Source organism: Myodes glareolus, chromosome X, assembly GCF_982192425.1.
Source record: "Myodes glareolus chromosome X, mMyoGla1.1, whole genome shotgun sequence".
Lineage (NCBI taxonomy): Eukaryota > Metazoa > Chordata > Mammalia > Rodentia > Cricetidae > Myodes > Myodes glareolus.
In genome coordinates, this window is record NC_142053.1 from 56,330,568 (window position 1) to 56,402,656 (window position 72,089).

Consider the following 72,089-nt stretch of genomic DNA (forward strand, 5'->3'; position numbering starts at 1 on the left):
GAGGTGGGGTATGAGACTTCATTGGATAACATCGGGAAAAGAAGTAAATAATTACTGACACTTAATTTTTTATTCAGTATGTGTTGTCAAGTGGGATCATTGTTGTTCTATTATTGAGTAATTCCATTTCAATTCTTTTCATGTACATGTATACGGTAAATCAAAATGTTAACCATGTGTACAGACTTTCCAATCAGCACTTCTGTGTTTTACTCAAATATGCATAAATAGTAGTAGTTGATATAAGCTGAACAAAACCAGCTAGTATATTAAAAGTATACAGAAGACAATAGAGTTTATAAAAATCATTTCTATCATCTTTCTTTATTCAATAAATTTCCATTAAAGGATACTAAATGAATATGGACCCAAGTAATCAATTTGATGTTATATATAACCCTAGATCAGTTGACAATGTTGTGCTAACCAGAGAATAATATTGTCCTTGTGTAGAATCAGAGTGAACAGTTGGCATGGATTGCCTTTGAACAAATGATATAAATGATGCGGGACGCCCCTCTGTATGCTGTGATTATTTTTGCCAAAATGGGTGGAACAGTCCTTCAAATTTTCTGCTTCACTTAGAAAACTGCCAGATACTATATAGGTCTATAGGTTGAAGATGGATGTGTCAATGTTAGAAGAACTTTGGGTGACTGTCCAGGCTGCCAGATGCCTCTGTCATTTTTAGAATTTTCGATGTTGTTTACAATGTTCTTCTTGTTTGCTTAGTTAATATGGTATACTTTAGGGTTATTGGATGTAGTTGAAGACTAGATAATTATAATTATCCTTACTTATGATAAGCAATGATAAGATATGAAACTGTAGACTGACAAAGATAAAATAAATAATAGAGTACTTTCTTTAATTTTGTGAACTATAAATAGACTATATATTGAAACTGTAATTCCTCCTTGATAACCATTTTGTTATATGTAATTTTATTGCATTAAAATTAAAAATTTTCCTTTTTAATTAGACAGAAAAAAGTGGATGATATGGGATGGCCCTCTGTATTCTGTAAATATGCTTTATTACCATTGGTTTATTACCATTGGTTAATAAAGAAGCTGCCTTGGCCTATGGCAGAACAGAATATAGCTAGGTGGAAAATCCAAGCAGAGGGACAGAAAGAATGAAACTAGAGTCAGGGGATGCCAGCAACCACCAAGGAAGCAGGACATGTAGAAAATGAGGTAACATCACCACCACATGGCAGTATCTAGATGAATAGATAGAGGAATAGAAATGGGTTAATTTATATGCAGATAGTTTGTAATTAAGTCTCAGAGTACTTACTCAAGAACGGGCAGGCAGGGAGAAACCTCCAGTTACATCAGTTACATAAAATCTCTGTTGGTATGCTTGTGTGTGTGTGTGTGTGTGTGTGTGTATTCTGTATATTTGTGTGGTTGTAGGAGGTGTAGGAGGGGTTGGGGAAAGGAGGGACCATAAAAAAATTTACAATGTATGAAATTCTCAACATAACAAAACACTTGACCAAAAACATTCAGTGTTGACCTGTGGTCAGTGTATGCAAACTCACAAATAAAAATCTTTTCAATTAATTGCAGTGATTGTTGTCAAATAAATAGAAAATAAAGAACAAAATGCAGTGAAAATACAGATGATTCAAAATAATTCTTTAAATATACAATGTTTTATAACAGAAACAAATAATTTCATGGGAGATTTAGAAGTCAAATTGAAGCATCAATATAGAAAAATACTTGCCACAACATAATTGGTCAAAGTAATAAAAATGATAAATATTCAAAAATTATTTGAATAACTACTATTTTGCTCTATCAATTTATATTTAATGTGAACAAGCTGGGTACAAGTGTTAAAGTGCTCACAGTTTTCCTACCAAATATCATGCTATAATATTATGGAGGTTGTGATATTTACACAAATTAAAGCAATCTTAGTAAAGGGATATGGAGAAAATTAGAAAAGAAATTCCTAGGATGATGTTGAAAAGGACAGAAAGTAAATATCTTAATTATGCACTAGAGTTAGTGAGCTACCACTCTGAATTGGAGCATGAGTAATAAAGGGTTCTTAAAGAACTTCCTACAACAAAAGTAATTAAATTTATGGACTACTGAACTAACTTAAAGAATTGAGATGAAATTTACATCTCTGGTGAGGAGTTTGGGATAAGTGAAAAATATGTACAAATAATCACAAAAAATAAATGCAAGAATTCACTCCAGGGATGTCAAGTGCTATTATACATGAAAGAAAATGTATTATTATTTTCTAATCTAGTTGTTTATCTTAGCATAAACAAATAACATTGATTTTGCTAAGAAATATAAAGGGATAATTGAGAAATATAACAATGCAGGTGAACATGTATGTGTGTAACAGCATACATATGCATCTGTGTGCATATGTCTGTGGAGATAAAATATGTAAATCTATGCTTTCCATAATAGAGGTTTAATGTCTAATTTTAAAAATAAAAAGTTTATGTATTCATATGAAATTAAGATTTGAAAGCAGAAAAATATTTACAAAAGAAAGAACAGACTTATTAGGCAATTGTTACCTCTGGAAGCAGAAATACAAGAAGCAGATGGAGATGGAGGTTATTTTTCTTTTCTTTATTTATGTATGTATATGTGTGTGTATGTATGTATGTATGTATGAATGTATGTGTGTATGTTTTCTTTTTAAGACAGGATTTCTCTGTGTAACAGCACTGACTATCCTGGAACTTGCTCTGTAGACCAGACTGGCCTCAAAAACACAGAGATCCACCTGGCTCTGCCTCCCAAATGTTGGGATTAATGGCCTGTACCACCACTCCATGGCTTGGAGGTGACTTTTATTGATAATAACTTTGTATACCGATTTGGTTTTTCATATTTGTGAGTTTACAGTTTTATGAATCTTTCCAATTAATGGGAAATAATATACATATTATTGTGTCACTTTCAACTTTTTGTACTGGGCCTACAAGAGCATACTGTTCTCTTCTCCATTAATTCAGTATTCAACAAAATCTAGTACATACCAGTATTTGGAGAGACTAAACACTAAAACTTCAATTTTTATAGAATTAAATCAACACCCAAGCTCTTACATTGTTCTTCCATGTAACTAGTCATGCTGCACATAGAATGATCTACAGAAATTAAATATAGAAAGTATAGTATAGTAGATACTTAAAGATATAAAGAACAAAACTTAGCCCCTAAAAGTCCTATAAGATTTTAAATGAAATAAGGGACTTAAAGTTAAAGTAGAATTTTGATACTACTTTGGTTTTTATGAAAGGACAAATTCATGGCAATTCATGGGGAATCTCAAAAGAACTTTGTAGGCAGTGTTCTTGTCCTGACTACCTGTTTCCAAATGATCAGCATCTGATTCTCAATTAATGGCCATGGAAACTTAATACAAATTATAAATATTGATCAATAGCTCAGGATTGTTAGCAACTACCTCTTACAACCTAAACCTTTTTTAAAATAGTCTGTGTGTTGCCCCGAGGCCAGTAGCAAGGCAGGAAGTGTAGATGGGGCAACCAGGCAAGAAGTAGAGGCAGGGTAATGAGAACAGGAGAATTCTGAGAAGAAGAAATCTCAGTTGGCAGTTGGAACACAAACAGAGGGGAAGCAAGATGAAAATGCCTCGCTGATGGAATGTAAGAAGCAATGTTGCTTACATAGACAAGAATAATAGGTTAATGTAAGATGTAAGAATTAGTTAATTAGAAACCTGAGCTAATAGGCCAACCAATTTCTAATTAATGTAGACCTCTATGTGTCTCTTTGAGACTGAATGGTTGTGGGACTGGGTGAGGCAGAAACCTCTGTCAACAGTATGGCAACCATGAGGACAATTGCATCCACATAAAGCCTGAAAGATCTTGGGAAGTAATTCTAGACAAAAAAGACTAGAGTTAAGCATAGCTTATTGATAAGAGCACTTCTCGGATGGGCTATCTTTGTTAGAGATGATTGCATCTCATTTAAGAGAGGCTTCCTGACTCACCTTTAGTTGTGAAACCTTGAAGCTCTTTTAAGAGGCACTGCCACCCAACACTTAAATGGCATTTATGAATAGCCAGCAGCATGCTTCTTGGTGGTGGCAGGGATCTTGAAACTCCATAGAGTTGTGGCAATAAACACGACTCTGAGGAATACCTCCACCATGAGGCTAAACTCTCAGAAAGGTAAGGAATGGGGTGGATCCAGCTGTCAAAGCCACAGCTTTAATCCTAGCCATATTGCTTAGAAAATTGAAGAATCATGTGGTCAGAAAAAAGAGAGATACAATAAATATAGTTTCAGACGAAAAATCCTCTAAACAATTTACAGTGTATTTAAAAATACATGTAGGCTGGGGAAAGAAAAGAAAAAGGATAACAACCTTAAAATAAAAAGGAAAGAGTGTAGTTGGGTGTGAGGCACACACCTTTAATCCTACCACTTGGGAGGCAGAGGCAGGCGGATATTTGTGAGTTCAAGTACAACCTAGTCTACAGAGTGAGGGCCAAAAATACACAGAGAAATCTAGTCTCAAAACACAAAAATTAAACATAAAATTAAAAGAAATACTGCTTAAAATAACACCATGTAAAGATGGAAAATACACAGAGAGTCTAGATACTGTATGTTATTATGTTCTCTTTGAATGGTTTGAATGCTAAGGAAGGAGTAATGACTGCTAAAAGACATTTGATTATAAGTGCTGTTGCATTAACTCTCTCTCTCTCTCTCTATATATATATATATATATATATATACATATATATACATATATATATATATATATATAATACCTTGACTTCAAAATTGAAGTCAAAAGATATATTACTTTGGAGAAGAGGTTTTGCTTTTGTTTCCATAGGAAATAAAGTCTGTGGATTCACTCTGGGCTACGAAAAACCAGGATTGATTAAGGAAGACCTCCTGAGAAATCTCTGATAGGAGTTGATGGCCCAGATGTCTGAGAACAGGAGAATTCATCCAGAACAGATTCAAGACTGCTGCCTGAGATGATCAAGCCTCACAGGATACTCTAGTCAGGACTTGATCATAATTCTAAATTTTCTTTAGGTCCCCATAAGATGATTCATGCCCAATCAGCAGGATGTATCCTAGAAAACTATGCCCACATTCCCAAAAATTGAATTATGGTTGTTTGTCTTTGTTTAGAATGTTAGTTTCAAGTTGTTATGTATAATAGTCAGAAAAAAAGTTAAACAAAGGAGATTTGATTCTTGTTTTGAAAAAAGGGTGGAATGCTGTGGGATAATGGTCTGTACCCTGTCACTTCTATTTTAAGAAAATGCTGATTGGCCAATAGCCAGGATGGAAGTGTAGGCAGGATGACCAGGCAAGTAGTAGAGGCGGGGTAATGAGAATAGGAGAATTCTGGGAAGAGGAATGCTCAGTCTACAGTCATCACTTAGACAGAGAGGAAACAAGATGAGAATGTGTCACTGATGAAATGTAACAAGTCATGTTACTAACATAGACAAAAAATAATGAGTAAATGTAAGATGTAAGAATTAGTTAATAAGAAGCCTAAGCTAATAAACCAACCAGTTTATACTTAACGTAAAACTCTGTGTATTTCTTTGAGACTGAATGGCTGCAGGACTTGGCAGGGCAGAAACCTTGGTCAACAAATATAAATTATAAATGTTTGGTCATTAGCTCAAGATTGTTACTAACTATCTTTTACAATATAACCCATTTCTATTAATCTGTGTGTTGCCCTGATGTTAGTGACTTTTACCCTTATCCCATTCTGTTTGTCCAACTGGTTCTCCATCTGGCTATTGACTCCTCTAACTCAGCCCTTCCTCATTCCATCATTCTCAGTTCAGCTTTCCTACATAACTTTATCCTGTTCATCTATTGGCTAGTCAACTTGCTTGTTAAATCAATCATAGTGACATATATTCACATAGTGTACAGAAGTTTATTGTGCAGCACAACCTGAACATCAAAAGTAATTTGAAAATTGCTAAACAAACAGGGTTTTTATATTTTAAGCCACATAACAATGCTATCATGGACATGAGGGCATGTATACAAGGGAGATAATATAGATAAAATGTAAATAAGTAGTTATAATGTCAGTCTTAAAAAGTAATGTTAAGACTACTCATTGGAGAAAAATATTGGCACTAGAAATATTGGAGTCCATAAGCAAATGACTGTTGTTCTCTTTTTCCTTTCTCATTGTGTGTGTATTTTTACATGTGTCACATGTAAATAAAAGGAACTCAAATATACTAAAGATTGAAATATAAATAAAACAGAATTTCTCAGAAGAAATCATAATGGAAAAATCATAGCGTTGGGCATCCTGATACTGTCATTTAAATGACACTAAATGCACAGAGAAAAAGAAAAACCTCAAGAATAACATTCCATCACCTTAAAAGATGCTGTTATGTCAAATGATACAATAATGTGAAGTGACAAACTCAAACCAGAAGGTATTCTTTTATGGAAAATTCAATTTGTTAGAAATATGTTTCAATTATTAACATCTACTTCCATATATTACTTACTTTGTAAGATATATAAAACTAATAATGAAAAATATTTCTGTTTAATTTTTTGAGATTATAATATAATTACATCATGTCTCCCATTCTTTTTATAGTGATGCAATTTTAGGAAATATTTATCATATTGCACTATACATTTTTACCTCTGATCAAGATACTTATATATTGTTTACATTTTGAGGTCATTGTCCTCATATTCTGCATTTATTTAAAAAATTATTTAATAATTATTTGATTTTTATACATGAAATCTTAGTTTTTAAGCTATATAGGTATTAAGAATTATAGGTCATTTGTTATCCATATTATTCATAATTGTATTTAGGCTAGTCAGGTTTTATAGATGCATAGAGATTGTATTCCACATAGACAGGCAATCTTCAAACACTTCAAAGAACTATAGAATATGACATTCAAAAACTTAGAATTTTGTTGACATCAGCCATGATTGCTATTGGCAGCACTGATCTATTCCCGAGAAAATGTTGGAGACCAAAGACACTCCACTTAGAGCTTGTTTTCTTCTTGGCAAAACTAGTCTTTGGGCAAAGAACTGTTCCTGCCTCAACCACTGACAAAATGCATGGTGTCCAGACTGGACAAGCAGGATATAAGCAAGCAGAATACAAAACCTTGCCAAGACAGGGTAAGATGGTTTTTCAAATTTTCCTGCCTCTGTAATAGTCTGTCAGATACTCTAAGCCTTAGCCAAGTCGGATGCCCCAATGTTGCAAATGAGACTTTGGTGATTGCCCAGGTAGCCAGTTGTCTCTGTCATTTCTTGCAGCTTTTGGAAGTTGCTTGATTTCACTTCCTGTTTGCTCAAGTAATATTATTTCCTTTCTCAGGTCTTTGATGGGGTTGAAGTCATAGTTGCATTCCTTTCACGATTTAGTCAAGCTATTTTTAAAATAATACTTGACTCTTTAGGATATGATAACTATTGAAACATTCAGCATATGTTTCTTGCTTGATGTAGTTCATGTTGGTTGTAATTCTAATTTTTATGTATGTTTTTGCCTCTTCTTTTCCCTGGACAATACTTGATATTTGTTCTTACTGTATATAGCTTTGTATTAAACTTAAAACTTTCTTATTAGACAAAAGGGGAAGGTTTTCTGGGAACTCCTTCAGGCAATAGTCTTTTAGGTACTGTTCTACTTTGGACATGGTCTCATGTACTATAAATGTAGACAAAAAGCATATGTGAACCTTTTGGTTGCTGGATTTGGTTCCAGTTTTCAGTGCGTGCTGAAGACTGCAGATTGCTACTCTTCCTGTGAGCTTATGTCTAAATAAATAAACCTTTGTTATACTCCATTTTGGGATATTGTGTGACTCTTTTATATGCCCAGAGTCACTCAAGTGTAATATGGAAATCTTATACATTAGATAATTCCTAAAATATATAAAAATAAAAGGTAATATGAAAGAAATCTCCAAATAATATGGAAGACAGTGTCTCCCAACTTGTCATCTCTTTCATCAAGTAAAGCTTCAGTACTAGGACTGAGTTACAGCTAATTGAGTTGTTTGTCAAATGGATCCCATGAGAATCCCTGAGCAATCTAGGCTGTTGCCAATACTATAGATTGCTTTCAACAAACTGACAGCAAGGCGTTTGCTGAAGACAACATCTTCATAACTCCTTAGACATGTACATACTGAGTTGGTGCCTTCATGGAGCCTTTACCCCTACGTTCTAGCCACTTCAGTATAGGAAGGTGCTCTGCACTCTACTAAAAGAGGAATGTAAACACAATGTCTTTGAGGTACAATGATTTCTTGCCTGCAAGACGTGCTAAGACAATGGTGGCAAAAGTCTTGTGAAAGTATCCAATATCTGGTTCAACTTACTCCATGAGATGGAACCCAAACCTGACACTTCTTGAGTTAATATCTTGAGTATATACTTCTGTAATTCAATAACAAGAAATCGAATAGCTAGTTTTAATTATGTTCAAAGGATTTGAAAAGGCATTACTCCTAATATTATATATAAAATGCCGAGAGAGTTCATATAAAAAAGTCAACTTTACTGTAGAATTAAAACTACAATGAGACGTTACCTCATTCCAATCTGGACATTTATGGAAAATAGGATACATAAATAGAGAAAGGAAGTAGTGCTGATATTGTGGAGAGACTGGTACTATTATGTACCATCACTGAAGATATACAGTGGTATACATAGGAGGGGAAATCATTAAAAGGTATAAGCACCTGAAATGTTTATTCATGTGTGAAGGGATCAATAAATACATATAATACAAAAATAAAAGAAATAATAACAAATTAAATGGTAAATTTCATTTGTGCTACTTATTGTGATAAAATTCAGTAAGGTATGAAACACTTCTCATCACCACAAAATGATCATATTTGAATTTTTTTCATGGGCTTTATAACATGGCAAAAGTTAGACTTTTATGGAGATGTTCTTGAGGCTCCATTCTGCAGAGTATGTTTACCTTTATTAAAAGAAAATACTGTCTTTTGTGATGCCATTGAGTTATGGAGTTTAACAACAAAATGTTCATGCTGTGAGTACTTAGTCAATGTTAATGAATTTTGTTATTCTGTTCTAGCAGTTGAATGGAGTAGATGAGCCAAAAGATAGGAACTTGAATATTGGCTTAGAAAAATGGGCAAAGTGTTTTCTGAGCTTGTGAGGACAGAGTCCTAAGAGGACACAAAGTAAATTTTCTGAGGATTTATCCTATTTAGTCTATAGTTAACAAAAGCTATTTCCTGAGAGAACTAATACTGAGTCATTATCATTTTTACTCCTTCAAAATTGTGTTTGTAGAGCAAAATATTCAAAAAAATCACATATTTAGATCTTTGTATTCCTTTCCTGTCTCATGCATGAAAGGTATGCAATAAATATTTATTTTATACATGAATGCATGAGTTATTAGTTTCTTTAAAAATGCTGAAGAAGTCTTATTCTAAAAGAACTCTGAATTTGAATTCAGTCGCAATATTAGTCCTGTATGTTTAATGAACCAGCTGGGGAGGTCATTTGAATTTTGGCAAGTCACAACACCCTGAATGAATCAGACATCATCTATAAAAAAGGAATATTGTTATTGAAAAAGAGCAGCAACAATTTCAAACCAGTGATCAAATTAGAAAAGACATTTCGATGCATTTGCAAGCCATATTTCAATATAAAATATAACAGGATAGTAGATTTGAGATTCCATTGCACGCCTTGTCTATGCTTTGTGCTATAGATGATGAAAAACAAAGCATGATTGTGTGTCATTCATTTAGAAAGCTGTACACTCAATCTAAATTTGAAGGGCTACTATTTATTGCCTTTAAAATTGGCATTACTGAGAGAAATTTAGATGAATAATTAGATATTAAATAGAGAGTTCTAGTGTTAGGTTTGACTGACAAGATAAAATAGGTTGATAAATGTCTTTTACAATCTTGGGAAATTTGTTTTTCTTAAACAAATTGAGTTACGAATTTTTATAGATTTTTATGAGATAGTTGCTCAGAATGTTGACTAATTGTTGTGATTGACTACAGCAACCTATAAAACCTAGAAAGAAAGTCCAAAACTAGAAGTTAATAGCTGGAGAATTTCAATATAGAACCAGGTCTCTGAATATTGTTGTAGAGCAGATGCTAGTAACATTTTATAATTTCCTTTTGACATGGTGAAGTGCATTATTTAGGCCACACCCTGTTTCATTCTAGTTCATCTGCAAGGCAGTATTTCATCAATTACAGGTTATACATTTTTAAAAATGGTAGAAGAACCATAAGCTTGGTTCTATATAGATGTATTATATTTTCTGGAGGTTATTGCAGTACCTGAGGAGGAGTTTCACTTTGAACAAAGAATTCTGAAGAACCACCATAGGCTGAAGAGAAGGAATAAAAATGTGAAGGGGTATGAAAATAACATGTCACTTAAATTATTATTGGTGATATTCTTTGATGATAGCAGTACTTAAGTTTTACAGTTCTTTAAGATAATTTGGAAAATGTCTTGGCTAGTACAAAAATACCTGTTAAACTCCCAAATATACAGGCAAAATATAACCCTAAATGAACTACTAGTAAAATAAAATGCATTTTTTATGTTATTAGGGCATAAATACATTTTCATATGGATTATTTGGGTTTTTCCTAACCTGTTTTTTGTTTTATAGTTACATGACCTAATTGAATCAATGGGTAAGATACAGGTATCTATAATTCAGGACATAATGAGTAACAGGATGATTATGAATTATCAAGTCAGCCAGTAAGAGAGATAAAAAGGACGTTAAAAGATAAAAGTGTTCAAGGATTTCATAAGTTAGTGCTAGAAGTACCATAGTCAATAAACTAATATAAACAATGAAATAACGAAGCCCTAATAGAACGTTACTGGAGAGAAGTGTTTTTATGTGGAGAGAATTCAGTACAACATGTTTTCTTAGAATTCAACAGAGCTGTCACCATGTGCTAAGTCAGGAAGAGCTTCCAACTTCCCTGTATGTTGATTATAGTCTTAAAACCGTGCACAGAGCTGCCTAAAATATGTAGTGTCATCAGGCTATTCTCATGATCGAAGAAAACAGCAACTCTCTCTCCCCACACATGCTCAGCCCACTAGAAAAAAAGTAAAGGTCCTCATGTATTTACTCTACTAAACCTGTAGAGGGAATTATCTACCACATCATACTTTGTCCTATAAATAAACACAATTAAGAATGACCCTGAGAGGCCATTACGTGATTACTTGTTCTAAATTAAGACGTCATTTTTGATTTTATATTCAAGCATACTTAAGGATAGATCAGAGACTCAATGAAGAAATAATAAGATATTTATGACATACATACTGATTTTTCTGTTGTTTACTCTGGCTAAGCACATCCCTGTTAAAATGTCCATTATCCTATGTCACACCCGCCTTAACCAGCAAGGAAGATACAACACTTAACTCTTCTTTCTGCAGTTTATTCAGGAACCTTGAACAATCTTCTGACCCTGGGGAAAGCCATCCCACAGCTTAAATAGCCTCTGGGTAGCCAACCCCAGCATGCCATGTGGGAAATGCAGATAGGTCCAGAAATGCGAAAGCACGCCAGATCCTTAGCCTTAGCCATATATGGAGTTGTTTACTTCCGAGAGAACTCACCATCTCTCTCGGTGGAAACCAACACCATATTTAAGGCACGGCACTATGCAGCTCTCTACAATCCTATTATTTATGCATACTTTATGTTTAGGAATATATTAGACATATTCATGTCATAAAAGTTTACATTTTGTTAATATGTATTACAGGCATAACTTCGTTCTTTTAAAAAGTGTAAAGTGATAAAATATGTTGTCAAGGGAGTAATTTCTTCATGGGAAAAGGATTAAAAACAACAGATTGGTATAGACAAGATATTCTACAAGTTAGTTTACGATCAACATGATAAAATAAACAATCTAATTTTGAAAGTCTTAACTATACATCAAATTATTGATTTAATTTTGTTGCTGAAGTTAGTTTTGTTTTTTTAAATCAGATTATTTATAGATGTAATAATATAGGAATTTAAGGAAATAAAGAAAAGAAATTGGGCTTATTCTGTTTTGAATTATTTCAGTGTCTTTCATTCTTTAATAAACTAGAGTTAGAATACCTTTCTTAGATGTTAGCTATCCAGAAAACGTTGATTTGATCATTATACTTTTATACATGTATTGAAGTGTTATACTATATCTTCTAAATATATATTATTTTCTGTCAATTGAAAATTAAAATACTGTTTTCATCGAAATACTACTAAGGGAAAAAACTATTGAAACTCACACACCTTTTGGAAAATTTGAATGTGATATTTGTTTATTTATCAATTAATATACTGGTTTAATCAAACAAACTTAGCTGAAAAGTATTAGAATAATCAGTGGATATTACAGTGAGAATTAGGTAATGTGTACTACATATCATATAATTAAAGAATTTCTGAACAGTATGAATATAAAGAAGCATTAAATAGCATTTTTAAATAAAGGAGAGACGGTTCGGAATCACATCTTACACTTAGTTTTCATGTTACTCATAGTCTGTGTTTTTGAAAACCTGTGTTTATTTATATAGAAATCATTGAGTAACTCATTTGTCTGTCAATAATTCCATTTGCTCCAAAGTATAAAAACAGAAATAAAATCTAGAACCCAATCATAAGAGAACAGCAGGTATCAAAATGAATGATATTACATATATGATTATAACAACTTACTATATGCCTCTTAACAAATACTAGATATTTTTGATTAATTTGAAAAAACTTTGAAATACCATTGTGTGCTTTAGGGGTGAAGGGGAACCATTTTGCTTAGTTTATGAAGCAAATAAATGGCACAACCAATACTTAAATCCATATGGTCTGTCACTTGAATTTTTGTTCTTAAACGCTATCGCTCTATTATATTTTATTTTCTATCAATATTCTGATGCCAATAAATTCAAATGTAAATGGTAACTGTATAGACTGAGTGTGATTTCAAATAATTGTCTCTTAATGAAGCAAACAAGATACGTATTTAAAGTAATGAAATGTTCATTTAATATTGTTTGATAGTACAGGAACTGAAATGGTTGATATTGCCTAGAAATACATAAACAATTAACACTAGATTTATTATTATGGACTATATAAAACTGGATGGTTGAAATTATACTGTATAAATTGTTAGGCTTCAGAGATTTATTTGTGAATTGAAGAGATTTTTTCATTTTATCTTTGGATGTATACAATTTAATCTTGTGGTGTAGACCCTTAAAATGATTTTACATATTTAATAAAGTCCAAAGACACAGTTTTTATAGGATAAGTACTGGGCCTAAAGGCGGTTATATAAAGAAAAATTAGTTGTGTATTCCCATAATAACACAGCAAGTAAGGCAACAGGATTGGAAATTTGAGGATAGCCTGGCTACTTAGCAAGAAGGCACCATAAATAAGAAAATGTAAAATAACTACTTATGTCACAGTCTAGTAAGATATTCTTGAAGAAAAATGAATAAGTGTTAATTGGAAAAAGAATGTGGAAATTTGAAGAAAAGACAACAGAGTATGCAGAAGTCTGGAGGATAGAAAAAAAGCATGGTATATTTCAAAAGATCACAAGAAGGTCATTGTGGCTGGAAAGGAAAGGAAGATGGAAAAAGACCTAAAATAATCTTCTAAATATAGGAATAATAATTGCCTGGGTCCTGAATTTCATATAATGGAGTTAGATTTTTATCCAGAAGACAATGCAAACAATAAAGCTGTAGGGAAAGAATTGGACGTTTTATCATTTGCCATTATCATTAGGAAAGTGGTTCAATGTTGCAAGTGTCACCAATATGGGGAAAAAACAGAGAAGTACTACTTCAAAGTTTTGCATACTATGTAAGTAAAAGAAATGTGTAATACTTGCTTTAATTTTGGAAAACACTGAGATGTGAAATATATCAGATAAAACTATTCAACTAGAGCTGTGATTCTGCACATGGTAGTTATATAAAGGTGCCAGTATCTTCTTATGTAAGCAATAAGCTAATGGGATCCATCCGAGAATTTAAGTAAATACACATCAGATTGTTATCTATAGGACAGACCTAACTCTGAAGTACTGCCAGCTAAATATCAGAGAAAGACATGCTCTGCTTTTATGCAATCTCTTACGCATGATACAGTGGAATTAAAAGAAAAATTAAAATATGGTTATAAAAATTGATATGATTAGAAAATATGTTTAAATTAGTTTTATTCTTTTGTAATTTTATTCTTTTATTCGCCAACCAGGATGTATTGTGCCCTAAAATCAGTATTATGCACTAGCCACCTCACTACATCTTGAGCACTGAAAACTTAAACCTTTAAAAGCTGCCTTCTACAGGTTCTCCAGGGACTTCATTACTAGACTGATGCAATCATTCACTCAATCCCTTAGGGTCTAGGAATGATGGGGAAAAATACTCAACTAACCCACTGTGTCCTTTAGCTGCCACAGGTAGACTAGCATCACGTAATACTCCAGGTGGAATAACTGCCCTACAACCAAGGAAATCCTACATTAACACTGCAGGCTCTACTGGTTAGAAGACCAAGGAAAATGGCTGTATTTAATATGTGGCAGTGGAACCTTTTCGTTTTCTTCTTGAAAGTCCTTGATAATAATAATAATTGAAATGAAACCAAGAACTATACATATAGTTTCTTTCTAAACAAGACTACAGATTTTTGTAAAATTACTCCTAGTCTTTTAACCATGTATGATATCAAAATGTTTGGCTATAACGATTTCTTATAGACATAATTATAACTTTGAACTAAGCAGTTGAGAATATATTTCCTCAATGCCTTCCCTCATACTATAGACTGAAACATACATTAAAACAGAAAATTTTAGCTTTCCAGTATCAGTGTAAGGGAACTGATTGTTTATATTAAAATTTTGGCATTTTGAAGAATTTGGACAATAATGAGTGTGAATCTCATTAATATGTCTTGCTCAAAAACTGATTAGGTGCTGCTGGAAAAACCACAAGTTGAATGTGTAATAGAGTAAGTCTGAGTTGTCTGAGCCATGAATACATCTTTTCTAACACATGTTATATTTTCAATAACTAAAGTATTGTTAGATATTTAAAAGTTATCTAATAATTATTACTGGCAGAAAAATGACTAATCAATTAAATAAATGAAATCATGAGTTAAATTATGATTAAATTACCTGAAATAATTTCTTGTGTTTTCTAATGGCATTTAAAGAAAGTTACAAGAGATCTGTTAAGTGTAGTTGGACTGAGTCTACATACATTTTAAATAAATTTAAATTTTTTCTTTTTGTTTTTTATATTGATTTCAAAGTTATTGCTTACAAATAAGTTGATGTGGAGGACTGGGACTTACTTAGGTCTTCTAGAGAACAGAAGAGCAAGGCTTTAGTGAATTTTTCTATCTTTTGATACTATGTGACCACAGCAATACATGAATTAATTGTAATTTTAGGTACATCAACTGAAGCATGTTTCTGCAAATTGCAAAACAACATTATTCATTGCCTCTCCAATAAATCTCCTTAGCCATGTGGGATGATCTTGTATTACTTCTATAAACAAGTGTTCATTATAGGTGAAGCTTCCCAAAATTGCTTTTATCCAAGGATTCTTATTTATATTGAAAGAAAACATTATACAGTGACCTCTAAAACCTCAAAATTTATTCTTTCTAATAAAACTGTTGGACCTCAGTAGAGATGAAAGATTGTGATCATGATATAGATTTTTCTGGGACACATTTTTAAAAATGGGACTTCTCAAAAAAATTATTCATATATGGATGGCCATCCTTATTACCATCTTTTGCACATTTGGTAGGTGTTCGCAAATGTTTGTGTTTGAAACTGTTGGTGTTCTCTTTTAGTAGTATAATGAAATGGCACTTGAGAAAAGCAAAAAAAAAAATAGACTTTATAAAATACCTGAAATGTGACTACTACAAAGTTTGATTCATTATAGCACTTTCAGTTTATGGTATAGATGATTTCTCTTCCTCTATTTTTGTTTAATCAGTGAAGCTATGGATTAACCTATAGGGACCAATATAATAGAGTGACCATTAATCATACACTACTTGAAGATGATTACAAGCCTTAATATGATTGCAATATTATAAAGGGAGTAAATTAGATAGACATTTTTTAGTCTTTTATGACCAATGATCAAAAATATAGGATATTTTTAATGTCTAAAATCATAATTTCTCATTAAATTGCTCATAATTTAAGTATTTATGTACAATACATTAATTCTGCTGTAATTATCAATGCAATAGTGCTGTTTCAGGCACCTTACTGGCATAATAGGAATAATAAATACTTATGTAATTTTTAATGCATCAACAAGTCTTCTAAAACCTTCATGTGTGTTATCCAAATCAGTTTCAAAATGACATCAATGTAGAATCATTCTTATTTTCTGGTGAACTGACTGAAAATGTCCCTAACATTTGTGTTCTTTTCATAGCCATAGTTTTGAAATATTCCTCATTAGCTAGATTGTTCCTCATTCTTTAAATATGACATTTTATTTTTTCTTTATTTTCCCAAAAATGTTTTTAAAATGACATACTAGAAAAGAATCTAAGATTTATAAAGCCATTTTTCTCCTTTCTCTATTATTTTTCTATCTTAAAACTATACTTATCAATGGGAGTATAGTAATCAAGTACTTGACTAGCCTGTGTAATACCCCAATGTTCCATCTTCAATACTGGGAAACAGTGACTGGTCTTACTGGAGTATGAGAGGCCATGTGTGACATTGCTAGTCATGACTTCCTAGTTGGTTGAAAATAGCCCCCCAAAAAATAGTCTACTAACACATCTATCGCTCACTACAGATGAATAAAGGAGTCTAATGAGTAAAAATCACTAAGCACTCTAGTGCAAATTTGCTATGTAAACATGTCTTAAATTGTTCAATTTAATGGTTATAACAGTTGTTCTTTTAAATCACTACGGCTTGTGGGTGCTTTTCTATACACAAATAACTATTATGAATTTTAACTATTAGGAAATCTAGCTCAGAGAGTTTCTACAAGTATCTTAGGATCATACAGTCCAACAAATACAGACAACGCTTTGATTCTAAGTCTGTTATTATAGTTTGAGTCATTATTTCAGGAAGCATGTGCATGCCATTGGCAGTGGTAGTTTTGTGCCATTAATCCTGTATTTTAAGTGATAGTCCTCCAAATGTTTTCAATGTTTTTGTGACACATTCATGGTGAAGATAGATACTGTTGAAAGGACTGGATTTTGTGTGTATATGATGTGAAACAATTCATTTCATAGGACTATTTTAAACAGGAAAATGTTATAAACATTTAGAAATAGTGAAATCCAAAGGAAAAAGCACTGCACATGAATTCACAAGCAGATTTTTTTGTTGTCAGTGGAGCACTCAAAATATCTATTTGAAATAGTTTTTTAAAACCTTTAGAAATATGAATTCTGGACAGCTGCTGTTATAGCAATGATGGTGCTAAATTAAAATGACATCCTGAACACCCATTCACAGAACAACACAAAAATAGTATTGCAATACAGAAGCAAGAATGACTAAATGTTATGAAAAGTATTTTTTTTTCATTTTTAGAAGAAGAAGTTTGTTATTTAGGAACCAGTTTCTCATTCTGGATTTTGCTTTTTATATTCTTTCTCTAAGGAACACTCATATAATTTATGAAAGGTATCATTAACCTTACTGGTAATAGTATTAAAAAGTCCAAAAAATGAAAAAAAATGAATATTTATAAGCATGGAATTAAACTGGAAAAGAGATCTATAAAGAGCACAAATATGATACAAAAGATAGACATACACTACAAGTCACCAGGTGAAAGGAGAAAGTGCATTATTGCCAATGGGTACCTTCTTGACAAAAATGTGCTAATGTATATTAGAACCTCCAAAAAGGAAAGTCTGCACACAATTTTTCTGTACTAGCCAGTCCAGAATTAAATATAAATGCCTATACATGCACAAATTCACTTCCCTATTTAGATTATTGAAACAATAAATCACCATGGAATGTAAATAAAATATATTCAGTACTCAAAACAAGCTGAGAACTTTTAGTAGTGGTGGAGATATCGTTTAGTTTCTATAATAAGTAAAACAATTATATGTAGACCGAAACAAAAATCCCCCCCCAAAATATGGAGTTCTGTGTTCATCAGTTTCTCCTGTGTATGGGTCTGCCTTGGAGTATGTTTTTTCCCAGTGAATATCCATTAGAGACAACTGATTTTTCTTTTCCCCAGCAGGCATTAATTGTGAACAGCTTCTTGGTAAGTGATGAGATTTGTTTAGGTATTTTTGACCTATTGGTTTTTATTTGTTTGCTTGAATTTTCATTTATTTTAGAGAGTGTGAATAAAGTTTGTTGAATAAGAGCAATGTGGGGAGGTTCTGAGAGGAGTTAGATGAAGAAAAAGAATATGAGAAAAAATATGTAGCATGAAAAATTTAAGTAAAAAAGGGAAAAAGAAAGAGGGATTTCATGATAGCTTTATAACTTGGCTGATATTAAGGATTAGAGTTGTGAAAGATTCTCTATGTTCAGGTTTATTTTAGTGTTATTTTAAAGTCCTGCTAATATAAAGCTTATGAGTGGATTTGTTTATCTCTGGTGCTTCTAATGTGAGGTATGTAGAGCAGGTGGACAGGGATCTGAAATATGACGTTCAAAAACTGCCATTCTCCTAACTCTGTTCATCACACTAAAAATAATAAATTATGTGTCAGGTAATGAATATTTATGCTGTTTGATTTTCAGATCAACGTCAAGAGTCTTCTATTAATCATCATGGAACTATATAAAATGGAAGCTAAGGGGGGATGAAAATTGAAGTCCCAGTAGTTCTACTAATTTAAAGCAATTGAATCTTGGACTGGGAAAATGTCCCAGTAGTTAAAAGAACTTAATGCTCTTTCAGAGGACAAATATTCAGTTCCTAGAACCTACTGCAGTTAATGGGAGATGTGAGCCCTTTGACAACAGTTTTTCTATCCATTCTTTAGTTGAGGGGTATCTAAGTTGTTTCCAGGTTCTGACTGTTACGAATGTTGCTTTGAACATAACTGAGAAAATGTCTTGTGGTATGATTGTGCAACCTTTGGGTATATACCTAAGAGTGGTATTGCTGGGTCTTGAGTAGATTGATTTCCAATATTCTGAGAAACTGCCATACTGATATCCAAAGTGGCTGTACACTCCAGATTAAGCTGTCATCAGTGTTGTTGATCTTTGGCATTCTTAAAGGTTTAAGATGATATCTCAGATATGTTTTGATTTGCATTTCCCTGATGGTTAAGGATGTTAAGCAATTCCTTAAATGTTTTTCAGCAATGTGAGCTTCTTCTGTTGAGAATTCTCTGCTTAGATCTGTACCCAATATTTTAATTGGTTTATATGGTATTTTGACATCTAGTTTCTTGAGTTCTTTATATAAATTGGTGGTCAGTCATCTGGCAGATGTGGGATTGATGAAGATCTTTTTCCATTCTGTAGGCTACTATTTTGTCTTATTTACCAAGTTCTTTGCCTTACATAAATCTCTCAGTTTTAGGAGGTTCCTTTTATTAATTGTTCATGTTGCTGGTGTTATATATAGGAAGTGATCTCCTGGGTCATTGTGTACAATGCTACTTCCCACTTTCTCTTCTATGAAGTTCAGTTTATTTGTATTTATGTTGAGGTCTTTGATCTACTAGGATTTGAATTTTGTGCATGAGGATAGATATGGATCTATTTGCTTTATTCTACATGTTCACATCTAGTTAAGTGAACACTATTTTTTGAAGATGCTTTCTTTTTTTCCAATGTACACTTTTAGATTCTTTGTCAAAAATCAGGTGTTCATAGGTGTGTGAATTAAAATCAAGGTCTTTGATTCTGATCCATTGGTTCCCCTGTCTGCTTTTATGCCCATACCATGCTGTTTTCATTACTGTAGCTCTATAGTAGAGACAGAAGTCAGTGATGGTGATACCTCTAGAATTTCCTGTATTTTACATGATGTTTTAGTGATCCTGGACATTGTGTTTTTCCATATGAAGTTGAGTATTGTTCTTTTGAGGTTTGTAAGGAATATTTCTAGGATTTTGATGGGGATTGCTTTGAATTTGTGAATTTCTTTTACAGGGCAGGATACCCTGACTGCTCTTAGGACTGTAGAGGGAGGAGGAGAGGGAGTGGGGGGGGGAGGAGGAGAGGGAGTGGGGGGAATGGGAGGATATGGGGAGGAGGGGAGGAAGTGGAAATTTTTATAAACAAATAAATAAATAAATTTAAAAAAAAAGATTGCCATTTTTATTGTGCTCATTGTACCTCTCCAAGAGCATGGCAGATCTTTCCATTTTCTGATATCTTCTTGAATTTTTTCCTCAAACACTTAAGTTCTTGTCAAACAGGTCTTTCACTTGTTTGGTTAGAGTTATTCCAAGCTATTTTATGTTATTTGTGGCTATTTTAAAGGCTATTTCTGGTGATATCTTGTTTACACACATAAAGCTTTCCTGAAGATCAGAGGCCAGAGCTAACCACTAGCTAACCATAGACATCTAGAGCTAGGTGCAGACAGACAGGAAGTGATATGGCTAGAGTGAGGAAGTGCTAAGGTGGGAAAAGACAGAAACTCAATCTCTTTTAGGCTGGGAAGTTGATTAGGTAAGGTGGTTATGGTATTTTTCCTTCATCTCTTTGATCTTTCAGCATTTCCCCCAATATCTGACTTCAGACATTTATTATTAACAACTATTAGGACTCAGGCTGCATACTGGCACCCAACAAGGGGCCATCTGGCTCCCTTTAGTTGATTTCAGGTTTGAGTCTCTCTCAAGTAGTTAAGAATTAAGTTTTAGTACTCTGGATGTACCTAATAAATAATGATTTTTTAACTTCTTCGATATCTACTACATTTGACATTTAAAATGCTTGTTTTTTGCTGTGAGCCATGACCATGTATAACAGCAACATTTAAAGTATCCAAGAGGTTAATGGGGCTTCACAAAGATGATTCTACCAGTATTATGATAACATATCTAAGTCTAAAAGCACAACCTAATTATCAGCTTGGTCTATAAACTGCTCAGGACAATTTCAAGATGGTTAGCTAAGAAGTTTTATGGACGATTATAGGTAGGACTTGAGAAAGACCTTGCACTTTCCCATTACTCAGAGACTGTACTGGACAAGAAATGATACAGATACTTCTCCTAGGACTTGGCAATGACCCCAAATTTTTCTTTTCAGGATCCCATAAAGATTCCATTGTGCCCAGACAGCAGAAAGTAAATTTAAGAATCTGACACCCACATTCCCAAAGAGGTGAGGTGGGTGATTTTGGGTCATTCAGTAGGTTATGGATGTTTGCCATTGTTTAGAGGGGTTGGTTACAAGTTGTTATTCATTATGGTTCAGAAGAAAGTTGAACAAAGAAGTTTAGATTCAGAGTTCTTGTTTTGAAAACAAGAGGGGTAGGGGATATAGAGATGATAAGATATAAGGGTAGAGTATTGAATCTACTCTGAAAAGATATAAGGGGACATATAGAAACAGAATTAAAAGATAATTAAATCTACTTTTATACCAAAAAAGAACTACTAGTTTTAAATATTTTACATTGGCTTGTATTTTTTGTGTATTGATACAAAGTCAAGATTATTTTCTTATAACTCTACATACATTTCTCTTTTTTTGTTTTTTCAAGACAGGGTTTCTCTGTAGATTTTGGAGCCTGTCCTAGAACTAGCTCTTGTAGACCAGGCTAGCTTCGAACTCACAGAAATCAGTCTGCCTCTGCCATCCGAGTGCTGGGATTAAAGGTGTTTGTCACCACTGCCTAGCCAATGTATATCTTGTACAAGGTTTAATAAATATACATCATTTAACAATATGATGCAAATTTCTAGCCCTTGGAAATTATTATTGCCAACTACTTAAGATAATAAGGAAAAGCAGGAAAATAATTAGTCATCAGTTACAAATGAACTTGTAGTCCTATTAGGTAGGATTTCATGGTCAACCAGAGATATATTATATAAAGACAAGTTACAGTCAAACACTTCAGAGATCTGCAGAATATGGCGTTTAGGATGTTTTAATAATATAAGTGCTTTTCTTTTTGACTGTGAGATATACCTGATCCTGTCAGCATCAATCTACTTCAGAAAAAAAGATGGGCATCAAAAAAAGAAAAAAAAAACCCTCAACATAGAGTTTACTTTCTTTGTGGCAAAGGTTAGCCCCTGGGTAAGAAAGTGTTCCTTGCTTTGCATGCTGACAGTATACTGTAAAAATATGACAAGCAGAACACAAAAGAAAGGACCTGTGAACTTTGCTAAGAGAAGGTAGGCAGCCCTTCATAATACCCTGCTTACAGAAGAGTCTATTGAATATTTAAGGCTTACAGGCCAAAGATGGATTCCCTGATTTTGCAGAGGAACCTTGGGTGACAGCCAGCTGTTTCTATCATTTCTCACAGTTTTTTTGAATTTGCTTACTTGAATTTCCCCTGTTTACTCAAGTAATAGTATTTCATTATCAAGTCTCCAATGGAGTTGAAGACTTCATAGTTATAATTTTCCTTGTTAACAGATTCGTAAAAGAAATTCACCACAGAAATGTAAAGTACATAAGGTTGAGAGACTTAAAAAGATAGTTTTGGTAATAAAAATTAGAACAGAAAGTAAATTAGGTACAACTTTTGAACTCATCAAAATTGGATAGATATGGAGTAATTTCTCTGAATATTTCAGTTGTTAATGGATATTGTTGATGAACTTATTGCCTGTATATATTGTATATAGTTATTGTGCTTGCTGTATATAGTTTCTCTTATATTAATTTTAACCTTTTTTAAATTTTAGACATAAAAGGGAACAGTGGTGACATCTTGTTTGTACAAATTAAGCTTGCCTGAAGATTAGAGGACAGAGTTAGCAACTAGCTAAGCATAGAAGCCTGGTGGCCTGTACAGACAGACATGAAGTGATATGGCTGGGTAGAGAGAGGATGGGATAAGGTAGGAGGAGACAGGAACTCAGTCTCTTTTTGCCTGGGAAGTTGAATAGGTAAGGTGGTTGTGGTTTTATTCCTTCATCTCTCTGATCTCTCAACATTTTCCCCAATATTTGAGTCTGCTCTGATGAAACTTTAGCATTAACACTATTGAATGACTCTTTATGTATTCAAAATTAAACTCTTAAATTTATATGCGGTAGTGTTCATCGTTTCTATACTTTATTCTAATCATATGTCCCATGGTTGCTCTCATATCTCCACATTTTGTACATGCTAAATTATAAACTGAATGCCATAAGTTCCCTGTTCTTTACTGATTCAACTTTTGCTGCATGTTCCAATCTTTATGTGCAAACTTCATATTCACATTCTATAAACCTAGCCAACTACTATCTCACCAATCTGGTCATTTTAAACTTGTATTCCCAAAGACTCATTTCTGCCCCTTTGCAAGCATTATTTTTTCTTATTTCTATCAGCTAAGTTACTATTTTGTATTTTTTGTGTGTTAGATATGTTTTTTATTTGTATCCTTTTCTTTTAGCATTACACTGAAATGTATAAAATTGGAAGTTTTTCATTACTTTTCACTCACAAAAACATTTAAATGGTGTAAACTGATATATAACATATCTCTCCTAAGGACTAAGCTCTTTTAATCTTTGTATTATGCTTATAAGGTTGGTCATGATATTTAAGAATATTCAGGTTGGTTCTTTTAAATTAAAGATTTGTTTGTTTTTTTCTGTACATCTGTATTCCTTATGCTTTTATTTTCCTTTCAAGCATTTATTCCAATATATCATATACAAGTATGCCAGGTGACTACTTAATTATTTGCACTTTAAAACCTACCAGAATCACCTCTTAAGCCCTGACTTAATTAATATTTTCTAAAAGAGAAAGGAAAAGAAATAGGGAAGTGAGGAATAAACAAGGAAAAAATGAAGGATGGGAGAGAGATAGAGAAGAAAGAGAAAGAAGGGAAGAGCCTTCTGCAGTTTTATTTTAGTTGCTCAGACTAAGGTAGAATTCTAAGAAAGAAAGCATGAATAATATATCATTATAGGTGTTATAACTGTGAAGTATAATTCTTTGTTTTTGTTCTCTGTGTATCAAGACACAAACTACTAAAGGTGATAAGCATGTATCCTGTGTGATAAACAGAGTCCTGAAGAAATTGAACTCAGTTTACAGAACAAAACAGAAGACACTACTGAGAAATGTCACATAATTAGAAACTGAGAAGACCTTGAAATACAAGTAGAAAAACAGTTTTTCTATAGGAATAAAAATATCTTAACTAATGTATCAAGTAAGCAGATTGTTGTCCCTCAAGCTCCAAGCCTGTAGGGCCACAGTTATTGAATATTTCTTCCCCTTCCTCCACCTTCAATATATCAAACCATCTGAAGAATACAGGAAATAATGAATGACTTCCAAAGCTATTAGCAATATATTCATAATGTAGAAGCCTGCAAGGCATAGGAGAAGTAGGAAAAAGATTCTTTTTTTAAGCTGAATGTCTCTCAGAATGTTCTTTTGAGCAGATGGTATATACAAATTCTGGCTCTGAAAGGCAGTTCTATGGGTGACATACCTTCATTTAGGCATTCTGTCACCCATTGGCCTCTTGATTTGGAGGTTAATAATACAAATAAGACAATTAAAACATGGGGTACATATTTAAACAGAGAATTCTCAACAGAAGAATCTCAGGTGGCAGAAAGACACTTAAGGAAATGTTCAATATCCTTAGCCACCAGGGAAATGCAAATCAAAACAATTCTGTGATACTATCTTACACTATTCAGAATGACTAAGATCAAAAACACCAATGATAACTTATGAGGGAGAAGATGTAGAGTAAGGTGAACACTCCTCCATTGCTGGTGGGAATGTAAACTTCAATAACCACTTTGTATATCAGTATGCCAATTTCTCAGAAAATTAGGAAACAATCTTCCTCAAGAACCAGTAATACCACTCCTAGGCAGAGACTCAAAGGATGCTCAATCATACCACAAGGACATTTGTTCAACTATGTTTATAGCAGAATTATTTGTAATAGCTAGAATCTGGAAACAACCTAGATTTCCCTCAAACCAAGAATGGATATTTACAAAATGGAGTGCTACTCAGCAGAAAAAAAGCAATGACATCATAAAGTTTGCATGCAAATGTATGGAAGTAGAAAAAAAATCCTTAGTGAGGTAACTCAGATCCAGAAAGAAGAGCATGGTATTTACTCCCTTATAAGTGGATACTAGCTGTAAAGCAAAGGATAGCTAGTCTACAGTCCACGACTCCAGAGAAACTAAGAAACAAGAAGAATCCTAAAAGAAATATATGTGTATATATATATATATATATATATATATATATATATATATATATATATCCTTAGGAGGAAAACCTGAAGGGACAGGATGGGATGGTTGAGATGGGGGAAGGACAGAGACGGAGAGAAAGGAAAGAGATATCTTGATTGAGGGAGCCTTTATGCCTTTATGGGACTAACAAAAAACCTGGCACTAGAGAAATTCCCAGGAATTAACAAAAGTTATCCCAGCTAAGACCAGAAGCGATACTGAAGAGGGTGCTCAAACTGGCCTTGCCCTGTAGTCAGATTGATGACTATCTTAAATGACATCATAGAACCTTCATCCAGCAACTGATGGAAACAGAAGCAGAGATGTGCATTGGAGCACTGGACTGAGCTCCCAAAATCAATTCAAAGAGTGGGAGGAGTGAGAATATGAGCAGAGTTCAAGACCATGATGGGGATACCTATGGAAACAGCTTAGCTTAGCTAACAGGAGCCCACCAACTCCAACTTGACAGCAAGGGAACCAGGATAGGACAAAACTAGTCTCTCTGAATGTGGGTGACAGTTATATGACTGGGCCAGACTTGGGGCCACTGGCAGTGAGACCAGGATTTATCCCTATTGCCTGCTCTGGCTTTTTCGAACCCATTCTCTTTTGAGTAATAGCTTGCTCAGCCTAGATGTAGCAGGGAAGGCCTTGGTCCTGCCTCAAAGCAATGTGCTAGACTCTGTTTACTCCCCATGGGAAGCCTTACTCTCTGTGAGGAGTGGATGGGAATGGGGGGAAGATGGAAGGAACTGGTGGAGGGGAGGGAGTGGGAACTGGGATTGGTATGCAAATTGGAAAAAGACGTTTTAAAAACAATAAATAAAAAAGACAGTAAAACAGGAGAATAATCTCCCTTTGGAGAAAAAAATTGAATTTCTGTCATTCATTTTTTATTTCAAGATAAAGAAATTTTCTCAAAAGGGGGGCATATTTTAGCCACAAGAGTAGCAATTCCAGCAATGTTGATTAAGAATATTGGTTCAAGTTTTTAAATGGAGTATCTCCAGTTTAATTCAAATAGAACTCTCAAGACAGAAAAGATGTACAATATGGACATAGGAAGATGAAACTGTTCTACTGAGATTTTCTTGTTCAATGACATTACTTATGATATAAGATTAGCAAAAATCTTACAGGCTGAAAAGCAGGACACTTACATCTTCCTCTTTACATAATTACAAATTGCTACATTTTAAATCAAGTCCAATACAGATAAACAATGTTCTTTTCTCCCACTTCAAAACTCAGTAAGATGAACATTATTTAATGAGCATTAAAGAAACTCATAAAAATATGGAACTGGTGATTAGTGTTCCTTTGTACCAAGAGATGCAAGTTTTTCTTTCATTGAAGTAGACTTTGAGCTCACAGATTAGACCTAATTGTATTTATTGCATTTTCTATCTATAATGTATCTGAATCTGTGCTACATTTGATGAATTTTATTGTCTTCTGCGTTTCAAGATGCATATCATGTTGCCCTCCAGGCAGTAGTGAAACCTAGAAATAGGATATAAACCAGCATTGAGAAAATATTACATAGTATAAGACCACAGCTAAAAGATGTTCCTTGTTAAAACCTAAAGAAAATAAAACACAGTGCTTGGAATGAGGTCAAAACTAATCACTAGGCAGCGAGTAATGTGGTAGCATGGACAGGAAATAGATGCCCTCCCCCTCCAACCCATAACTCCTAAGGCAGGTGGTAGAGTTGGCCCTGAGGTCAGAAGGGCAGGAGAGCTATCCCTTCTTGCCACCAGCTTCAATACATGGGAGAGATGACACTGTACCTTTAATGGGCAGCAATATAGAGACAATCCCTTTGGTGGAGGTATGAGTGAGACAGCCCTGAAGATGTGAGCATGGGAGAGCTGTCCCCATTACTCATCTGTCATATGGAGTCACAGGTGGTGGATAGATACCCTTCCTGTTCCCATCAATGCATGTGTCAGAGGCAGAGGGAGAGCTGCCTCTGCCTTCCACCAGCTGCAACACTCAGGAGAGCAGGCTCCACACCTTGCATGGGCAACACAATAAAGCCAACCCCAATGGCAGAAATGTAGGCAAGTTAAGCCTAACTTTGTGAACATTGAAGGGCTGTCTCCATTACTCACCTATCATGTAGCGACATGGACAGGAGAGAGATGCTCGCTCCCATCAATGCCTAAGGCAGGTAACAGAGCAGGTCCTGAAGTCCTAAGAGTGCCCTTTATCTGCTGCAGGAGGGAGGCCTCTTCACCTGACCTGGGCAACACAATAGAGCTGGCCCTGAAGGTGTAGGTGTGGGGGATCTAACCCTGAGGACAGGAAAGCAGGAGAACTGGCCCTGCACCTTGTTCCTTGTTGCAAGGGGTGAAATCTAAATCATGGTGGTTGTGGTGGTGGGATGCAGGAGAGCTCACCCTGGTGATGTGGACAAGGAAAAACTGGCATGCTGATCAGCAATGCAACTACTCAGGACCAGATCCAGAGTTAGGTGTTGGCCCACACCAATATCCACCCCATCTGTGATCTGCTAGAGTGTATGACAGACCCGTCCTGCACACACAAAGCTGCAGGATTTCTACAACACAGAGTAACAGCAGGATAACAAAGAAGAGTTCTAGTGAGGGTCCAGCATTGATAGTTTAGCAGTAGCCAGAGAACTTGAATCATACCAATGACTCTTTGCAATAAACACCTGCAAATAAAGATACATGGACAAAAAGGTTTATTGCGTGATTCACTATCTCAGACCACATCTTTCATGACACGATTTTTCCTTCTTTTCTTTTTTTTTCTGTTAAATTTTATGGGGTGATACAAGGGTAAAGGGTGGATAATCAGGAATAGAAAATGAATGGTATCAAGATGCCTGATGTGAAAGACACAAAGAGTAAATAAAAAGAAAGTTAAAAAAAAAATCTTAACTTTAGTCATGGAGTCAGAATAATACATACAAAAATGTGTGTGTGTGTGGTGTGTGGTGTGTGTGTGTGTGTGTGTGTGTGTGTGTGTGTGTGTGTGTGTATGGAACTATACCAGCAATTTGTTGGATCACTGTTAGCGATTCATGAATTACAAAAACAAGCATTCTTATAAAGTGCTGAGTTTTGCTACATTTGAGGCCGATGACAAGATTCATATAATGAAAAAGGGTAAAAAGTCTTAACTGTTCAAACTGTGCATCAATATGCTTACACCTGTAAGACAGCAAGTTTGTCACAAAGACACAAGGTCATTCTGTCATCACATTGCTCTCTTGACTTCTGTCTTATACTAGAACTTCATAGATTTATCCAGTAATATACTACACCTAAGGAAAATACTTCCCTTCAGTTCCTAAGATGAAAAATGCATATAACCATGAAATAGCATAGTACTCCCTGCTTTCTATCATAGTAGTATAGTTCAGAAGATCATGAGGCCCAGTCTTAATATTCCAAGAATGAAATAAAATAGTTTCTTAAGAGCTGGCCCATTGTAGAAAATATCAGAAATTTGCCCTTCCATGACATCAAATTTCAAAAGGTTGATAATAGCCTAGGTTCTAATTTAATTTGAAGCCAGAAAACAAACTCATTTGAATATTCACTCTAGACCCTATGTCAAGCTCTTCCATATGAATTATTTTATTCAGACTTCACAGACATTTAAAGCTCTGTTTTATTATGAATTAAATATATTGCTTCATAATTGCTTTGATAATGCTCATAGTCTAGTCTAGAGGTCACTTTGCAAGGGACAATTTTTTAAAAAAATCTTTCAAAAAAGATCCAGCTTAGCATTTGTAACATGAAATGATGCCTGCAAACAAAAGAACAGTGTTGCATTCTTTTAATGTTATCATAAAAGCTGCTAGGTGTAGCAGAAGTTTGGGATAATTATTATAGTAGTATATTTCCAATAATGTTAGTGGATTTCAGAAATGTGGTTGCTGTTAATATTTGTTTATAGTCACTTTTCTATATTGCCATCATTCATGTTAAACCTTTTTTTTCCTTTTTTTTATTTTTTCATTCAAAAATTTCCACTTCCTCCCCTCCTCCCATCTGCCTTCCACTCCCCCACTCCCCCTCCTCCCTCCCCCTCCGGTCTTAAGAGAGGGCAGGGTGACCTGCCCTGTGGGAAGTTGAAGGCCCTCCCCACTCCATCCAGGCCTAGGAAGATGTGCATCCAAATAGACTAAGGTTCCGAAAAGACAGTACATGAAGTAGAAACAAGTCCCAGTGCCATTGTCAATGACTTTTCAGTCAGCCCCCATTGTCAGCCATATTCAGAGAGTATGGTTTGATCACATGCTCATTCAGTCCCAGTCCAGCTGGATTTGGTGAGCTCCCATTAGATAAGGTACACTGTCTCAGTGGGTGGATCAACCCCTCGTGGTCCTGATTTCCTTGCTCATCTTCTCCTCCTTCTGCTCTTAAACTGGACCTTGGGAGCTCAGTCCAGTGCTCTGATGTGGGTCTCAGATATACTGTAGATGGACTACAGTGTTTTGTGTAACATACCCCAGAGAGAGAGAGAGAGAGAGAGAGAGAGAGAGAGAGAGAGAGAGAGAGAGGACAATAATTGAACAGAGTATAATAAATCAAGGATAATTTTTTTTCTTATCTTCTCTATCCTAAACCCACAAAATAAAATGACCAGATGTGTGATAATCTAAAACATTATACTCAGTTGAGAGTTTACAAAGTTTTTGGTATAGTGTAGTTTCTGATGGTTGATATATTGGAGCCATACTTCTCATATGTTACTTAATATTTGTTAAATATCCATTTATTTAGCAAGGAAGACAATCCTAATACTAGCATTGAGATATCTACCAAATATGTTAGTGGTTCAAAGGGGTAGAACACGAATGGGACAAAAGACATCTTCAGCCCATGGGCCTGTGTCTTGAGTGGTCACTAATTAGGTGATTCTGACTTCTGGTTTACCCCTCTTAAAGTACATCTGAAGATGCTTTTAACTTTGAAGATGGATGTAAGCCTTAACTGATATTTGTAATAAGCTTTCAAGTCCTAAGATGAAAGGCGCAAACCATTTATACTCTTGTTCCTCTTATTTTGCAGTAATTGCTTATCTAATGCTGCTGCATTAAACACTAAAGGCAATGATTTCTGTAGAGTATTGCAGAAGAAATGGACCAGGTAAATATTAGAATGTTCTTCTATTGTAAGCCAGTGAACTATCAAGATTGTCTTTGGACTGGATTTTGACTGTGTTAGTTACCCTGAAATAAAAGTGGCTCTGTGTGAATTGAAGGAAGAATGAAGCCTTGGGGTATCTTCTCAGTAGAGTTCTAGCTTGATGCTTATTTTATAAAACTTCCTATTGATCTCAGAATCCTCTCCATGATAAGTGACAAGCTTCATCTTTAGAATATCTACAGTGTTAGAAAAGAGATCTATAATACTTCAGCCAGTCAGAATCTCAGTTCTTTGGACCATTACTTACTATTAGGAGAAGGATGGGGTAATGCTACTTATCAGAGGGGAATGAGAGCTCAGAACAAACTGGAATTTATTTTGTTGATAGTACATTTATTAGTTCTATGACCTGGGGAAAGTTTGTTAGATTCTTTTTTTTTTGAAAGTAATTTTATTAAATTATGAAAGTTTCCATTTCCGCCCCTCTTCCCAACACCCTCCCACTCCCCCCACTCCCTCTCCTCCTCCCTCTTCATCCCTTAGGGCAGTCAGGGTTTCCTGCCCTGTGGGAAGTTCAAGTTCCTCCCCCCTCCCTCCAGGTCCAGGAAGGTGAGTATCCAAACAGACTGGATCCCCAAAATCCAGTATATGCAGAGGAAACAAGTCCCAGTGTCATAGTCAATGGTTTTTCAGAAAGACTTCGGGCCAGCCACATTCAGTGAATCTGGCCAAATTCCGAGAATCTGGTTAGATCACGTCCTCGTTCAGTCCCAGTCCAACTGGCCTTGGTAAACTCTCATTAGATCCGTCCCCTTGTATCAGTGGGTGATAGCATCCCTCGCAGTCCTGATTTCCTTTTTCATGTTCTTCCTCCTTCTGCTCCTCATTTGGACCTTGGGGGGCAGTTTGTTAAATTCTTGATTATCCTATTATCTTATCTGTAAAATAGGATGAAAACACAGCATATATCTCATAGAATTGTTGCAGTGATAAATGAGAGAATCCATATAAATATGTTTCATTGAGTATCTGGTCTCAAATTCTTTGTAAAATAAAAATACTTGCAACTGCTTAACAGTTTTGCTGTAGAAAAACAAATAGTTAACATGTATAAATAGTCTTGAACTGGTTTGGGAATATAATAAGAACATAATTACAAATTAGTCTTCAGGATAAGCTTGAAAGTTCCATGAACAATCCAAACCAAACTGAAACCCTTCTCCATTAAAATGGAGAATTAGTGTTTTCTAGAAGATCTGCATTCCCTTTTTCCTAGCTTCTTCCACACTTTATATATCTTACCTCACAGGGAAGTTTTATTCTGAAGTATATGATCTTTTCCCAAGTTGTAAGCTTCCTATCTGACCCTTATTTACTATCTCCAATCTAATGTATATGTGGCAACTGTGGAACAACTGAATGGTCCTAGGTTATTTGTGAAATAATAAGTGGATCAATGTAAGAGTGTAGCTCATGTTATTCTCTTACGTGGACATTTCAGATCTCTGTGAGTTCAAGGCATGCTAAGGCTACATGGTCTGTTCATGGAGAGTCTAGGGTATAGAATAAGATCTGCTCTCAAAATATAAAAGAGGAAGAAATTGAGCAGTAGTGAGGGCAGAGGAAGAGAAAGTAGATGGGGAGGAAGAGGAAGATAAAATGGAAAAGAAGAGTGAGAATAATAATAATGACAACAACAATAATTAAGAACAGATTTTAGTAGAATCTTGAAATCATTTCTCTTCTGTCATTTTAGTCTTAATTTGGTTACATAAAATATACACATGGAATGCCTAGCAAAAGTTATTTTCCTTAGCATTATAGCATCTTCAACTTTCTAAATACTTGATTTCAAATTCTTTCATTAGCAAATGTCCTTGATGGGGCAATATAGCTTATATACTAAATATTCAGATTCTTCATTGGAAATACTTTGACTTACGTTCCAATGCAATTCAGTTCTCTATTGTCACTGCCCAAGGTAATTGTTGCAACACCATAGTGGTTTTTTATTCTTTAATTCTTTCTTCCTTTGAATACATTACTCACTAGAGTTTAAAATCCCAAACACTGTCCTTTTTATTTTTCAAAGTTGGTCTATTGCACATAGAATAATATTTTATCTTGTCAAAATGACAGACTCTATTTTCTTTAACTTATATACTGACAAGGATGGTGTTATTAGTAAAAATTGGATTAGAAACATTGTAAAAGAAAGATAATTGTCTATGAGTGGGAATGATGGTTGCAAAATAAGTTAAATTTTAAACATGTTAAATTGAGAATGCCTGGTACAATTTTTATTTTTAATGTTCTGTTTTTTTATATTTTTCATCATACAGTATGATACATTTCTTATATAGATGGAGAATACATGGATGATTAGTTATAGATATATAAAGGATATAACTTTTCCTATATCTGATGATTAACCGGTGAAATATATTTTAAATAGCTCTAATTATGACAGATAAACTGAATATATGAAAGTTCTCTTTACTTGTATCTATAGTTAAATATATGTTTATGTCACAATGAAATAATACAATATAAAAAGGAAATTTGTCAAAAGCATTTTCATTTGTTATATAAACTGAAATATTTTATGTCAATACAGCTATCACCTACTAGACTAAGATATTAAAAATAAGTGTTTTGAATTCAAGAAGTAGAGATATTTGAGACTAAAGGCATACTTGTGGTACTAAAAGTGAGTGAGATTATACAATCAGGAAAAATTACATACCATAGTTCCTAATTTATTCCTTTAATATATACATTTTTGAGAATAATAGTGATCACTAAAGATAAAAAGTATATCTGGAAATTCTATCTTAATGTCTAAGTCACTCCAATGTTTGTTTCCACAGATATGTAATCCAAGAAATATACCTTTAATCTGAGTGGTGCATGCTATTAATCTCAGACCTACAGAGGTTTAAATGGGAGGAGAGAGCTCTCAGTCACAGTCTCATTCTGAGGTTTTCTGGAGACAGGATCATCGTTTCAGACTGAGGTAGAAGTAAGAGCCAATGGTTGGCTGTTTTGCTTTTCGGACCCTCCAATTGAATCCCAATTTCTCTCTCTGATATTTTATTCATTGTTGTTGAACCAGCCCTGAAGTTGTAAGCATGGGAGAACTGTCCCCCTACTCCTCTGTCATGCAGTGGTGTGGATAGGGGAAAGATGCCACCCTCATCCCTTTCTGCCTATGGCAGACAAGAAAGCCGACCCTCCCCCTTACCAGGCGCAGTACTGAAAAGCAGGTGCTGTTCCTTGTCTAAACAGCATAGTAAAGCTTGCCTTGTAGTTTTCAGAGGAGTAGGTGAGCCAGCCCCGAATTTGTGAGCATAGAGAGATGTTTCAATTACTCACTTGACATGTGGCAGCATGGGTGAAGGAGAGACCCCCCCCCATCAATGCCTGACACAGGTGGAGGAGTTGGCCATGGGGTAAAAAGAGCAGGAGGGGTATCACCACCTCTTGCCAGTTGCAGTACTCACAGTCGTCCCTGTACCTTGCCAAGGCAGCCCAACAGAGCTGGCCCTGATGTTGTAGGTAGGAGAGCCAAACCTGAGTTGTGAAAACAGTAGAAATGACCCCAGCCCTTGCTCATTGCTGTAAGGGGTGAACTAGCCAGGGTAATGCTGGAGAGCTTAACCAGGTATTGAGGACAGGCAAAAGCTGGTGGGCAGACCAACCTTGCAGCCGCCCAAATCCAGAACCAGGGTTATAACTTGGCCGGCCCCAACATCCACCCCATCTATGACCTCCTGGCACATGAAGTAACCTGACCTGCAAAACCAAAGCGGCAGAATCTCCAGAAAACAGGGCAACAACAGGATATTCAAGAAGAGAGTCTCAGTGAGGGTCCTACATAGATAGTGTAGCAGAAACCAGATACCTTAAACTAGACAAATGACTCTTTCCAATGGACACTTGGAAGTAAAGATACATAGACAAAAGGGTTTGTTGTGTAGCTCACTCTGTCACAGGCAGCTTCCAGGATGAGATTTTTTTAATCCCCCCTTTTCTTATTCTTTTTTTCCTCTTAAATTTTGTCTTATTTTGGGGGGGATGGTGTAGGGATAGAGAAAATATATGAATGGCCAGGGAAATGAATGGGATCAAGATACATGATGTAAAAGACACATAAAATAAATAAGATTGCGTTTTTTAAAAGATCACTTTATTATGCTATAAAATAGCTTATTATACATGACCAGTTCAGGTTACTTTTAAAACTATCATCCATGTACTATATTAAGAATATTTAATATGAAAGAGAAATTCAACATTTGTTTTGATGAAGTATAACACACGCTTAATCCTCCCCAAACTTATGAACCAGTTACAACTGTGTTATCTCAATTATGTTACTTTCCACTCAGATGTGACAGTCTTTAGTTTTAGGAAGATTATACATTGAGAAATGAAAACGTTCTTTTATTTTTAAATTTTGAGAGAACATATGTGTTTAGTTTCTGGTTTCTTTTTTGTTTTTGTTTTTGTTTTTTTGGAATATATCCCATCCGAACAATTAGCTGCAAGACATATGTAATTTGATAATGAAAAACCCTTAAAAATTATAAGACACCTACTTTTAGAAGATTCCTGCTACAGTTTATTTACAGATATTCAAAGTAAAAGGATCAGAAAATTACAGATCAATCTCTAAGAATGCTGTGGGATAGTGTTCTTGTACACTGTAAAGATTTATCACTCTTATTGGTTCAATAAAATGCTGATTGGCCTGTAGGCAGGCAGGACGTATAGGTGGAGCAACCAGACTAGGAGAATTCTGGGAAGATGAAAGAAGAGATGCAGTTGTCATCCAGAAGCAGACAAAGCAAGATGAGAAAGCCTCATTGAGAAAAGGTACCAAGCTACATGGTTAAACATACATAAGAATTATGGGTTAATTTAAGTTGTAAGAGGTAGCCAATAATAAACCTGAATAGTAGACCAAACAGTTTATAATTAATATAAACCCCTGTGCATTTATTTAAAATTGAATAGCTATGGGAATGGGTGGGACAGAAGCTTCCAACTACATAAGGATATTTGTATTTATATTAAATGAAAAAATATGAATACCTTGCATAGGTCACGATATATGACCTACTTCAGCTACTAATTCTTCACAATGATGCTTTTGTATGTATTATTACAAAAGTGTAGAAAAATAATACTATTGCCACTATCTTCAAATAATATTGCAATTTTATAATTTTTATCAAACTAATATTAAAGTTATATCATATTGCGTTAGTTATTTTTTATATTGCTGTGATTAGTCATGATGATCAAGGTAGCTAACAGGAAGTAACTTATTGGCAGCTTCCAATTTCAGAAAGTGTGTCAATGACTATCATGTCAGGGAGCATAACAGGAAACAGGAAGGCCTGAACCTAGAGAAGTAGCTAAGAGCTGAGAGAGAGAGAGTGAGGCACTGAGAATGGTGTGTGCTTGGAGACTTTAAGATTCACTCCTCACTTACCACACAATTCCTTTAAGACCATATACTTTATGTGTGTTTCTCAAATGTTGCTATTATTTCCCATAGAGTTCTTTATAACTTAATTTACCTCTCTGCAATATGATAGATTGCTGAGTAAGTTGTATTTATTCTACCATAGTAAAATATCCAGTGGTATGCTCTATACCCAGGACAAATCATTCATATATATGATGTGGCTATGAAGGCCACTGTCATTCAAACCACCACAAATAAATACAATTTTACTATAAATATTTTTTGAAATTTATGTTTGTTCATGAAAAAATGTCCTGTCTTTATTTAATGGCACTGATGTCATTCCTCTCTGAATTAGAGTAGTTGATCTTTTCTAGAATCTGAGTCTAAATATAAACATAGTTAATGACCTTTGAAAAATATTCACTCACTTATTAAGTCAATAAATATTTAATAATCACTGGTCATGTTTAAAGTACATTTTGAGTAAATGAACAACTCTAGTAAAATTCAGAATGTGCTAAGGTTTATAAAATGGCACAAATAAGATGTTACTGAAGTAGAGAGAGTTTAGTGATTACATTAGGAAGTTAGTTCATTGAGAGTAAATATTGAGCTTACTACTAAATCCCTATAGAAGCAAATGTAATAGCATTAGAAAATGATTATTTCTGATTGAACAAATTAAAATTTATATCCTGTGAAAGGTAGAATAGACAGTCATAAACAAAAAAGGAGCTATGCCCACAATGCATTTCACTGAGAAAACTTTTGAATTCCGTTGATTGTTGCAATATCAATCTGTACTAGTATTGTAGCGGTGGAAATAAAGTGATTCTGAAAGTAGAAATAAGGTTCAGAGTAATAATCAGAATAAAAGAACTGTGTTTACCAAAAGTTATTATTTCCTATAGAAAATTTTATAATTCAGTTTACTTTCCTGCAGTACATTACACTGTTAAGTTGTCTTTATTCTAAGTAAAGTATGCAGTGGTATATTCTAGACCCAGCTAAGTAGTGTCTAGAAAACTTTACTATTAAATCCAGAAGAGTCACTTCCACCTAGCGAAGTCAAGATTTGCGTGATATTCTAATGATGTTGTTTAAAGATTGTTTTTCTCAATTATCACTTATCTTTAAAACAGTTATTTTATTTGTTGTATTATTTATTACACATCAAATAGCCAAAACCATTTTGGAGGTCAAACTCTATTATTGTGTAGAAATATTCTAAAAGAATCATGTATACATCATAAAGAAATAGGAAATATTTTTTTTCCTTGCATTGTAGGGGAAGCCTGTGTTAGAGGCAAATCTTTTATTTTATTTTTTTTATTTTTTTATTTTTTTTGTAATTTTATTAAATCATGAAAGTTTCCATTTCCGCCCCTCCTCCCACCATCCTCCCACTCCCCCCACTCTCTCTCCTCCTCCCTCTCCATCCCTAAGAGCAGTCAGGGTTTCCTGCCCCGTGGGAAGTTCAAGTTCATCCCGCCTCCCTCCAGGTCCAGGAAGGTGAGTGTCCAGACGGACTGGATCCACAAAATCCAGTATATGCAGAAGAAACAAGTCCCAATGCCATTGTCAATGGCTTTTCAGAAAGACTCCGGCCAGCCACATTCAGAGAATCTGGTTGAATTGCATCCTCGTTCAGTCCCAGTCCAACTGGCCTTGGTAAACTCTCATTAGATCCGTCCCCTTGTATCAGTGGGTGATAGCATCCCTCGCAGTACTTATTTCCTTTTTCATTTTCTTCCTCCTTCTGCTCCTCATTTGGACCTTGGGGGGCTCAGTCCGGTGATCCAATGTGGGTCTCCATCTGTATCGCCATCCATCGTGGGATGAAGGTTCTCTCTGATCTTGCTGTCTTTGCTCACGTTCTCTTTCCTTCTGCTTCTCCTTTGGACCTACGGAGATAAGTTCAGTGTTACGATGTGGGTCTCTGACTCTATCTCCATCCATCACCAGATGAAGGTTCTATGGTGATAAGCAAAATATTCATCAGTATGGTTATGGGCCTAGGCCGTTTCAGGCACCCTCTCTTCTGTTCAGAGAACAATCTGGGGATCTCCTTGGACCTGTGATCCCATTTGTAATCAAGTCTCCTGTAAATCCTAAGATGACCCCCTTAGTTGAAATATATTCTTCCCTGATCTCATACCCATCCTTCCTCCCTCCCCCCATCCCAGTCCACCTAGCTTTCCCCATTCCTCCCCTACTCCCTTCTCTCTAACCCTCTCCCCTTTCAACAACCATCCCACCCCCCCCCATGCACCCAAGATTACCTGGGACTCTTGTCTATTTCCAATCTCCAGGCAGATAGCTACATGATTTTCATCAGGTTCACCTTCTTATTTAGCTTCTCTAGGATCACGAATAATAGGCTCAGAGACCTTTAATTATGGTTAGAATCCACATATGAGTGAATACAAACCATATTCCTATTTTTGGGTCTGGCTTACCTCACTCAGTAAAGCCTTTTCTATTTCCATCCATTTGCATGCAAAATTCAAGATGTCATTATTTTTTACCGCTGAGTAGAACTCTAATGTGTATATGTTCCACACCTTTATTAACCATTCTTCTATTGAGGGGCACCTAGGTTGTTTCCAGGTTCTGGCTATTACAAATAGTGCTGCTATGAACATAGTTGAACAAATGCTTTTGTGGTATGATAGGGCATCTCTTGGGTATATTCCCAAGAGTGGAATTGCTGGGTCCTGAGGGAGGTTGACTCCCAGTTTCCTGAGAAACCGCCACACTGATTTCCACAGTGGCTGCACAAGTTTGCATTCCCACCAACAATGGATGAGTGTTCCCCTCATTCCACATCCTCTCCAGCATAGGCTATCAGTGGTGTTTTTGAGTTTGGCTATTCTGACAGGTGTAAGATGATATCTCAAAGTTGTTTTGATTTGCATTTCCCTGATCACTAAGGAGGTTGAGCATGACCTTAAGTGCCTTTTGGCCACTCGGAGTTCATCTGTTGTGAATTCTCTGTTCAGTTCAGTACCCCATTTTTTAATTGGGTTAATTAGCGATTTAGTGTTTAGTTTCTTCAGTTCTTTGTATATTTTGGAGATCAGACCTTTGTCTGATGAGGGATTTGTGAAGATCTTCTCCCAGTCGGAAGGTAGCCTTTTGGTCTTACTGACAGTGTCCTTTTCTTTACAGAAGCTTCTCAGTTTCAGGAGGTCCCATTTATTCATTGCTTCTCTTATTGTCCGAGCTCCTGGGGTTCTGCTTAGGAACTGGTCTCCTGTGCCTATATCTTGTAGACTACTTCCCACTTTCTCTTCTATCAGGTTCAAAGTGGTCAGATTAATGTTGAGGCCTTTAATCCATTTGGACTTGAGTTTTGTGCATGGTGATAGATATGGATCTATTTTCATTCTTCTACAGGTTGACATCCAGTTATGCCAGCACCATTTGTTAAAGATGCTTTCCTTCTTCCATTGTATGCCTTTAGCTCCCTTGTCAAATATCAGGTGTTCATATGTTTGCGGGTTAAGACCCGGGTCTTCTATTCGATTCCATAGGTCGACTTCTCTGTTGTTATGCCAATATCAAGCTGTTTTCAATACTGTTGCTCTGTAATAGAGTTTGAAGTCAGGGATGGTAATGCCTCCAGAAGTTCCTTTATTGTATAAGATTGTTTTGGCTATCCTGGGATTTTTGTTTTTCCATATAAACTTGATTATTGTTTTCTCAAGTTCTGTGAAGAAGTTTGATGGAATTTTGATGGGAATTGCGTTGAATCTATAGATTGCTTTTGGTAGAATTGCCATTTTTACTATGTTGATTCTCCCAATCCAAGAACAGGGGAGGTCTTTCCATTTTCTGGTATCCTCCTCAATTTCTTTCTTCAAGGACTTAAAGTTCTTGTCAAATAGGTCTTTCACTTCCTTGGTTAGAGTTACCCCAAGATATTTTATGCTATTTGTGGCTATCATGAAAGGTGATGTTTCTCTGATTTCCCTCTCTGCTTCTTTGTCCTTTGTGTATAGGAGGGCAACCGATTTTTTGGAGTTGATCTTGTATCCTGCCACATTACTAAAGGTGTTTATCAATTGTAGAAGTTCTTTGGTAGAGTTTTTGGGGTCGCTTATGTACACTATCATATCGTCTGCAAATAATGAAAGTGTAACTTCATCCTTTCCAATTCGAATCCCCTTGATCCCCTTATGTTGTCTTATTACTATTGCTAGAACTTCAGGCACTATATTGAAGAGGTATGGAGAGAGTGGACAGCCTTGTCGTGTTTCTGATTTTAGTGGAATGGCTTTGAGTTTCTCTCCATTCAATTTGATGTTTGCTGTCGGCTTACTATATATTGCTTTTATTATATTTAGGTATGATCCTCGTATACCCAATCTCTCCAACACCTTTATCATAAAGGGGTGTTGAATTTTGTCAAACGATTTTTAAGCATCCAGTGAAATGATCACATGGTTTTTTTCTTTCAGTTTCTTTATATGATGAATTACATTGATAGATTTGCATATGTTGAACCAGCCCTGCATCTCTGGGTTGAAGCCCACTTGATCATAATGGATAATTTTTCTAGTGTATTCTTGGATTCGGTTTGCCAGTATTTTATTGAGTATTTTAGCGTCAATGTTCATGAGTGAGATTGGTCTGTAATTCTCTTTCTTGGTTGTGTCTTTGTGTGGTTTTGGTATCAGGGTAACTGTAGCTTCATAAAAAGAGTTTGGCAGTGTTTCTTCTGTTTCTATATTGTGAAATACATTAAGGAGTATAGGTATTAGCTCTTCCTGAAAGTTCTGGTAGAATTCTGCATTGAAACCATCTGGTCCTGGGCTTTTTTTGGTGGGGAGGTTTTTGATAACAGCTTCTAATTCTTCGCGACTAACAGGTCTATTTAGATTGTTCACTTGCTCTTGATTTAACTTTGGTAAATGGTATTTATCTAAAAACCAATCCATTTCTTGTACATTTTCGAACTTTGTGGCATATAAACTCTCATAGTAAGATCTAATGATTCCCTGAATTTCCACTGTGTCTGTTGTTATGTTCCCCTTTACAATTCTGATCTTATTAATTTGAGTGTTCTCTCTCTGCCGTTTGATTAGTTTGGTTAGGGGTTTGTCAATCTTGTTGATTTTCTCCAAGAACCAACTTTTTGTTTCGTTGATTTTTTGGATTGTTTTCTGTATTTCTATTTTGTTGATTTCAGCCCTCAGTTTGATTATTTCCAAACTTCTACTCCTCCTGGGAGAGTCTGCTTCTTTTTTTTTTCCAGAGCTTTTAGGTGTGCTGTTAAGTCTCCAATATATGCTTTCTCTGTTTTCTTTAATTGAGCACTTATTGGTATGAACTTTCCTCTTAGAACTGCTTTCATTGTGTCCCATAGGTTTGAGTATGTTGTGTCTTTATTTTGATTAAATTCAAGGAAGACTTTAATTTCTTTCTTTATTTCTTCCTTGACCCAGGGATGATTCAGTAGTTGACTGTTCAATTTCCACAGGTTTGTAGGCTTTCTGGTGTTCGAATTGTTATTGAATTCTAACTTTATTCCATGGTGATCCGACAAGACACAGGTGGTTACTAATATTTTTTTGTATCTGTGTAAGTTTGCTTTGTTACCGAGTATGTGGTCAATTTTCGAGAAGGTTCCATGAGCTGCAGAGAAGAAGGTATATTCTTTCCTTTTTGGGTAGAATGTTCTATAGATATCTGTTAAGTCCATTTGATTCATTACCTCTAGCAATTCTCTTATTTCTCTGTTGAGTTTCTGTTTGATTGATCTGTCCATTGATGAGAGAGGTGTGTTGAAGTCTCCTACTATTAGTGTGTGTGGTTTGATGACTGCCTTGAGTTCTAAAAGTTTTTCTTTTACATAAGTGGGTGCTTTTATAATAAGGACATAGATATTCAAAATTGAGACTTTCTCCTGATTAATTGTTCCTGTTATGAGTATGAAATGTCCATCTCCATCTCTTCTGATTGATTTTAGTTTGAAGTCAATTTTGTTAGATATTAGAATGGCCATACCAGCTTGTTTCTTAGGTCCGTTTGCTTGGAAAACCTTTTCCCAACCCTTTACTCTGAGTAGATGTCTATCTCTGTGGTTGAGGTGTGTTTCTTGTAAACAGCAGAATGTTGGATCCTGTTTTCGTATCCAATCTCTAAGTCTGTGCCTTTTTATAGGTGAGTTGAGTCCATTAATAGTAAGTGATATTAATGACCAGTGGTTGTTGATTCCATTTATTATTTGTGTGTGTATGTGTGTGTGTGTGTGTGTAGTAGAGTTTGTGTGTTTCTCTTCTTTGAGTTGTGGTTGTGAAGGGTCGCTAGATGTCTGGATTATTGTAGGCAGTGACGGCAATGTTGGATTCCTTTGGTTTCGATTTTCCTTCTATTACTTTCTGTAGGGCTGGATTTGTGGCTCCGAATTGTTTAAATTTATTTTTATCCTGGAATATTTTGTTTTCTCCATTGATAGTGAATGATAGCTTGGCTGGGTATAGTAGTCTGGGTTTGCATCCATGGTCTCTTAGTTTCTGCAGTACCTCTATCCAGGATCTTCTGGCTTTCATGGTTTCCATAGAGAAGTCTGGTGTAAGTCTGATAGGTTTACCTTTATAAGTCACTTGAACTTTTTCCTTTGCAGCTCTTAATATTCTTTCTTTAATCTGGATGTTTTGTGTTTTGATTATTATATGGCGAGGGGACTTTTTTTTGTTCCAGTCTATTCGGCGTTCTGTATGCTTCTTGAACCTTCATAGGAATATTGTTCTTTAGATTGGGAAAGTTTTCTTCTATAATTTTGTTGAATATGTTTTCTGGGCCTTTGATCTGCAGTTCTTCTCCTTCTTCAATCCCTATAATTCTTAGATTTGTTTTTTTTTTTATTGTGTCCCAGATTTCCTGAATGTTTTATGAAGAGAATTTGTTGCATTTGCCGTTTTCTTTGAACAGAGCATTTATTTTATCTATGGTATCTTCAGAATCTGAGATTCGTTCTTATATCTCTTGTATTCTATTGGTTATGCTTGATTCTGTAGTCTTCGTTCGTTTACCTAGGTTTTCCATATCCAGCCGGTTCTCGTTTTGTGTTTTCTTCATTGCCTCCATTTCAGTTTTCAATTCTTGGACTGTTTCCCTTACTTGTTTGATTGTTTTTTCTTGGTTTCTCAGGGTATCATTCACGGATTTACTTATTTCTTCAAACTTTTTGTTATATTTCTCATCCATTTCTATACTCATTTCTTCAAACTTTTTGTTATACTTCTCGACCAGTTCCTTAAGGGAGTTATTCATATCCTGTTTAAGGGACTCTATTGCTTTCATAATGGCACTTTTTTCCACTTCATCTGGGTTAGAGTGTTCAAGTCCTTCTGTTGTAGGGTCGTTGGGATCTGGTGTTTTCATGTTGTTTTTCAGATTGTTGGAGGAGGTCTTGCCTTGGCGTCTGCCCATCTCTTCTTTCAAATTCTCTCTATTGGAACTTCTGGTAGCGGGTCAGGTTCCCTTGTTGGGCAGGGAGTTCACTGATAGAATGCCTACGTTTCCTCAGGCAAGCTATTGAAGCACAGGCACTCCCTCTTTCCGGGATGCGCCTACAGAGCAGGCCCAGTGTGCAAGGCAGCTGAGCTGGGGAAATTTTATGGCCCCAGTGGGAGGGGAGAAATATAGAAATTTGTACCTGGATGGAAGCTGGGATGGCAGGCAGGAGAGCTTAGCAGGGTGGAACCAGCCCTGCAGGTTGACCTGGGAGTCTATGGGGTTGGGGAAAGTCCGAGCTCCTCCTCGCCGGGCCCCTGCCGCGGACCTGAAGCAAACTCACCCCTCAGATGGTCCTCTGGCTGGAGGTTGGGATGGCTGGCGGGGGCGCTAGCAGGGTGGAACCAGCAGTGCAGAGTGACCTGGGATGCTATAAGATTGGGGAAAGTCCGAGCTCCTCCTCGCCTGGCCCCTGCTGCGGGCCCGAAGCAAACTCACCCCTCTGATGGCCCTCTGGATGGAAGCTCTTATTTTAAAAAGACATTAGGCATCTTGATTTTTGATTGTAAAAAACTTAGTATATAATACAAAAAAATAGTATATGTTCTACTTCTATGGTTCCTAAATAAATTTGTATTCTCTTCTTCCCTCAGCAGCAGACAATTAAATTTTTGTTTTTCTTTTTCTTTTGGTCATATCAACAACTGTTTTTAACTTAGCCAAATAGAACATTGAAGTTCCATAAAGTTTTTAGGATTATTGAAATTTTCTGGGGATTATAATGACCTGGATATAATTTGAAAATCTTCTTTACCTTTTAATTCATAATTAGGAATTTCCTAGATGAACCATGAGTAGGGAAATTCTAGGGGCTTGAAAGATTTTTGTTTATGAAGAGCAGGTTCTGTTAACAATGAAAACTGTGTTGTGCTGCATTTCTACTGATAAAGTATTTAGTGACTGACTGCACAGAGCAACTTGCCATGTATTCTTTAGGTCTTTGCATTCTGTAACACCAAGGTGCTCTTACATACTGCACATTCCGGTTCAAAGATGCCTTTCATTTTCCCCACTCTATTTGTTAAGTTGCTTATTTTATTTAGTGCTTTGTTCTTCTCAACCATGAATGATTCATGTCCATATTGAGTGCTACCTATGGTATCTAACAAGTTGCATTTAAATCCATTTCCCTTTTCTGTTATATCATACATTTAACTTCAACTGAAAGGGCTATACTCAATTAGTTATTTAAGTTGTTAAGCAAAAGTATAATGTTTATCCTTCTGCATTCAAAAGAGGAATTATAATAGGCTTTTTTAAATTGGCAAGCTGATTGCTGCTACAATCCCAAGCAAAATGAATTTTAATATCCTTTATGCAGTGATTAAGGCAGAGAGAAAACAAGCCATGTAGAAGTTAAGAAAGACAATAGAAGGTAATACACAGATTAAGTCGAGAAGGGAGTTTTAGTATTACTGCAGTTCATAGGGACTGGGAGAGCAGAAGATATTGTCAGGGGAAGAGAGATATGAGAACTACATAAAAAGAAGTCATAAATATTCAAAATTATCTAGCATGGAAATAGCTGATTTATTTTTAGGTGACTATAATCTAAAACAATGAAGAGTAAATAGTTCTCTTGGTAGTACCCAGTTCTAAACATTACTGATAAGAGTGCCATGCAGTAGCAACTCTGCCCATTGATGCCAACACTTAAATTTTCCTTGACCTAGCTACCCATTCTGGTTTGGGTGGTGGTTATAGGTGGCTATCCTTTTAATGTATTAGTCCTTTTCTATGTCTTATTAATCAGAATTTTCTTTTGTTATTCATTAAAGGAGAAGGAACTACAAAACTATATTTTTTTCTGCTCCAGGAAAAGGACATAGGAAAAACCTATAATTATTACAGACATGTTTTCATAAATTACTTATGTTTTTCACAAATTTCAATCATTCCATGCTATTTCCTTACTCATATCTCTAGTACTCTCTATTTTCCAACCTAACAATGAGTGTGAAATGAGACAGAAATGATGAAATATAGATGTAACCCCTCTTCATAAGAGAACAGATGTAAAGAAACTTGTTCTTTGTATACACTTCCAAAAAAAAAGTAAACACCAACCCAGTAAATAAATAAAAGCATTTTATTTACAATGCTTGGGGAACTCCACAAAGAGGAGACAGAAAGTGTGTAAGAGCCAAAGGGGTTGGATAACTTCAAGGAAATAAAGGTTTTTAAATCCAGTTGGGCCAATACACATATGAACTCATAGAGACTGAGGCAACATTCACAGGGCCTGAATGAGCCTGCATGGGTCTATGCCAGATATAGTCCTAGAACTTAAAGGACTAGTGGACACATGCCCCTATTCCTAAGTCAGAAGTTATCTACAATTGATAACCACTTCCACATAGAAACATAATTTTCTCAAAGGGAGTCTCACTGTTATGTTATAAGTCTACTCTTATGTTAGGCCATATACCCAACAGTAGATAGCCAACAGAAAATTAATTCAAGTCAGTTGTGGTTGCATCATTTTTTTACTTTTTCATGCTATATTTACATGATTTTTTCCTGATCTCATTGTCTATATGTTGATGCTTTAGATTTTTAAAATGTATGTACTTAGTCTAGATTTTGCAGATTTATCTTAGAAAGGTTTTGCCAATCAGCCTCTTCAGAGAATTCCTGACAAGTTAATAGGCGTGATCTTGAATCAGGTTTCTTGCTGTAGCTCTTGACCTGTCAGGATTGATTCCTGAGTCAGCCAAGGAGCAACCTAGGAATCCCAGTCTCTAAATCATATCCAGGAACTGTAATAACCATGGGAGCTAACCTGAGGACTGGCTTTTCTAGGACTAAATAAGAAGTGGGAGTGATAATAGACGTGGTTCTGTACAGATGGGTCTGAAGTTATAAACTTTGGTACCAATTGTTGGAATTCAGTCTACAAAGCATGTAGATGGGTCTGTTGTATGAGTATGAATATATGTATTTTGTGGAGAGTGTTGAATCACAATTGTGTCCAACACAGAATCTGACTAGACAACTGTATTAGTGTTGAGTCTAAACAACATGTGTATACAAGGATGAGCCTAGAATACAAGTCTATTCAGACAGGCTTGTGCTCTGTCTCCATCATGTTGGAATGAAGTCTGTGGGGATTTTTCTGACACTTGGTCTGATCCATGAATCTACCAGACTCTAGGATCCTTGAGATTAACATGAATCCTGAGACCTACCTGTTGCTTTAACAATTATGGATACTGAGTTATAGAGATGTGATCTTGAGCTTTCAGTAACAAAACAAGCTTGATAACTAAAACAGTATATTCTACTCTAAAGCATGACAATATAGAGGCTGGCCTAAAAACTAAGTATGTAGATGCTATAATGGTGATTTGGTCTTCTAGAGCTGATTGGATTTTAAAAGTTCAAATTATGTAACAGAACATAGGCCCACTAACTCAGTGCTCTAACTTGAATGAGTTGGGTCCATCATGGAGTCTATTTCAATAGCAGTTAACAGGAACCTCATTGCTCATGTCCTAACCTAGAAGTCCATGATTAACATTAGTCTTAGGACCCTAGAATATCCCACGGTACCTCAGTTGTTAAAAGTAAATCTAATATTGGGTTGGTACAAAAGATTGGGATTCCTGGGTTCTCCTTTCTCAAAGGCAGTTATGGATGCCAGTCCATGCATTCTTGACTGAATTCCAAAGCAATGTGAATTTACTCACTTTGAATTGTGTTGCAATGGTCCTGCTTTTGTAGCCTGAGGCAAGTGGATGTTCATTTTTCACTTCCTTTTCCTTAATATGGAAGAAACTTACTTCCATGCTCACTTCTTGGGATGGAGGAAAGTTTGAAAAGGATAATGCTAAACTGTCCTTATTGCCAAATTCAATGTAACGTTTCTTATTTATGCTCTATAGTCAGATACTGCCATCTCTAATCTGGTTTTGTCAGCTTTTATAAAGGCATTCTTATGCATGGATGGTAATCACTACTGATGTTTCAGTTGGATGGGGAAAATTGCATCACAGTTTATATAATTAGGGTGTTCACTGAGGCTTCATGTGCTATAATTTAATTTCAATTTTTAGGTATTAACAAGTTGAGTACCTATTACTACCATAACATTTAGAGGTGTGCTTTTGAAAGCTTTTAAAAATACTGTCACTAGGATGGGGACCCCTATTGTGAATTCTGTTTCCTTTATAGGAAAATCAATGATGAAACACATGCCAATGAGTGTTCTTTGTTTTTTATAATGTATATGATGTGTCATATATGGACTCTTCCAGCAAGAAGATTATCAGGACATCGGACTCTCCAGCACTTTATGTAATATTGTATTATTAACAACTTAAAAACATATGAATGATATTGGAATGACAAGTTCTGTCATCTTGTTCACTTCTACCTTCAGATCAGACTCTTAAACTTTAGAATCAATAGGGCCAGTATGTTTTTTTTTTCTCTAAAAGTCAAGGACTGAGTTTACAAAAGATTTTTTACGTCATCAATACCTGTCTCATTGGTTTTTCTTTGTGACTCTGTGTCTCAAGTAGGAGGTATTATAACACCTTATTTTTGCTTGGTATATGTTCTATTTTGGCATCTGATGCTATTTTATGTAGTTGAAGTAGAAAAGCTGCAGTATTATTTAAAAAGTTGATTTCTTGTTTGAGACTTTCTTAAATATGGAAAATAGAAATAGAAAGAAGAGATGCAAGAAATTCATGAAGGAAAAAAATAAACATTACTAATACTTTTGAAATTTAAAACTTTAGTACTGTGGCTCAATTAACAAGTCTGGCTACCTCACCTCAGAGAACAAGAGCTAATATCTCTTAAACATCGATAAGTTAATACTAAGAAAACCCACATGTAACTTCTGAATAGCTTTCAAATCTGTTGGGCTTTGAAAGGTATAATTAAAACTTCTTATTCTCCATTTCTTTGTCTACCAACTGTCTGATCACAGAAAGAAGGAAAACAAGATTTTTTTCTTTAACCAGTGAAAGCATTTGCCAAATTTAAAGAGAAATTATACTTTTAAGTATTAAAAAGAAAACCTTTCTTACTAAAGGAACAAATGAGTTGAGTTATGCTCAAATACAATTTTAAAGCTCAAAAGTGAGCAAAGCCAATGAAGAGCTCTCAGTGACATCAATTTCTAAATACGGCATTTTTTAAACAACAAAGCTTGAATTTGGGGAGGGTTTGAACCTTGGGTGTTAATTCTCATCACTTTACCATCATGTATACTATGTAGTAGTATAGTATTGTGATTATAACAAATAACTTTAACTTTATACTGGGGGACACGTTAAAATATTCACCTTATCCCTGCTGACTGTAGCAAGCAAGACACAGTGAAAGGCTCATATTTACACATCAATACTCTTTTCATTTTACCTATCTTGCTTCAATTCAAAACTCACAAATATACCAATGACAAACCTCAAAAAAAGCAAAATCCTAAAACTCACATAGAAGTACAAAAGACCCCAGATATTCAAAACAGTATTGGATAAAAAGAACCAAGCTGGAGACATCACAAGTATGTGATTTCAAGATATAGAAAGTCATGGTAACCAAAACAGCATGATATTGGCATAAAAAGAGATATACCAACCAACAGAACAGAATAGAGATCCAGAAATAAATCCATGTTTCTACAGCCAACTGATTCTCCACAAAAGCACCAAAAACATGCACTGGGGAAAGGACAACCCCTTCAATAAATGATACTGCAAAAGCTGGATAGATATTCACACAGAGAAGAGGAAAACTTGACCTTCATTGCTCACCCTGTACAAACTCAACTGAAAATGGATCAAAGACTAAAAATCTAACATCTAAAACCTGGAACGTATTAGCAGGAAGCACAGGAGAGACTTTGTTACAGGCAGTGAATTTTGGAAAGAACACTTCCAGCAAAGGAAACAAGAGCGAAATTTAACAAATGGATTACATTGAACTGAAAGTTTCTGTACAGTGAATAAAACAATCCACAGAAGAAACAACCTAAATAGTGAGGTAAAGTATTTGCTGTGTATTTGTCTGTCACTAATAATAAATAAGGTAAACAGTAAAATCTAAGCAATAAAACCTGAGTAATCTAATTGCAAAAATGGATAAATGATCTGAATAGACACTTCTCAAAAAAAGAAATATATATGGCAACAAATGCATGAAAAAAATTTAAGAACACTAGCCATCAAAAAATATAAGCCCAAACTACACTGATGTGTCATTTATCCTAGTTGGAATATTTATTAATGGTCATAAAAATTCTAGCAATGATGTAGCAAGAATAAACTTATGTACTTCTTTGTTAGAAATGTTAACACGGAAGTCCAGCCCTTATGGATAACAGTACAGGGATTCCTTAAGAATGAGACTACAAGAAAGAACTCTAAAATTAAATACATATCTCATTTCTGAATATATATCAAAATTAAAGAAAATTTACATATCAAATTGATATCCACATGTCCATATTTATTACTGTAGTATTAACAATAGCTAAGATACTGAATTACCCTAATTATTTATACATGGATAGGCAGATAAGTTATGATATTGTATATCTATATAGATATTTTACAGATATATACCAATATATATAAAATAATTAAATCTTAACAATTGTCGCTTAGTTGGCTTACTAGTCCATCAAAATATGAACAGATAAAATTTGGTATGGATAAATGGTGCAATATTATCTATCAAAAATAATTAAATGCTGTCATTTGTTGCCAAATAAACAGAATTAAAAGACGTTGTCAAGTAAAAGAAGGCAGATACAGAAACACAAATTCTACATTGTCTCTGTGTTAATTGGAATCTTTAAAAAGTTGTCTATAAAGTAGAATATTTCTACAAATGTAAAGGCTGTGTGAGTTAACAAATAAAACTTGTGGCAAAATGATTGTTGGATTTTATCAATTCCCTATATGGAACTATATAAAATTTCATCTATGTGTATAATTAATATTGTGGATAAGAAGATTCTCGTGAGCAATTGTGGGTCTTAATGTTAGCTATCATTTGTTGTAAGAAAAAACTTCTCTAGTGATCCTTCTACAATATACTAATGTATGGTTATAGCAATATGCCATTAGGAGTAATTTTATTGCTATGTTCACTTAGCAGAATAATAGTAGTTCCCCCATGACACATAGCCAATCTAGTCTCAGGTTCTTTGATTCATTAATAATTAAAGGTACAGGTTCTGTCTCATGAATATTCCAATAACAAATGTGGTTAGTTACTACCATAATATTTTGCCACTACTACACCAGGGGTAATATCTTACATTTAAGTCACTGTTAGAGCTCATAAGATGTGGTGCCTGCACCACCTGGAACCACAGTCCGGCAAGGGTTCTGGGTTAAAGAACACACAGAGACACGAGTCACTCTTGAAGCAATAATGCCAATTTTGTTATGTTCCCAGTTAGCTTATATAGTGTTCTCCTTGAGTACTAGTAGCCACGCCCTAGCTCTGGGAATTTTCCACTACACTCCCACCAGCTATCAGAGGAATAAAATCACTTCCTTGTTTTCAGGAACTAATGATGGTCAGAACATTCTGTGCTCAGAGAAGCTGCACACATAGAAAAACAAGTTGCTTACTACAGCAGGGAAAAGGTCATAGAAAGTGCAGGGTTTGAGGGGCTTCAGCTTCCACCAACGAGGTTTGTAGCTGAATGAGTATTTTCCATTATATTAAATGCAAGTAAGGTAAGGGTAGAGTTTCAAGTTGAACACCAGCTCAATTTATTGATATTCAATGGCATTCAATGACATGAGTATGTGGTATTTTCAACAATAGTGTCTGATCTTCTGCCTATGAAAGGTAACAAATTATATAGATAATTACCTATAATGTTTATTGGGAATATAGAACACTTTTGGCCAGCAACTTAAAAATGGTAATCCATTTCTGTGGTTTTATTTGGTACTATTTGATGTCTAGTTTGAATATTGCCTCCCCTATCATAAGGTAAGTCCATTTAAACTCATTTTGGATAATATATATTTTAGAAAGCCTCTATATTTTCTTAGACTGAGATATCCATTTCTTGTATCTTATTGTCAAGACCTTAATTCTGTCTTCTATACCTATTTTTCTGTTTGTGAATTTTTTTGAAAGTAATTTGATTAAATTATAAAAGTTTCCATTTACGCCCCTCTTCCCAACACCCTCCCACTCCCCCCACTCCCTCTCCTCCTCCCTCTTTGTCCCTAAGGGCAGTCAGGGTTTCCTGCCCTGTGGGAAGTTCAAGTTCCTCCCGCCTCCCTCCAGGTCCAGGAAGGTGAGTATCCAAACAGACTGGATCCCCAAAATCCAGTATATGCAGAGGAAACAAGTCCCAGTGTCATTGTCAATGGCTTTTCAGAAAGACTCCGGGCCAGCCACATTCAGAGAATCTGGCCACATTCAGACAATCTCGTTGGATCACGTCCTCGTTCAGTCCCAGTCCAACTGGCCTTGGTAAACTCTCATTAGATCCGTCCCCTTGTATCAGTGGGTGATAGCATCCCTCGCAGTCCTTATTTCCTTTTTCATTTTCTTTGTGGATTTTTGTTTAGTGATTCTATTTCTTTGTACAATTCTACTTTAATATCTTGTATTATTTTCCTCATTTCATTTAGCTGATTGTGGGTTTTTTTTTTAAAAAAAAAAATCATTTGTATTATCACTGCCCAGGTTGTGTGTACAGATTGTGTACCAAATTTCCAGACCTTCTAAGAAACATCTACATAACATGTCTTTTATTTTTCCAGAGATAAAGATGATTGTACAAGGTTTAGTACAAAAGTACACAGAAGAGCAGATATAATAAAATTTTTGTATGAGATTTTATCTTACCAGAAGCTTTAATATATTTGAAAAATAGAATTCATGAACTAAAAAATAATTGTCCTTCTCTAGTCATGTCAAGTTTAATGGAAATGAGTTTAATCTGATTGCAACACCAAAAACGGTATCACAATGCCTTACTTGAGACTCAGAAATAGTGGAGACTACTGATATAGGAGAAAACAGACTAGCCCCAGAAAAGACATATCCAGATAGAGAAAAGAAAAAGGGGCAGTCAGATTTATCTATTTCTCAAAGAACCTCAAAACAGCAGTATTCAAGGTCATTGTCAAGGTCACGAGACAGAAAATGAAAATCAGATAAAGAAGGAAGAAAACACAGGACCCAGAGCAGAAGCAAAGAGGCAAGAAGACATGAATCCAAGGATATGTCCTCTAAGAGACATTAGTCTGAGGCACACAATGGCAAATAACATTCTGCTGGCAAAGGAAGAGAGCAATTAAAATCTTCTGAAAATAGTGAGGAAGGACACAAAAGCAAAGAAAGGAAGTCATCATAAGGCAGAAGTCACCAGATAGGTCTCATGAAAGACACCATCAAAGTAGAAGCAGGGAGAGGAAGAAGTCTCTGTCCAGGAGAAGGGATCAAAAAAATGTCTCAATCAATCCTGGAGCAGAGACAGGAAGACAAGATCTAGAAGCTGGGTTAGAAAATGAAAGATTAGAACATGATCCAGATTGATATCCAGACACGGGCATAGGGCTAGAAGCAGGAGCAGATCAAGTGGTCGAAGTCGAGATAGAAAGAAGAGAACTGAAAAACTAGAAAGATTTAGCAGAAGCCTAAGCTAGACATATAATCCTTGTACTTTCAGAGGCAGAAGCACAGCAACAGATGCTCAGGAAACTGTAAAACATCAGAAATCTTTAACTAGGAGATTAGAAAAGGCAAAAAATTTACAAGAACAATGAGAAAAGGAAACGGTTGAATGAAAAAAACAAGAAATGGCTGCAGCTGAAGCCACTGGGGATTCTGTTCTCAATGTTGCTCCACTACTGCTGTCAGGAACACAAGTGATTCCTCCAAAAGTTATCGCAAGCCCTGCACGCGAAAGCCTTGGCAGAGATTGGCATAGCTTTGCCCATAACTTCTATAACCCAGCCATTGTGAATCCAGTGAAATTTGCTGAGTAAGAGAAAAAGAGGAAAGTGCTCTGGCAAGGCAAGAAAGAAGGCAACAAATCTCAGTCTGCTGAAATATGGGAAAAAATTGAATTTTGGAAACAAGGACGAAAATGTCAAATTGAGGAAGCTAATGGTCATTAAGAGTGAAGCTGATTCTGTTTTAAATAGTCTTAATTGATGAATATATTTACAACCTATTTAATGTCGGTGAACATATTCCTAATTGCTGTTTTGAACTCCTTGTATTATACTTTAACTAAATTGTTTTATTCTCCTGGAATATTACAGTAGGGTTGATGGTGTTTGAAGGAGGCATATTTTCTTGTTTGTTCATGTTTGTGCCTTTGCACTAGGATCTAAGAATCTTGAGCTATAACATCTGTGGTTTTGTTGGTGTAGATATTAGGTCTCCACATCAAAGTGTGGGTGTTCAGATCTTTGATTGCTGTTATCCCAATCTGACAAGTTGTAGACTGGAAGAACTATACTTATTTTTCAGTCTCAGGGCCTCTCTGAGTTTTCGGGTTCATACTCTGACTAAACCTAGATCTGAAGTTCTGGTTGGAACTCTGAGTTCAGATGAAAGCTGTCCTAGTTTGGTGTGATGAATTGGAAGTTCAGTGGATTTATAGGTTAGCATGATAGGAGGTACTGATTCTGGAGTTTTCGTGAGTAGGACATGGCGTTTAGCTCCATTAAACGTGGTAGAGGCAGAAGTAGAATTATTTTTGTTTTGGTAAAGAATATCAAGGAGTTCAACAGGGGTGGAAATTGGCTAAGAGGCAGGGCTGCTACTGGTAGACAGTATGTCTAAAAGTATCCTGAATATACCACAATGGAGGAAGGGAAGGTGGGCACAGATATGGTACTTCAGTCCCAGTCAAGTGATGCAACTATAGGGTCCCTGGTTCAGAAATGTTTCTCAATTTGGCAAAAGTCACAATAAAGGGAGATGGAACTGAATGAATGTCTGTATGGGGCAGAGAAAAATAACTTAAGAATGAGATTTTACCAAAATCCCAAAATATCTGAACCTCAGTTTCTATGATTTTAAGTAAGGATATAGATAATAGGACATAGATATCCTGGTAGTTGTAAAACTTAAAGTATGGACAGAGTGGTTATGTGATCATGGTAAGCACGATTTAAGCTCTTTTATGTCAAAATGCTAGGGAAATCTTGAGTTGAACAGAGGCTAGAAGCCTGTGCTAAAGTGGAACAAGAAAGACAAAACAGATTTAAATATAAATCTTATTGATTAAGAGTGAGCCCCCAATGAATGTTAGCACCAATGTATTTGGGGTAAGACAAGTGTTAAACTAAATAAAGATATGAAATCTTACTTTAGATTCTTTGAGATTTTTGTTATAAGATTTTAAGTGGAACCAATTCTCCCACCCAAAGTAGCATTTTATTCATTTCATTGTCAGTAGAAATGATTTTAACTCATCTGAATGCACTCATGAGATCTATTTGACAGTTTCATCTTCTGATGGAATTGTTTTTATTACATATGCTTTTACCATATAAGTTGTCTTGCTATTGAAAATCAAGACATGCCCTCAAACAATCTAATTTTGTGTTCTATTTTTAATGGATGTTTTAATGTCAATAATTTGTCAAAGAATACAGAGTGGTTTAGAAACCTATTTCAGAGTGACTCAGAAAATATCCTTTGTTGCTTACAATATTCTAGTTTTCATTGTTTGATACATACATGGAAATAGTTTGAATATCATAAACTAGTAGTTTCCAAGGATGGTTTAAAAAAGTCACAATAAATTACAAAATTGTAGTTTAGAGAGGTACATTTCTAGAAAAATGAAATCTTATGTTTCTAAATGCAATGCCATTTGCCCTTCTCTAACTTGAGAAAGGAAACCATTCTATCAGCGGTATGAACAGTGAGGAAACAATTACCCCAAAATGTCTAGGGCCTAACTAGTAGTAATGCTTATTTTGCCCTTTCCATAAGCCCTTTATATGTAAAAAGGAAGTTTTGGTTTTTAGTGTCATTCGGGAATGCACACTGCAATCAGTGTCAATAACATAATGGGAAAAGGGAAATTGGAAAACTTTTCACTATCTATTATAGTTTCTGTCTTAATCAGAAACTTGAATTCATGTTTGTATTTTATTAGAAAGAACCAAATGTCCATTATTAAATTAAAGGAGCCTGGGAAGCACAATGCTACCATGCATCATAAATGAGAAGATTAGGAAGAAGGAGTTATCAATGACAACAAAAATCATTTTATAAAGACTCAAGGAATAATTTTAGTTTATATTTAACCAAAATTATAAATCAAATGAAATAAGGATCTTGGGATGACAACACTTCCAAAGATTAAAATAAAAATCAATACCAGGCACTAGAATTCACCTTTCAAGTCCTTGGTCAGAGTAGTCCAAGTGACTCCCAAAGTGATAAAGGTTATGGTTTTTGACTTAGGTGCATACCACACATTTAGGACAGTACCTAGATAATTTGAACCACATCTAACCTAATCTAAAAGCCTCTTTTATGCAGTCTAGTTTCCATAGTAACAAAAATTCTTACATAAGCTTCCAAAGGTGGGAACAATTACTATCCTTACCCAGCTTTGAACCACATCAATGACCAACAAATCAAAATATACATAAAGGAAGCTTCAACACCCCCACCCATCGAAAGGACACTGCAAGCTACAAGTTCCACTTCGCTCCCAAACACTCCTAGCCCCCATGACCTCAGAGAAACTCTGAAACACAAGCTGCAACTACACAGAGAGGACTAAGAGGTGAGTGATCACCCACCCAGCAAGGCACTCTCTAGAACCTCCATACCTGGGGTGAGTATTTCCCCCACCTGCCTCAGCTTCTCTAGCCAGCCAGTAGGCAAGCCTCCTTCAGGGAGGCTGCTCCAACATTCCTACCCCATTGATTGCATCCTGAAAGCTATAAGTCCAACTCTGACCCCAAACTCTCCTATCCCCCTTGAGCTCAGAGGAACTCTGAAACACAGGCTGTGACTACACAGAGACAACCAAGAGAGGAACTTGGACACACAGACAGTGATTGCACAGAGTGAATCAGGAGAGCAGACCAAGAGAATGGACCAAGAGAGTGGGCCAAGGGAGATCTCAGCGTCTTCCTGAGACATAGACAGTGACAGCATAAAGCAGACCAAGAACAGTTCCTAAAGACACATACAGTGACTACAAGGACTAAGAAGCAAAAACACTGCATGCTTGAATTGGCGGAAGAGATGCGTAGGCACCAATGCAAGAATTCATTCAACAACCTAAAAAGGAACATGGTAACACCAGAACCCAGTGGTCATATGGCAGGAAGATTTGATCATCCTAACCCAAAAGAAACAGAAGAAAATGGTTTTAAATGTAACTTGATAATGATGATGAAAATATTTAAAATATTTAAATATTTAAAGGGGAAATAAAATTACCTTAAAGAAATAGAGATAATGACATACAAAAATTGAGGAAAAAGTTAATAAATATCTTAAAGCAACCAAAGAAAACATTAAATTCAACAAATTCTTGACATAAAACATCCAGGAAATCTGGGACACCATGAAAAGACCAAACCTAAGAATAATAGGAATAGAATAAGGAGAATAAATCTAGCTCAAAGGGACAGAAAATATATTAAACAAAACCAGAAGAAAACTTTCCCAACCTATATAAGCATATCCCTGTAAAGGTGCAAGAAACTTACAGAAAATCAAATAGATTGAAGCAACAACAACAAAAAATTCCACTCACCATGTAATAATAAAAACACAAAAACATACAAAATGAACAAACAATATTAAGGGTTGCAAAGAAAAAACGTTCAAGTAACATATAAAGGCAGACCTATCAGAATTACACCCGACATCTCAATGGAAAACATGAAAGCCAGAATGTCCTAGACAGACTGCTACAGACACTAAGAAACCACAGATACAAACCCAGACTACTCTACCCATCAAAGTTTTCAATCACCATCAATGGAGAAAACAAAACATTCCATGAAAAAATAAATAAATAATACCTATCCTCAAACCAAGCCCTACAGAAAGTACTAGAATGAAAACTCCAATGCAAGGAAGCTAACTGCACCAGCAAAAACACAGACAACAGATAACCTCACACCAACAAACTCCAGAAAAGGGAAGCACACACACACTACCACTGAAAAATAATAAGAATTAACAATCACTTGTCATTAATATCAATAAACTCAATTCATCTATAAAAAGATACAGGCTAAGAAAATGGATACAAAAGCAGGATTCATCCTTCTGCTGTATACAAGAAATACATCTCAACCTCAAAGACAGACATTACCTCACAAAAAAGGGTAAGGAAAAGATTTTCCAGTCAAATAGACCTATGAAAGAAGTGGGTGTAACTACTTAATATTGTAACATGAGGGTTGGGCTTGCTTTGTTGGGGTTTCTGTCCTGCAAACCACAGCCAGCAAGTCCCAAAGAAAATCACACAGAGAGTCTATATTAATGATAAACTGATTGGCCCATTATCTCAGGCTTCTTCTTAACTCTTGCAATGTATATTAAGCCATTATCCAAATTATCTATGTTAGTCACAAGGCTCAGTACCTTTTTCAGCAGGGCAGGTCACATCTTGTTTCTTCAATTATCTGGGCAGGACTGCCAAAAGAGCTTCCTTCTTCCCAAAATACTCCTGTTCTCATTTCCTGGCCTCTACTTCCTGTCTGACTATTGGCCAATCAGTGTTTATTTAAAATGTAATTGACAGAAAACAGAATTGTCCCCCCACCATTCCCCCCTCTTTTTTTGAAACAAAGGAAAATATCCATAGTACATTTGTTGGGAATGTGGGCAAAGTTATCCAGGCGACTTTCTGCTGGTTGGGGGCGCTGATAATTTTATGGGGACCTAACAAAAATTTTGAATTATGATCAAGTACTGACTAGAGTATCCTGTGAGTCTTGATCATCTCAGGCAGCAGTCTTGAAACTGTTCTGGATGTAGAACTCTGACATCTGGGCCATCTGTTCCTCCCAGAGATTTCTAAGGTGGTTTTCCTTGATCAAAGCTGATTTTCCTTAATTCAGAATAAATCCAGGGCCTCTCATTTCCTGTGGAAACAAAAGCAAAATCTCTTCTCCAAAGTAACATACCTTTGGACTTCAATTTTGTAGTCATGGTATTTTCAAAATACCTATCTTGAACTAATTCAGCAACATTTATAAACAAATATTTTTTAGCAGCTGTTGTTCCTTGCTCAGCATTCAAACAATTCAAAAAGAGCATAATAATATATAGTATTGAGATTCTCTGTGTATTTTCCATCTCTATGCTGCTTTATTTTAACCTCTATTTCTTTTATGTTTACTTTTAACTTTTGGCTTTTTGAGACAGGTTCTCTGTGTATCTTTGTCCTGGAACTCCCTCTGTAGACCAGGCTGACCTTGAACTCACAGAGATCTGTATGTCTCTGCCTCCCCAGTGCTGGGATTCAAGGTGTGTACCACAACACCCAACTACTCTCTTTCTTTCTCTTCTTATTTTAAGATCTTTAAACATTTTTTTCAAGCCTGCATATATTATTAACACACTGTAAACCATTTAGAGATTTTCTTCATCTTTGAATCTCTCTTTACTGTATATCTTTTTCTGACTACATAAGTTTGTAATTTACCAAGCAATATGGGTAGGATTAAAGCTGTGGCTTTGACAGCTGGATCTAGTCCATTCCTTAGCTTTCTGTGATTCCATTCTCATGGTGAGGTACCAGCTGTAGCCATGTTTATTGCCACAACTCTGGCATTTCAATGTCCCTCCAAGCAAGAAAGCAGCATCATTCTGCTCACAAACCACTTTCAAATACTCTGTAGTCAGACCGCTTGCCTGAAAGAGTCAGAGTTTAACCTGGCAGGACGGCCTAGAAACCCGGCATTTTATTTTATTTTATTTTATTTATTTTTTTTGAAAGTAATTTTTTTAAATTATAAAAAGTTTCCATTTACGCCCCTCCTCCCAACGCCCTCCCACTACCCCCCTCCCTCTCCTCCTCCCTCTTTGTCCCCAAGGGAAGTCAGGGTCTCCTGCCCTGTGGGAAGTCCAAGTTCCTCCCCCCTCCCTCCAGGTTCAGGAAGGTGAGCATCCAAACAGACTGGATCCCAAAAATCCAGTATATGCAGAGGAAACCAGTCCCAGTGTCATTATAATGACATCTTGAATTTTGCATGCAAATGGATGGACATAGAAAACGCTTTACTGAGTGAGAGAAGCTAAATAAGAAGACGAACCTGATGAAGATTTTTTAGCTATCCGCCAGGAGATCCCTCATCTGGCGTTGGATGATGATACAGATGGAGGCCCGCGTTGGAGCACCGAACTGAGCCCCCCAAGATCCAAATGGAAGGAAGAAAATGACGAAGGACTGCGAGGGATACTATCACCCACTGATACAAGGGGTCGGATCTAATGAGAGTTTACCAAGGCCAGATGGACCGTGACTGAACGAGCATGTGATCCAACCAGATTCTCTGAATGTGGCCGGATTTTCTGAATGTGGCTGGCCTGCAATCTTTCTGAGAAACCCGGCATTTTAAACTGGCACAGCTTTTTTCCTGCTATGGCTGAAAACTGAAAAAAAAATGAATTAATGAATTCAACTTTTCAGCAACACTATTTAAGTGCTTATGGCAGGACCTCTTACATGCAAGGTTTTACAGCTAAAACTGAGTCAAGAAGCCTCTCTCAGATGAAAGCGTTTGCTTTCCTCTAGCAAGCAGAGCAGACTCGAGAAATTGCTGCTACCAAGAAGGCATGCTTTACTCTATTCTTTTCTGCCTAGAATTACTTGCCAAGCTCTGTTGGGCTTTATGTGGATGCAGTTATCCAAGTGGATGCCATTCTGTAACATGAGGGCCTGCTTATTGGGGTTTATGTTCTGCCCAGACCATGGAAGAAGCGGGATGTGACCTGCCCCACTGAAAAAGGTACTGAGCCATGTGGCTAACATAGATAAGGATAATGGGTTAATATATGTTATAAGAGCTAATATGAAGCATGAGCTAATGGGCCAATCAGTTTATAATCTTATGGAGAGCTCTGTGTAACATTCTTTGGAGACTTATCAGCTGTGGGAATTGGGCAGGACATAAACCCCAATAAGTAGGCCCTCGTGTTACATAATATTTAACAAAATAAAATTCAAAATAAAATCGATCAAAAGAGATGGAGAAGGACACTTTATACTCACCACACGACGAAGTCTCAATTCTGAACATTTATGAGCACCCATATAAGTAAAAGAAACATTACTAAAACTTAAATTACACATGAAACCCCACATACTCATAGTAGGAGACTTCAACACCACACCCTTTCCAATGGACAAGTCAACTAGATAGAAACTTAACAGAGAAATAAGACAACTTACAGATGTCATGATTCAAATGGACATGTCTGGATTTCACCCAGACAAAAGAATATACCTTCTTCTCTGCACCTCATGGAACCTTCTCTAAAATTCATCACATACCCAGTAACAAAGCAAATTTCAACAGATAAAGAAAATGGAATAACCCCCTGCATTTTATCAGGTCACCATGGTTTAGAGATAGAATTTAACAACAATACTAATTGCAGAAATCGTACAAACTCATGAAGATTGAACAGTGCTCAATTGAATAACCCCTGGGTCAAAGAAGAAATAAATTAAAGACTTCCTAGAATTCAATGAGAAAGAAGGCATAACATACCCAAACTTATGGGACACTATGAAAGCAATGCTAAGAGGAAAGTCCATAGCACTAAGTGGCGAAATCTCACACTAGTGATTTAACATCACACCTGAAAGCTCTACAACAAAAAGAAGTAGAATCACCCAGGAAGAGTAGATAAGAGGAAATAGTAGAATTGATGGCTGAAATTAAAAAAAAAGAAACAAAGAAAACAATACAAAGAGTCAATGAAACAAAGATCTGGTTCTTTTAGAAAATCAACAACACAGACAAACCCTTATCCAAACTAATCCAAAGGCAGAGAGAGAAAATCCAAATTAACAACATCAGAAATGAAAAGGGGGACATAACAATAGACACAGAAAAAGTCCAGAGATTCATTAGGTTATACTACAAAAATCTGTACCCCACAAAATTTATAAATGTAAAAGAAATGGACAATTTTCTGGATAGCTACCAGTTACCAAAATTAAATCAAGACCAGGTAAGCCTTTTAAGCAAGGAAATAAAAATTGTCATCAAAAACTTCCCAAACAAAAAATGTCTAATGACAGATGGTTTCACACAGAATTCTACAAGAATTTCAAATAATAGCTAATTCCCACACTCCCCAAATTGTTCAAAATAATAAAAACAGAAAGAACATTGCCAAACTCTTTTTATAATGCCACATTTATCCTGATAATGAAACCACATGAATACAACTAAGAAAGAGAATTTCAGACTAATCTTCCTCATGAACATTGATGTAAAAATACTCAATAAAATACTGACAAATTGAATCAAAGAACAATAAAAAATCATCCAACATGATTAAGTCGTCTTCTTCACAGAGATACAGGGATGGTTCAAGTCTATCAATGTAATCCTCCATGTAAATAAACTGAAAGAAAAAAAAACACATGATCATCTCATTAGATGCTGTAAAAGCATTTGACAAAATGCAACACCTTTTTATGATTAAGGTCTTGGAGACATCAGGGATACAAGAATATATCTAACCATAATAAAAGTAATACATCAAGCTGACAGTCCACATCAAATTAAATGGAGAGAAAATCAAAGCAATTACACTAAAATTAGGAACAAGACAAATCTGTCCACTCTTTCCACATCTATTCAACATAGTCCTTGAAGGCTGGCAATAGCAATAAGAAAACAAAAAGAGGTCTCATTGATTCTTTGTATTGTTTTCTTTGTTTCTATTTTGTTGGTTTTAGCTCTCAATTTGATTATTTCCTGCTGTCCAGTTCTCTTGGGTGAGTTTGTTTCTTTTTGTTCTAAAGTTTTCAAATGTTTGGTTAATATACTCATGTGGGATTTTTCCAGCATTTTTATGTAGGCATTTGGTGCAATGAACTTTCCTCTTAACACTGAACACTGTTTTCATTGTGTCCCATAAATTTCAGTATGTTGTGTGGCCACTTTCATTGAATTTTAGGAAGTATTTAATTTCTCCCTTTATTTTTTCCTTGACCCATTGATGATTCAGGTGAGCATTTTTTAATTTCCATGTGTTTGTGGACTTTCTGGAATTAGTATTGCTGTTGATTTCTAGTTTTAAACCTTTGTTATCTGATAAGATACATGGGGTTATTTCATTTTTTTTTGTATTTGTTATGGCTTGTTTTGTTACTGAGTATGTGGCCAGTTTTTGAGAAGGTTCCATGAAGGTCTGAGAAGAAGGTATATTCTTTTATGTTTAGCTGGAATACTCTATAGATGTCTGTTAAATCCATTTGAGTCATGGCATCTGATAGTTCTCTTATTTCTCTGTTCATTTTTTTGTCTGATTGACCTGTCCAGTGGTAGGACGGGAGTGTTGAAATTTCCCACTAGTAGTGTGTGGAGTTTAACATATGATTTAAGCTTTAAAAGTGTTTCTTTCACATATGAGAGTACCCTTGTATTTGGGGCCTAGATGTTCAATATTGAGATTTCCTCTTGATGAATTTTTCTTGTGACTAATAAGGAATTTATTCTTCTTTGTCTCTTTTGATTGATTTTAATTTGAAGTCTATTTTATTAGATATTAAGATAGCTATGCCAGCTTGTTTCTTAGGTCCATTTGATTGGGATTTTTTTCCCAACCCTTTACTCTGAGACAATGTCTGTCTTTGCAATGGAAGTGTGTTTCTTGTATGCAGAAGGATAGATTCTATTTTCATATCTAATATGTTAGCCTGTGGCATTTTATAGGTGAGTTGTGTACATTTATATTAAGGGATATTAATGACTAGTGATTGCTATCACCTGTTAATTTAGTTTTCATTGTTGGAGATGTTAGTTTGTGCCATGTTCCCTTCTTTGGGATTTGTTAAATATATTTTCTGTGCTTTTGAGTTGAACTTCTCCTTTTTCTATACCTATTATTCTTAGGTTTGGCCTTTTCATGATGTCCAATATTTCCTGGATATTTTGAGCTAAGCTTTTGTTAGATTTAATGTATTCTTTGACTGATGAGTCTATTTCCTCTATTTTATCTTCAGCACTTGAGATTATCTCTTTTATCTCTTGTATTCTGTTATTCATGCTTGTGTTTGTAGTTCCTGATAATTTTCTCATAATTTCTGTTTCTTTAATTCCCTTGGTTTGTATTTTATTTATTGTCTTTATTTCAGTTTTCAAGTCTGAAATAGTTTCATGCATATGTTTGATTGCTTTTTCTTGGTTTTCTTTAAGGAATTTGCTGAAGTCTTTAACTTTTTGTTTGTCTTTTCCTCCATTTCTTTGTGGGAATTTCTCATTTCCTATTTCAGAGTTTCAAACATTCTCCTGAAGTTTTTTTTAGGTCATCTTTTCTGCTTCATCTATATTTGGTTGTTCAAGTACTGCTGTTGTATGATCTTTAGGTTTTACTGGTGTCATGTTGCTCTTTGTGGTGTTGTGTGTGTTCTAACCTTTCCTACTCATCTTTTCTTCTAGTAGGTGTGGTTGGGGCTGTCAGTGATTCTGTTGATGAATCTTCTAGGTGCCAGTGAATCCAAGGCTCAGATGGTTGTTCCTCATGGTACAGTCAGTGCCATGGTTCTAGTTATCCCTTTGGTCACTCTGTGTTCCTGGAGGCTGCTCAACACTCCCAGGCTTTGCTCTACTCCCTTGGAGTTTGTTCTCTCAGGACTGCTCTAGCCTAGATTGCAGGCTTTGATCTGTTTCTGTACATCTTGGTCTGGATCTGTTCCTGCAAAAGTCAAATTATTGACCCTTCAACCAAAAACTGATGAAGACAGGGGCGAAGACCCACAGTGGAGCAACTGGGCTGACCACCCAAAGTTCAGTTGAAAAGTGGAAGGAGTGAGAATATTAGCTTAGAGGTCAAGACCATGATGGGGACACCCACTAAAACAGCAGCTTATCTAAGCTAATAGGAGTTCACCAACTCTAGCTGGACAGAGCAGGAAGCACCATAGGACCAAGATAGACCCTCAGAATGTGAGTGAAAGTTGTATGGACCACTGGTAGTGGAAGCAGTATTTCTCCCTACTGCTTCGACTGGCTTTTTTGAACCCATTTTCTTTAGATGGATATCTTGGTCTACCTGAATATAGTGGGGAGTATCTTGGTTCTTCCTGAGAGCAATGTGCCTTGCCCTCTCAGGGGAGTGGATGGGGGTGGGGTGGGGGATAGGTGAAAGGGAGGAGGGAAGGAAGTGGAAACTTGTAGAAGGCCGCAGCCACATTCTCCATTATCAAGATGGCGCTGACATCCGGCTTCACCACCAGGTGAACGCACATGTGCTCGGTAATTTCCCACTGAGTCCCCGCCTACTCCCGAGGCATTCACCTGGGATTATGGACAATTGACCAATCCAAGAGTGACACGTCCGAAGCAGGGTCTGTTTCCTATATAAGGGATGGGTTCCATCTTATCTGGGTCTCCGCCATGTTGGCTGATGCCCGCTCTCCCAAGGGGCATTAAAGCTTTACTGCAGAAGTATCCTATGTGTACCGCGTGGTTCTTGCTGGTGAGACGGCAGCGCGGGACAGAAACTGATATTGGTATGTAAAATGAAAAAAAGATTGTTTGTTTTCTTTTATTAATAAAAGAAAAAAGAAAAAATGCTCGTATAGCCACATTCTGTCTTATTTGACATAACGAATTTAATTTCTGTCTTTTTTTATCTTGGATTGCGTGCTCTTATTAAACCAGATTGCCTAAATATGTAATAGTGGCACTCACAGTTGGACAGTTGGTGCTAACTAACAGCTGCTCATGTGGAATCACAGTTAACACATTAAGAAAAAATTATGGCTGTTACTAGAAGCCTATTTAACTATACAGGGAAAATGAGGTAATAAACTTGGAAGAGAATTTACAGAGTCCAATTTGCTAGACTAGTATAATTCCACAACTATATTATAAATCTTATTCTTACATCCACATAAGTATAGCTATCACCCCTCATTAAAAAGATTTTTTTTACAGCAAATTGAGACCATTTCTTAAAAACAGAACTGGACACAACACAGAGATCAGTGGATAATATCTGAATCAGTGTTTCTGTATTTATGGTTTAGGAAATATTACAGAAATGTGTGTGTGTGTGTGTGTGTGTGTGTGTGTTGTAAGAGTCAGAATAACAGCAAGTATGCTATGAGACTGTATCTCTTATAAATTGTTGTATAAACTAGGCATAAACAATTAAAATATCAGTATAGATAACAATGTAAAATGGGAAAAGTCTTACAGGTTTATAATACCTGGACAAAGACCTACAGACAAATAATGACTACTGATATAAGGAGAATTAGCTTCTACCAAGATTAAGTCCTATGGTTGTTTATCCAATACAAAATGGTCAGTTCTGGAACCATGTATACACAAATAACAAAATCAGACTCAGCACCTGCTATTTATATATTTTACACACACCACACACACACACACACACACACACACACACACACACACACGTGCACACACACACACAAAGTAACAAAAGAAAGAGAGTCTATCAATTTGAGTGGGGGGACATATAAGAGGTGAGATGGAGGGTGCATGGAAGGGTCTAGAAGGAGTAAAGAGAGAAGAGGAAGTGATGTATTTATAATTTCATTTACAATGTACTGATAAGTTAAATGTATCATTCAATATGTTTTTTTAAAAAGAGAATAATATGATCCAGAAAATTTATATGTATCCATAATTACTCTCAAAGACGTTCACTGTGATAGTTCCTTCTCATTACCAATCTCACAAAATTTAGAATCACCCAGCATACGTATGAGGGTGTTCCAGGGATGTTGGTCTAACTGAGAATAGAAGACATAATCTGAATGTGAGCATATCATTTGCTGGGTTAAAGTTCCATATTGAATAAAAACAAGAAAGAGATTTTATCATGAGCACTCATCAGTAATGCTTCTTTTTGAATTACTATGTGGCCAGCTGACTCATGTTCCTGTCATCATGCTTTGCCCATGGTAATGGAAGTTTCAATTAATCTGTAGGTCAAAATATGCCTTGCCTTTTAAAAGTTGCTTTTGTCAGATATTTCATCATGTCAATAACAAAAAAAATTCCCAGATCCATATAATTCACGGGAAAATTAGAAGTCTATGTAATATTGTGGTACCTTTAGAAAAAAATTCATGCTAACTGATATAATTAATATTTTCTTACCTGTGATCTCAGAAAAAAATGTTGAATAGCTCTTTACTACTTACATATAGGAAGCACATTGATATCAGAGCAGAAATTAAGAATAGGAGAATGACATAGAAAACTAACAACAGGAAATTTGAATGAAATAATTTATAGATAGGTAATTATATTAATTTGACCAAATAAACATATGGTGTTGCTTTCTGAGAATCTATAAATGTAATTTTATATATAAGTGACACAGAATGTCAAGAAAAAAATTTGCTCTCTCACATTGACATGACTTTTCATTTGTGATACTTAACTCTACATATATGGTTTTGAGAAAGATATGGAATTATAGGGTCATACTTTATGTGCATTGGGGATTATTTGAAACAAATTTTTATGACAAACGATATAAGCATGGAGATCTGTTTACATGAAGTAACAGAGTTCTCTGTTTTTGTCACAAAATCAGTGATTATCTTTGCCTTTAATAAAATGGAGCAGTCACCAGTAATCATAATAATTACAGGCTTTTCCTATAGCTTAATATAACTTTAATGATTCTTTGGTATCCACAAGGGGAATACAGTCTATCAATTATCATTTCTTGGTATTTCTGCTATTATTTTGTAAGGTATGTCTAATTCACTTAAGAAAGGACACCATACATCAATCACTCTTAAATTTACTAATTTGATCAACCTCTTCAGAACCCTGGATCAATTAAAATTTGAGTTCCAGATCAAATACTTATAGTAATTCAAGCAGAGTCACCTATAATAAATATATTTTTCTATGCCCTAACAAAGAGCCACATCCCCAATGGGCATTGTCAATCCCTGAAGGTGGGGAAGATATTAAGTTTTTGTGCCATTCATTTGAAAAACAGTGCTGATCAATGTAGACTTGAAGTATACAGGATTATTTTACAGCGGTCAAAACAGTTTAGCACTGAATAGTAGTTTAGGATTAATTTTTAATTGGATTTGATTTGAAGAAATTACTAAATCCAATGTATTTGTTCCTTGTTATCCTTTTGTCCTTTTTAACGATTTTTCTTTTTCTTTGTTTTTTAATTATTTTAAATATTATAATATAGTTATATCCCTTATTCCTTTCCTTCCCTCCCTCTAGATCCTCACACATGCAATATAATATTTTATCTACGTTATCCCATATATCCTGTGTTCTTCTGTGTTTAAAAATATGTATTCCTTATGTATTTGGTTTTGAATTTGTACTTTATCTTGCAATCCTGACATTTTATCTTCTTAATTCATTCTATTTGTAATGTTTTCCTTTGAATTTTGAATTAGTAGGGTTATTGAGTCTTTTATTTTCTTTTTTCGTAGTAAAATCTAATGATTCTCTGAATTTCCTCTGTGTCTGTTGTTATGTCCCACTTTTCATTTCTGATCTTATTAATTTGAGTGTTCTCTCTCTGCCTTTTGATTAGTTTGGCTAGGGGTTTGTCAATCTTGTTGATTTTCTCCAAGAACCAACTTTTTGTTTCGTTGATTTTTTGGATTGTTTTCTGTGTTTTTATTTTGTTGATTTCAGCCCTCAGTTTGATTATTTCCAAACTTCTACTCCTCCTGGGAGAGTCTGGTTCTCTTTTTTCCAGAGTTTTCAGGTGTGCTGTTAAGACTCTAATATGTGCTTTCTCTGTTTTCTTTAAATGGGCACTTAGTGCTATGAACTTTCCTCTTAGAACTGCTTTCATTGTGTCCCATAGGTCTGAGTATGGTGTGTCTTTATTTTCATTAAATTCAAGGAAGACTTTAATTTCTTTCTTTATTTCTTCCTTGAGCCAAGGATGATTCAGTAGTTGCCTGTTCAACTTCCACACATTTGTAGGCTTTCTGGAATTCGAATTGTTATTGAGTTCTAACTTTATTCCGTGGTGATCCGACAAGACACAGGTGATTACTAATATTTTTTTGTATCTGTGTAAGTTTGCTTTGTTACCGAGTATGTGGTCAATTTTCGAGAAGGTTCCATGAGCTGCAGAGAAGAAGGTATATTCTTTCCTTTTTGGGTAGATGTTCTATAGATATCTGTTAAGTCCATTTGATTCATTACCTCTAGCAATTCTCTTGTTTCACTGTTGAGTTTCTGTTTGATTGATCTGTCCATTGGTGAGAGAGGTGTGTTGAAGTCTCCTACTATTATTGTGTGTGGTTTGATGACTGCCTTGAGTTCTAAAAGTTTTTCTTTTACATAAGTGGGTGCTTTTATATTAGGGGCATAGATATTCAGGATTGAGACTTTCTCCTGATTAATTGTTCCTGTTAAGAGTATGAAATGTCCATCTCCATCTCTTCTGATTGATTTTAGTTTGAAGTCAATTTTGTTAGATATTAGAATGGCCACACCAGCTTGTTTCTTAGGTCCGCTTGCTTGGAAAACCTTTTCCCAACCCTTTACTCTGAGTAGATGTCTATCTCTGTGGTTGAGGTGTGTTTCTTGTAAACAGCAGAATGTTGGATCCTGTTTTCGTATCCAATCTCTAAGTCTGTGCCTTTTTATAGGTGAGTTGAGTCCATTAATATTAAGTGATATTAATGACCAGTGGTTGTTGATTCCGTTTATTATTTATGTGTGTGTGTGTAGTAGAGTTTGTGTGTTTGTCTTCTTTGAGTTGTGGTTGTGAAGGGTCGCTAGATGTCTGGGTTATTGTAGGTAGTGATGACAATGTTGGATTCTTTGAATTGCGATTTTCCTTCTATTACTTTCTGTAAGGCTGGATTTGTGGCTATGAATTGTTTAAATTTATTTTTATCCTGGAATATTTTGTTTTCTCCATTGATAGTGAACGATAGCTTGCCTGGGTATAGTAGTCTGGGTTTGCATCCATGGTCTCTTAGTTTCTACAGTACCTCTATCCAGGATCTTCCGGCTTTCATGGTTTCCATAGAGAAGTCCGGTGTAAGCCTGAGAGGTTTACCTTTATAAGTTACTTGACCTTTTTCCTTTGCAGCTCTTAATATTCTTTCTTTAATCTGTATGTTTTGTGTTTTGATTATTATATGGCGAGGGGATTTTTTTTCTGATCCAGTCTATTCGGTGTTCTGTATGCTTCTTGAACCTTCATAGGAATATTGTTCTTTAGATTGGGAAAGTTTTCTTCTATAATTTTGTTGAATATATTTTCTGGGCTTTTGATCTGCCGTTCTTTTCCTTCTTCAATCCCTATTATTCTTAGATTTGTTTTTTTTATTGTGTTCCACAATTCCTGAATATTTTGTGATGAGAATTTGTTGGATTTGCTGTTTTCTTTGGTCAGAGCGTTTAATTTCTCTATTGTGTCCTCAGAGTCTGAGATTCTTTCTTCTATCTCTTGTATTCTGTTGGTTATGCTTTTTTCTGAATTCTCTGTTCATTTACCTAGATTTTCTATAGCCAGCTGGCCCTCGGTTTGTGATTTCTTCTTTGACTCCATTTCAGTTTTCAAATCTTGAACTGTTTCCATTATCTGTTTGATTGTTTTTTCTTGGTTTCCCAGAATTTCATTTACAGATTTACTCATTTCTTCAAACTTTTTGGTATATTTCTCTTCCATTTCTTTACTCATTTCCTCAATCTTTTTGTTATACTTATCTTCCATTTCTTTACGGCAGGTCTTCACCTCCTGTTTAAGTTCCTCTATTATTTTCATATAGATCCGCTTAGAGTTGATTTGTTCTATTTTTTCTGGAGTAGGGTGTTCAATTCTTCTCATTTCATGCTCCCTTGATTCTGGAGATGTCATGTTGCCTTTCAGGTTGTTGGAGGAATTCTTGCATTGGCGCCTGCCCATCTCTACCTCTCTGGATGAAACTCCTCTGCACTCTCTTGATAGAACTCCTCAGTACTCTCTGGATAGAGCTCCTCAGCACTGCAGCTGGGATAGCTGGCCTTCCCAGGGCCCAGGAGACAAGAGTGCAGCGGTAGTGGGGGCAGGGAGGGGTCCGGTGAAACACGGAAGACCCTGCCGCAGAAGCTGAGGGGGAAGGGGCTGTGCTCTCTTCCCGGGCTGGCCGCCCAGGTTAGCACCCACTCACCTCTCTGGGTAGAACTCCTTGGCACTGCTACAGGGGTAGCTGGTCTTCCCAGGGCCCAGGAGACAAGAGTGCAGGGCAGTGGGGGCAGGGAGGGGTCTGGTGAAACACCCTTTTTTAACTTTTATTTTTTAGACTATCTTATTTTACATACCAATCCCAGTTTCCTCTCCCTTATCTCCTCCTTCTCCCTCTACCTTCTCCCCACCCTACCCCCATCCACTCCTCAGAGAGGGCGAGGCCTCCCATCTGGAGTCAATAAAGTCTGTCACATAACTTGAGGCAGGACCAAGGACCTCCCCTCTGTATCTAAACTGAGCAAGGCACCCCTCAATAGGGAATGGACTCCAAAGGCCAGTTCATGCACTAGGGGTAAATACTGGTTCTTCTGCTAGTGGCGTCACAAACTGCCCAAGTCACACAACTGTCTCTCACATTCAGAGGGCCTTGTTTTGTATTATACTGGTTCCCCAGCTGTCAGTCTGGAGTCAGTTAGCTCCCACCAGCTCAAGTTCACTGTTTCTGTGGCTTTTCTCATCCTGATTTTGACCCCTTTGCTAATAATATCGCACCTCCCTCCCTATAATTGGATTACAAGTGTTCAGGCCAGTACTTCACTGTAGAAATCTACCCCTGCTTCTACCAGTTACTGGATGAAGGTTCTTTGATGCCAATTTAGGTAGCCATAAATCTGATTACAGTGGAAGCACAGTTAAGGTACCCTTTGCACTATTAGATTTTTAGCTGTACTCATCATTGTGGATTACTGGGCATTTCCCTCGTGCTTGGTTTCTCATTAACCCCATAATGACTCCCTCTTTCAAAATATCTCTTTCCCTTGCTCTCCCTCTCTGTCCTTTACCCAAGTTGATCTTCCTGATGCCTCATGTTCTCCTCTCCACTCTCCTTCTCCCTTTCTATTTGCTACCACCCTTTCCCTTCCCTCCACTCTACCAATTTACAAAGGAGAACTTGTTTACTTCCCCTTCCTAAGAGAAGCTATGTATGTTTCGCTTAGGGTTTTCCTTGTGTCCTGTCTTCTCTGGGATTATGGACTGTAGGCTGGCTATCTTTTGCTTCATGTCCAATATCTATTTGTCTTTCTGGGTCT

General features: G+C 35.7%; 1 pseudogene; it reads left to right on the forward strand.

Annotated features, from left to right (window-relative positions):
- The first annotated feature begins 4,170 nt into the window (after positions 1-4,170).
- LOC125389263 (uncharacterized) lies at positions 4,171-53,802 on the forward strand (annotated as a pseudogene).
- The last annotated feature ends 18,287 nt before the right edge of the window (positions 53,803-72,089 follow it).